The sequence below is a fragment of the Panthera uncia genome, chromosome A2, assembly GCF_023721935.1.
Source record: "Panthera uncia isolate 11264 chromosome A2, Puncia_PCG_1.0, whole genome shotgun sequence".
Classification (NCBI taxonomy): Eukaryota; Metazoa; Chordata; class Mammalia; order Carnivora; family Felidae; genus Panthera; species Panthera uncia.
The window spans coordinates 144,466,192-144,522,683 of NC_064816.1; the positions used below are offsets into that span (position 1 = coordinate 144,466,192).

Sequence of the window (56,492 nt, forward strand, 5' to 3'; positions counted from 1 at the left end):
CCCCCCCTTAATGTCCCACAATGGCATACTGATCATTTTGAATTGAAGCTATGTGGTAAATAGCCAGTGCAAGGACACTCAGACCCTCCTCTGCCCTTTTGAAAGAAAATAAATCTCTCACATGAAAGGTACCCTCCCTGCTCTAAGAACTAAAATTACATCTTTATTTTAAAGTTTATTTACTCTGAAAGAGAGAGGGGTAAGAGAATCCCAAGGAGACTCCACACTGTCAGCACGGAGCCCGATGCAGGGCTCAAACTCATGAACTGTGAGGCCATGACCTGAGCTGAAATCAAGAGTCGAATGCTTAACCAACTGAGCCACACAGGTGCCCCAAACGACAAACCAAGAGGGGTGCCTGGGTGGCTGCTGGCTGAGCATCTGACTTTGGCTCAGGTCATGATCTTGTGGTTTATGGGTTTAAGCCTCGCATCGAGCTCTGTGCTGACGGCTCAGAGCCTGGAGCCTGCCTCGGATTCTGTGTCTCCCTCTCTCTCTGCTCCCACTCTGTCACTCTCTCTCAAAAATAATAAACGTTAATAAAAAACAAATCTGCAGAAATAAACTTGCTTACATTTTTACTAATCTACAACTGCAGCCCGAAACCTTACTAATGCTCCCATTCATTTTCTTTTCCTATCAATTCCTGACAGATTTACTGTCTAAAATGTATGTATTTTTTAAGTGCCTGCTTTAGTCTTTCGTTTGGGTGTCAGTTTCATTATGGGTACTGTGTGCACAAAATAAAACTGATTTTTTTTTTCTCCTTTTAATCTGTCTCATGTAAATTTATTTTCGAGTCCAGCAGGAAGAACCTTGGACAGAGGAAAATTTCTTCCTCCCCTTCACGCTAACATGCCAACTGGTCCACCCATGAGCAGGCCCACAGCTAACTCATGGGCTTTGAATAATTCCTGAGGTTTTCCACCCCCCTGCCCACACCCTCATAGGCGTTTGGCACTGTTCAATAAAGTCAGCTCAAGGTGGGTGAAAAGAGCAAGCAAAATTATTTTCCAAACATAGAAGGGAATGGTAGTTAAGATTCTCAGCCCCAGCTTGAGGTAACAAAATATATAAACATTTTTACATTAACCCTTATGTTCATACTTAGCTATACATATACTCACATAGGGGCCAGATATTCTCACACTCCAAGTATCAATGCTGCTAAATACGTGCTACACAAATACCTTGTAAAAACCCACAAAAACGTCTGAGAGGCCCCAAAGAATAGAGGCCTAAACATACAAGATTATAGGTGTTGCTCAGGAGAAAACTACACACGTGAACACAAGCTGCAGTGAAGAAACTGGAGGTGGTGCTGAGGAGAGGGAAAAAAATAGGGCAGAGGGGAGCAAAGGTGCTCAAGAAATGACCCCAAGATATTAGAACCTTTAAAAAATGTCCATTAATCTTCCCAGAAGAATACAGTACTGTAGCATTTCATTTAGGGTAACTGCGCAGGAAGAAGGGGGAAAGACGAGATATGTCCTAGTACTTTAAAACTTGCAAGTTTCTATCAAGCATTAATGATTGCTTTTGTTGGATGAAAAGGAAAATACAGGATCAAAAATAAATTAATGAAAAGTGAAAAAGACAGCATTTATAATGTGACAACAGAATTGTGGTAAAGGCTACGGAGACACTATATTAATATAATTCAAATATCTACCATTTTCTCCTGTTACTTTACGATACCAGTCAAGGCGTTAAAACGGGTACACGCACGCACACGATACTTTCTCGCTAGTGTCATCCTATTTGATCTTTGCTCTTAAACACCAAATCTCTTTTGTAAACAAACTATCTATGGGGTACAAAGTTACATAGTCTTGACCCAGAGAAAGAAGAGAAGCATTTAATAGACAATTCTCTTCTGGTTACATGGGTCCGGTTTTCTACAAAATGGTTTATTTGCCCCTTTAATACAAGTTGAAATTAATTTCAACCTGGAATGAAAAGCCAGTTATCTAATGGAAATAAATGGTCCCCCCCCCTCCCAAAAATAAGTTTCTAATGAAAGTATTAACTAGTGTCCATTAGACATCTATTTCTTACATTCCGGCCACTAGACAGAAAAATCAACTCACGGGGCATTTGAGACATTCTGTTATGTGTTCTATTTTATTGTGTGAGTGCACTAATCTGTCCACATATAACCTCTGGTTAATAAAACCAGCAGAGGTATTCATCTGAGAGGAACATATACTCCCTAAAACCAGAATCTAAAAGCTAATAGACTCAGTTAAATGCTCTCTGGGGACACCAATACATTTCGATTACTACAAATTTTCATCGACATAAAAAGGACACTAAGGTAAGGTTCTAGCCTGTTAAGACTCCAGACACATTGCAATCCGACAGCCCCCAGGGGCAGGTTCTTCTATTAAGTGATTTTTTTTTTTTTTTTTTTTTACAAAAGTAGCTTTTATTTTTGTTTTTAAGAGGATATTTAACAGATGCTATTCATAGCACCATCAGTCTGAGGAGCTCTACGTATTTCAAAGAAAATGCCTTTTGGTTCTATAAATGGGTTCATACCAAATTCACCATCTTTTAGAATAAATCACTACCAGCACTAGAAAGTTGTCCATGTCCAGAACAACAAATCAGTCTGAAAACCCTATGACTTAGATGGAGAAACAATATCCACGTTATGGAACGAGCGAGGCAACTTACGTTACTTCCCCAGAGCGACCCAAAGGTTCTAGAACACTTATCTCAGACCCCCTCAGACAAAAGCTGCAGAAAGAGAAGGAAACACGACACACCACGGAGTGAGGCACGGGGACCCGGAGAGCCACGTCGCAATTTAAGACCACAATCTGCGTCCAGAAAAACATGAAAGGCCTTTGTGTGCAAAAAAGAAAAGCATGTGCTTGTGGGAGGTTAATGAAGGTCTGGGGCTGAGTGAAGAACAAGAAAATAAAAGAACACATTTTCACGCTCTTCTCTCCTCCAATATTATCACACAAGCTACACGAGTGCGCACACACCCCTACACTCTACATTCACATTGTTCCTCTTTCTCCAAAGTTTCCCAGGGAGGAAAACTACACCTCCGACGTGATCAGCCAAAGGGGGGGCAGGTTTCTACACGGAGTAAAACACACGACCTCCCAAGCCCGCGCAAATTACCCATCAAGAACATTAAGATACCTCATAGGAAAAAAAAACCAAAAAACTTTTCATTTTAGTTGTGATTTGACCTGACTTATACACCACAACCCACGCCCACCATGTATCAGTCTACTCCTTAGCCTGACGGACCAGGACTCTTATCAGACTGACCGGCAGGGCTGCATCTCTCTGGTGAAGAAGCCTTTCGAACATTTAGCTGTGGCTCTCTCGGTGCCGACGAGGGCCAGCTTCTCCCCGCCATCGTGGCGTCACCATCGCATCTCTGAGCTAACGGGGTTCATGTAGAAGACTGAGGGAGAACGTCTCTCCCAATTCATACACGACCTTTCTTTCTTATTAACTTTGTGCCATAGAGATATGCTGCAGGTTTGTTTCAAGCACAGAAAATAGAAGACTTTTGCATAGGGGGAAAAAAAAAAAAAGCTGTGGGAAAGGATTCCCATCAGTCCTGCTCCAGCGTTACCAGGGCTCAGCTCACAGGACGACTGTTTCCTTCCCAGGCCAACGTCCTTGGTGTCTCCGTTCACCTGGCCACTCAGTTGTTCCTGATGATGATCCCTGGAGCGTCTGACTGGCTGAAAGTGCTGCTGGGGTTGGGGGGGGGGGGGAGGGGGGGGGGGGAAAGGGGACAAAAAAAAAAAAAAAAAAGGGACGAGGCCACAGGATGATAATGACTATATGGCAGAGAACCATCAGAATAGCAACAAGAGATAATCTTGCCCGAGACCACGGATATAAAACTAGAAGCTCTGAGGACTCAGAATTCAATAAACAAGTAACAGTACTAAATATTCTGGTAAACAAGTGACAACCCAACTGGCTGTTCAATAGTGGACGACTGTTCTTATTTCTATTTCAGGGTTGCGGGGTTTCCATTCAGAGTCCACAAACGTTGGTGTCTACAGCGGTAAGAAATCTGAGGCGTCCCTCGTTCTGAGGATTCTCTGGTACATGGCTGGTTCAATACTTCAGCATTAACAAAAGCGAAACGGTGGCCAGACCTTCACCAGACCCTGGCCCATTTGGACACCGGTCTCTCTGTTCCAGGCTGGCCTCAGTTCTTCTTGTCCTCCTTCTGAAGCTGGCTTTTTGTGGTCCCTAGGTTGTTCCACACCTCTGTGTACATTAGGGTCCCAACGAAGACAAACAAGGTACCCAGCCAGTGCCACAGAGTGAAAGGGTTCTGGAAGTACAAGATGGAAAAGATGAGGCTGACAAACTTGCGCAGAGTCACGACAAGGGTGACGGTAAGGGAGGCGCATTCTGTGGTGAGGATAAAGACACCCCGGATGCACACGTACCTGGAGTGGTGGGTTAAGGTGGCTTTCGGTAGACTGCCAAGAGAACCCCGGGGAGAACCTTCTGGCATGGTTTAAATGTTCATATTCTAAGAACCAGAAAACGCGGGGATGGGTGATGGCTGCTCTGAGTCTCCTCCCTGGTAGAATATCCTGCAGAATGAATGTCCTGCCATTCGTTGGTGGACCCTAGCTTGAAACTGCCCGAAGGCCTGAATTCTTGTTCTGAATTCTTCCCACTGCTTACAGTGAGGGTCCCCTCCCCCGTAGTGACAGGAGGTAACACTTTCAGGAAAGGTCAGCAAACCTACTTCATAGGACCTGGTCCTCAGCCCGTCGACCCACTCGTCCCAAAAGGAACTCTGCGGGCAAATCTCCGAGGTGACATCGGAGGAATGAGATCGAGCTCCATCTGTTTCATTGTTCCAAAGACTTAAAGGTTTTTATAGTGTACTTAAGGTCGTTCAAGAGAGCCATTTACAAAATGAGGCTCTAATTAGTTTGAAATTTCGGGCAGAATTCTGTGGCAGCTGGTGAAATGTCCGAGGCTGCTGAAAAACTCCAGGAGAAACCACAGAGCATTCTTGTCACATACCAATACTGAATTATCCACGGATTTCTCCACGCCACCCACAGCAACTCCTTTATGTGCCCAGTGACCTGCTGACCTCCTGCAGCACTACCAACTCTCTGGCCTTTCCCAAAAACCCAGGCTGGATGGGAATCTCTGTCTCCTGCAGTACAGATCAAGGCAGACGCGAAACTCAGGTCACCACACCATTAGGAATACAAACCTTCTCTGTGTTACTTTGACCTAAGAGGAGGGTATGGCAGAGGGGTGCAAAGGATACTGAGTGATGACATTCATGAGGAGGTAGAACCACATGATGGGCACTGTCACACCAATGAAGGGGACTTGATACAATTCTGCAAAGATTAAAAGGGGATACAGTCACACATTTAGGACAGCGTAAGTCTTCATCTTTTTGGACAAAGTGATACAGACTGAACATAATAGAGACAGCAACGTTACTCCCCTAGCAAAGAGATTTGGATCGTACACCATTTCACTTGCCCTGATTCCAGGCTACACCAGTCTCAAGAGTCGTTACAATGGTTTCTTAAATTATAATTTATTTTTTACTTGAGAGCAAGCGAGCATGCGAGTGAACAAGAGGGGAAGGGGGAGAGAGAATCTTAAGCATTAAGTTATCATTAATTTTAATTGTAAAATAAGCTCTCTACCATTCACCTGAATAGGACCCCACTTTACAAAGAAAGACTCAAGTACAGAGCAGTGAAAAATGACATGGTCTCAGCTGACAATTAACACAAGAATAAAGACAACTAGGGGCTCCTGGCTGGCTCAGTCGGTTGAGCGTCTGACTTCGGCTCAGGTCATGATCTCCCAGCTTTGTGAGTTCAAGCCCCGCGTCGGGCTCTGTGCTGACAGCTCGTAGCCTGGAGCCTGCTTCGGATTCTGTGTCTCCCTCTCTCTCTGCCCCCAACCCATTCGCATTCTGTCTCTGTCTCTCAAAAATAAATAAATATTTTTAAAAATGAAAAAAAAAAAAAGAATAAAGACAACTAGTAACTAAATGCCATCTGAAAATATATTCAATCCTACTAGTGATGAGAGAATTCTAAATTAAAAAAGCCTCTACCATTTTATACTTATTAAAACAGCGATTAAAAATTTGTAAAATCCTGGGTGCCTGGGTGTCTCAGTGGGTTAAAGTGTCCGACTCTTAATTTCAGCTCAGGTCACGATCTCAGGGTCGTGGGATGGAGACCTGCGTCAGGCTCTGCGCTGAGTGTGGAGCCTACTTGGGATTCTCTCTCTCCCTCTCTGCCTGTGCTCGCTTGCATGTGCGTGCTTGCTCTCTCTCTCAAAATAAATAACCATTAAAAAAAAAATGATGAGGGGCGCCTGGGTGGCTTAGTCGGTTGGGCAACCGACTTTGGCTCAAGTCATGATCTCATGGTTTGTGAGTTCGAGCCCTGCATCGGGCTCTAGTGCTGACAGCTCGGAGCCTGGAGCCTGCTTCGGATTCTGTGTCTCCCTCTCTCTCTGCCCCTCCCCTGCTCACACTCTGTGTCTCTCTGTCTCTCAATAAAAAATAAACATCAAAAAAAAAAAAAAAAAAAAGATGAAATCCTAATCTGGAATGGTGGCAGTGGAACCAGCAGCCTCGGCTGGCAGCAGCAATTGGTGCATTTTTGTAAAAAAAAAATCAATTTCATAATTCTTAAGGGGCAATAAAGTATTTATATGCATTCTTAGGAATTAATCCTCACTAATTCAAAAGATGAAAAATAGTTCTCCATTGACAGTACTATTTATGATAAAACACTGAATCAATCTAAATGGCCAATCTTAGAGCAATGGCTATGTATGGCAAAGGAACTTTAAATAAGGCATTAAAAAATTAAAATTAAAAAAATCATGAAGATTATATGCAGTCATATAAAGAAGGAAAGTGAAAAAGCAAGTATAAAACTATATCCATGCTAGGATGACAACTATGCAAGAATATACATAAACAATATCTGGAAGGAAACTGGGAAAATGAAATTAGCTGACGTGTCAGGCAATGGAATGGTAACTCTTCTTCTCTTAAATATGTTCTCATATTAGTTTTATATAATCAAGGCTTGCACAGTAAATATTTGGGAGGAAACAAAATAATCACGATCAAAGAGATTTTTAAGTTTCCAATCTTGTAGCTTAAGATATTTCAGTTTTTATTTATTCATTTTGAGAGACACAGCAAGGGAGGCGGGGCAGAGAGAAAATCCCAAGCAGGCTCCGCACTGTCAGCATGGAGCCCGATGTGGGACTTGAACTCACGAACCGTGAGATCATGACCTGAGCTTCAATCAGGAATCAGAGGCTTAACCAAGTGAGCCACCCAGGTGCCCCTTCATCACTTTTTTGAAATTGCTCAATTGTTTGTGGGGTCTGAATTATACAGAATAACTTGGGAAATTCGAACAGTGATATTGAAACCTGGTTAGTAAATGAACATTACTTTTCTTCTGCAAAAAAATAAAAAGCCATGTATGTAAAGATAATTCGCTATAACTGTATGTCTGGACTAGTGGGAAATCCCCATAATCTGGCATTCTACTGTCTTTGAAACACTTAGCATGTACTGAAATGAAAAGAAAGTTAACAAGTATTATTACTGTTTAATAACTTCAGAGATCCACTGTATCGATTTGCTGGGAAAAGAATCAGTAGGACTTAAAATATTAAGGTGGATTTTTAGTTCTCTTAGCAAATTCAAGGATAACAGGTTCATCTGAGACAACCTCAAAGCAAGCAAGAGAAAGAAGCATATATTTAACGCAGGTATGAGCTGAAGACAGATTCTAAAAGAGATTTTATATAAATACCCATCCCTGTGACTTTTAGAAGAGCGCTCTAGGAACGAAATCAAATAAATCCCAAGGAATCTGATGTTTATTTTAATAGCCCTTTGCTGTGTGGGGACTCTCAAGGGACCTTAAAAATCATTGTGACAAAAATGGCTATATGTCAATGACATCTCCAAAAAAAAAACCCCAAAATCAGAAATGGAGTAATTCAGAGCCTTAGAAACTTTAACACACTACCTTCATTACACATTTTTTTTGTGGGCAAATGGGACAGGCAAACACAGCAAACTCAAACAGAAAGCAGTCACAGTCACAACCTCACAATATGCATGTTCAGACTTCAGAGGGCAAACAAGTTTTACAGAGCACACACTGCCATTCTACAAAATGTCCTCACCATTTTAGGTACGAGCCACGTAAAGCCTTAATTCTACAAACGTGTATCTGTTCCTGTGTGTTCATTTGTCTGTATAACGCCATGTCTTTTAGTAGATATTCATGTCAGATAAGTAATTTCTTTCAAGTCAGTTGGCAATTTATAGCTAGTTTATTAACTCGCCACTTTAACAAGGAAGAGCTAACTTACCCTGCAGACATTTGAACTAATTGTGCTTATTCCTGCTGCCTACCTACCCTGTACCTTGGAAAAAAGCCCCCTTGTGGTTTTTGCTTCCCCTTGCTCCTAGGTGGCTAGGCTAGGACTGGGTCTGTGAGCAGGTCCGCCTTCGCCAGCCGAAAAAAAGATGTGCGGGAACACAGAGCTGGACTGCTGCCCGGCTTCTCGTGGTCCCACCCCTGCAGTGTGTTATTGCTATGTCTTTGCATCCTCAAAACACCAAACGTGCCACATGCAAATGCAAACACACAAATTCCAAAGCGTTCTGTGGTGAGGATGAAGACACTTAGAAAATCTGAGGGCAGTTCTCTAACTTCGTTGGCAAATAACTGAGAAGCACCCGTAAAAGCTTTTGCTGCCGCAACTGCTCATTAACAGCACTATATTCCCGGAAGGCGGAACAGGGAGGGTTTCGAACAGGGCAGGGATTTGGATAAGACCGTGAAAAGAAGCGGTGGTCAAGTCAATAGGAAAACTGAGAGCTGATCCCAGAAACTGTCAGGTAATTCTCCCGGAGATGCCCACACTCACCAGACTTATTGAACAGAACCACATGGTCATAAATGTCAGAAGCCAGGAAGATGAAACCCGGGAGGGGAAGGGCGTGCTGTGGGAAGGAAGACGTCATGTAAATTGAAATGCAAACACATCACAGAACATTTAGAGCGGCTTTACAGTGACTAAGTTTTACAAGGTGTTTGACAAGCAGTGTCAAGAAAAGGAATTTAGACTCGCTAAATTAAATATTTGTATCCAGTGCTTCCGCCCACGTGACCCTGAATGGCGTGCTGTCAACCCCAAACTACAGCGCTTGCCCTTATGGAACAGAATCAGTTGATCATCACGCACTAAACAAAAAAATGGAGCCGGCATCCTTCCCTCAACAAAAGGGAAATTAACTCCCAGTCATCTTGCCCACAGGATTTGCTGTATTTTGCTACTTTTGAAAATGGCTGAGCAAATACAAGGATTTAAAAGTTATAAAGCAAAGGCAAATTACGGGGAGTTTAGGAAACTCGAGGGAAAAAGAGATTTGAGGACAATATGAGGTCAGGGAAAATAAAATGAAGACAAGAATAAAAAGGGGTTGAAGAAGACACAACAGGTCGGCACAGATGAATGAACGAGCCTGACAATAACCCGCCACAATAAGGAATCAGAGCTAACATTACAGGCAGTTACTCTGTGCCGAGTACTGTTCTAAAACAAAGGTGTGACCCGGACCGATTGTTCCTTATTTTTTAAATTCCCAGACACATACTCCAGCTCCCATTAAATATCTCAAATTGATGGTCTGCAACTTTAGTACAGAAAGCTGGCGGTGAAGGAATCTCTGAATACGGACCCTGAAGGGGTCCCTACCAGCCAGGACGGTGAGGGGCTGTGCTTTGGATGTTATCTCCACAGGAGAGACGCTGGAGGAAGAGGATAGTTAGAGGAGGTGGCTCTCGCTCAGCAGTTTTACAACAAAAAAGTGGAAGCACACAGAATTTGCTAATGAAACTCTCCATCAAGGGAAGACAGCCACTGGGAGGGACTCCGCACCTCCCACCCCCCCACCGCCAAATGCCTGCCTGGCTGCAGACATCCTCCCTGGCATGTTGTTTTGGGACTCGTTTTCCTGTTCCAAGTTTCCATATTGCTTTTAATTTGACTTCACCTACAGGGACCTGGGGGTTCGTGAAGGTTCTTCATCCCCGGGGGTCGCTCCTGGCTAGCAGACACACGAGGTTCACACCGACTGAGCACAATCGTCTCCTATAGAGAACTGTGGCTCAGAATACACCATTAGTAGCCTATTGAAAGTACTTGATCCTTCAACGACATCAGAAAAACGTGTATTTCATTTGAAATGACATATGACGACTCAGTACTTTTTGTCTTCCCCAGGTTCAAAAAATTGCTTACATTATAAAACAAAGCCTCCTTAGAGTGCTTCCCAAATTGTTTGTATAGGGTCTCCTGGAAAATACCCATCCTTGCTGACATCAGAAGAGCAAAAGTCAGTGCCCCTATACCTAAAAAACAAAAATTGGGTTATAAGAATTAGATTTGCTCATTTCCAGACGTTTTCCTAAAGAACATTGTTTAAAGTTCTACATATATTACAAACTAGTTGTAGAACATGCACAAAATTTTTAAAAGAAATAAAAATTAACTACAATATTACTACCCACTCCTTAATAGCTTGCTCTATCTCCCTACATACATTTATTTATTTATTTTATGCAGAAAACAGGATCAGAGTGAATATACAATTTTATATCTTGCTTTCTTCATGATCTTTTTCTTGGATTTTCCTTCAAGTCGTTTATTAAAATTTTTTCAAAGGTATGAATTAATGGCTCCATATTATTCTATCACATAGAAACCATAGTTAAATGTATTATTATAACATGAGCCTCATTAGGTTACTTCCAGTTATTTTACCAAAATCAATGTCCATCTTTCTACATAAATCTTTAAACAAAATGTTGATTATTTCCTTAGGACAAACTTTCCAAAATGGAATTACTGACTCAAAAGTTGTAGCTATTTTAAAAACTCAACACAGCCATTTTTTCCAGAAAGGCTGTGATAATTTCTACCGTAAACAGATTACACAAAAATGGTTGTCTTACTTCACCCTCAGCAGCAATGAGGATAATAAATGATTATCCAATTTGATAGAGCGAAAATAAAAAGGGACTGCATTTTGGTTTCAATTTGCATTTCTTTGATGCCAAGACTACTGAGGCCGAACATACAATGATCAGACACTAATGTTTTCCCCATGAATTGTGTGTTCGTATCCTTTGCAACTTTTTCTTGTTGGATAAAGTGTTTTTCCAACAGCTCATAAAGATCTTTCTATGCTAAGAACAACAACCTAAAAGGATGAAGTCTCAAAGCCAAGAAGCAGGGAGAACAGAGTCCTTTCATTGCTACTTCTCTTCCACTTGGTCTCAATCTGGTACTGCTGCTACCTGGCTAAGCAGGAAAGAGTTTCACCTCCGTGTCATCCAGTGTGAGGCCAGAGCTCTGCAGGGGTTGTCTCGTGACTTCCACAAAGAGATACTTGTATTTTTCAAGATTCCCTAGGAGACTCTGCTGATCAGTCAGGTTTGGGAACACTCATTAGGGAGAAGCTAACTTATGAAGAAAATGAATCTAAGATTCAGAAATGAGCCCCTTGGAAATTTCAAGAGCCAACTGCTCGAACGTGCCCTTCGTATGTAGAAGCTCCTGCTCAGCAGACAGCTCATGAAGTAATGGACACTCGAAGCAGTGCTCCCAGTGAGTGTGACAGGCAACCAGAAACTATTCCAGTGGCAGCCGTGGAAATATGGATCCATGTTGTAGAACACGCTACCCTGAACACGGACATTGTCTTTCTTTCATGTTCCGAACACCAAAGTTCAGAGACAGATGACGACCCCGGGTGCCTCTCTCCTCTGTGGCATCGTCTGTGGAGCCAAAGCTTCTTGCCAAGAAACCTGTCCCTTAGGAGAAAGTTCAGCCAACAGAACTGCAGAGGCAATTAGCTTCATTGTAATTACTGTACTTGCCTAGTAACCACCTTAGAAATGCCTGGAATCCGTCATTCTCGCTGGAGCTGGACTGGGAGGTCTAGGAAATAAGAAAAATACTCGGTATAGAGTCTAGAACTACATGCAAGGTGCTTGGGTACAAAGGAAATATCTGTGTTACCCAGTCACCTCCACTCTTTTCTTGCAGAGACCCGAATCCTTCTATTGCATAAGCATTTAAGTTTATTGCGTCAATAATAGGTACCTGTGCCCCCACGGCAAGGAGTGAATATAAATAATCTGTGAAGTGATTCTTACCACCTGCTTTGCTGACATGAAAGTGCAAATAAATATCCCCACAGACACCAGGGCAATGGAGGTATATTTGAATATGCTGTATCTGCAAAAACAAGAACCAGAACACCTTAGGAAAAAAGCACAGATCTGAATTTCCACACTATGTTCACAGTCCGATGGAGCCTAAGAGTAAAAATCACCAAAACATGGCTGAGGGGATCACTTTCTAGCAGACTTCCCACGTAAGGCCATGTGAGAAAGAATCAGGATGCTGGCTGGTGTCTAAACAACACCCAATCTTAGTGCTGCTTAAAAGAGTTTCCATCGGTCGGTGGACCGATCTATCGGTCTACCGTTTCATCTATCGTTTCATCTATATGATCTATCGTTTCATCAGAAAACAAGAACCAAAAATGACACAGACCAGACATGACATTCCATTCTGCTCAAGAGTCCAAATGAAAGCCCGACTGAGATCTTAACTGCCACCTGTTTCTCCTGTCTTCAGGGGGCCCAGACCTGAGTGTCAAGGGACCTGAGTGTCAGGGGGCCCAGACCTAAGTGACAAGAGGAAGAACAGAGTATCACGGCCAAGTAGCAGGATTCAGTGCTCAAAAAAAAAAAAAAATCATTCAACTTGTCCATTTTCAGGAAAGGATTTTGTAAATCATGTCTGAATGACTCGACTGTTGCTTTTATTTTTATTTTTTTTATTTTAGAGAGAGAGCATGTGTCCAAGTGGGGGAGGTCGGAGGGAGAGGATCTTAAGCAGCTAAATGTGGAGCCAGACTCAGGGCTTGATCCCACAAGCCTGGGCTCACGATCTGAGCCAAAATCAAGAGTCAGACACCCAACCGACTAAGCCACCCAGGCGCTCCTATGTTTTTAAATGCTGGCACAGTTGGATAAAGGGAGGACTATGACACTAATAGGACTACTGGCAGTAAGAACAGTGGCATTTCCTATTAACTGGAACAACATCGTTAACATCCCTCTTGGGCTCTTACTGATAAAGCAAAAGGACTCAGGCAAGAATGAAAGGAAATTAAACTTACAGGAGGAACCATCAGAGGTTTTCCAGTCAAATACTTTGTACACTTCTGGTCATATCACCTCATAAAAGGCCAAAAGGACCGGCTGAGCAGCAGCTCAAGGGGCCAACAGCACCACGCCAGAGGAGAGGGCAGGGTGAGGAAACAGGTGCTAGAGGAGGCAGATACAAAAGTAAGGGAACTCTTCGGTCTGGAAAGATCAAGATCGGGAGAGGTTTGGAATTGTGGCCTGAAAATTCATGAAAATTAATGAGTATGGACTTGGTCTTCAAAGCCTAGAAAGAGGAAAACACTGTGAACCTAAGAGGCCCTACTCAGGTTAAACAAGAGGAGATACTAACTTACTAAGTCATGGTAGTAGATAGCTACCTTAGGGAAATTCCTGCTTTTTGGGGAGCACACACCAAGGAGCGTCAAAAAGGCTTACTTGGATAGATTCAAGATGACAGACCCAAAATAAGTTCTTAAGGGAAACGGAGATGTTTGAGAAAGGCCCAGGACATTTCGGAGCACTGTCCAGAGAATACATTCCTTTTATAACATGTCCTTTGGTATCCCTGTTATGAGCAAAATCAAAGGCTGAAAGGACTGCAGGTCTGTCCCAACGTGAATTCTACACATTATCAAGAAGCGTGGCAGTCACTTCGATGTAACGAACCTGACCAGGATATATGAATGCTCACCTGGAGAGAAGCTAGAAATCAGTTACAATCATACCTATCTGGGGGAATACAGAAGCCTCAGAAGATAAAGGGTTCGTGATAAGGAGCCTATCAAGACAGGACAACGATCTTTCTCGTGACACAGCCCTTATTTCTTAAAAACTCTAGATTCCCACACAGAATTCTAATACTGGGGTCTAGGACAGAAAAGTTGGCATAAGCTTGTACGGTTGTGATCTTAACAGTGAGGGTGAACTTTCCCTGAGAAGTGTTCCAGACTGAATGTGCTGACTCTCCCCAGTGCCCCACCTCCTTGGGGGCATGGGGTAAGGCTCAGGACATAAGTGGAAGGCAAACACTTTGAGAAAGCATCTCAGGGCCTTCTGGTATTCCCAACCATATCCCAGAGAAAGCCACTGGCGACAACCACATAGAACAATCCTGAAACTTTTCATTCTATCTTCTTGGCCATTTGGGCCTTTGTTAGGAATTTTCTTTCCAACATGGATGATCATGCTATACTCATAAACACCTTCTATGACACCACTGTCCCAGCACTTCCATGAAGCTGAAAATGTTCCATATCTGGGTTCTCCAACAGGGTCACCACCGGCCACGTGGGCTATAGGCAGGTAAAATGTGACTACTGGGACCAAGATACAAGTATTTATTTAATTAAATTTAAATGTAAACGGTCTCATGTAGCTAGTAGACACTACACAGGAGTGAAGTTCTAAATCAATTGGTTATGTAGGTTACTGTGGTACTAAAGACTCAATGATGACAAGAGTTCTACCCAGAGAAAATGCTGCTCCACAGCGACAGGTGGGGCCCCTTACCCGGTCCACGGCCTCAAGATGCATGTCACTGTCACAGAGAGAGCTGAGAAACAAGGAATTATCAAGAGCAAACTTATCATCACTACAAGAAAAGGAATCCAGCTGATGGATGGGGCTCAGGATAGCCTTCCTAGACATAAAATACAAAAGTGTATTGGTTACCTTTTCTTCAAAATGATAATTCCTAGGATCATGTTGGCAATTAGAGAACCCTATAAAAGGAGACAACAGTAACAGTTTTAGTGCCCTAGGAAAGCAAATAATTCCAGATAAATATGAACATGGACAAGCGGGCAAAAGAGCCGAGGAGGAGGAGGTCAGGATGAATAATAAGGTTCACTTGTTCTTATAATGGCAAAAAGTACAAACCACATAAATCTCTTACGTAAAATAATAAAATCTTTCAAAGATAACAATAAGAAAAATGGCCAATTCTCTAAATACCGGTCAGAGCAGAAACTAAGGCTAGCCGAAATAAATTATATTGTAGACTTATTGTGAAATTTTCCATCTGAATTATGAGAGTTTTAATAAACTTCTCCTCACCCTCGGTTTCAAATAATGAAAGAAGTCATGCAGGGATGTCTTTCTCTTCTTTGGAAAGGTGGCGATCAATCAGCAAGTCTTTACTGAAAGTCTACTACACGTCCAATGCTTTGAAGGTTATCTACGTAATTATAATTAGGGCTGAAAAGTCCCTTTGGGGATAGCACCTTCGATCTCACAAAAATCTCAAGACTACACAGAAGTGCTGTAATTCCAATGACAACCCATCTCGCATTTTTCTGCCATTCTAACTACACTCCCCTTGAAGTCTTCCCTGTTCTTCAGGGAGCACACTGTTCTTATTTATATACCAAACTACATGCAGATCTCCCACCAAACACTAGTGGAAGAAGAAAATGTCTGCTGCTTTGGGAGAAACCCTACCTTCATCAAAAATTTCCCTTTAATTGTCTCAAGTCTCTTGCTTAAAAAAAAAAAAAAATTGATTATATATATACACATATATACATATATATACACATATGCATATGTGTATATATATACATATGTGTATATATATGTGTGTGTGTATATATATATATATAATCAGAAAAGGGATGTATCTATTTTATGTACTAAGAGTAAATGTAATTTTATGAAAGAAACCAAAATTGATGAGTAATAAGTTAAATAACATTCATACCAAGTCTGAATATAAAATCAGCCAGATGAAAGAAATTTAACATAAAATCTGGGTCCTGGCAACATTTTAGCTCCTTTTACTGATCATTCTTAAGACTTCAGAGGGATAAAAGTCAACTGTCCACCTTTTACCTTACTTTGCAGATGAAAGCCAGCCTATGCTCACTCATCCAGGACATCTATTCTTATACCCTAGACTTTACTTACTACAAGACTTTTCTACTTTTGCCAAGTGTTCAATCTACCCTCTTGGCTTCATCTTCTGAAAGAACATACACATGGGAGCCGGCAGCACTTACAGATCTAAATATCATATGCAGGGGCATGGCGATGTTGAGATTCAGGGCATAGTTGTTCACCACGCTGACAGTGAAGAACATGGTGACCATCACAGCATAGTACCTGAAATGCAGACATCACAGCACATCACACAAAATCTACTTCAAGAAAATCAAGTGTAGAAGGAAATCAATCTTTGTAGTTAGAAAGGTTATTTTGTTTTAGTTCCTCTATATTAAGAGACTGTATCACTATTATAATGTGAAGTCAATACTAAGTACATAAAAAATACATCACAAAGCTAGACTAAGATGGAAAAAGTCTGAATTACAGAGTATGTTTCGAGGAATACTATTTTAATCTTTTTCAAGGACACTCTCTAAGTATTTTTCAAGCAATTTAAAACTAGTATTCAAAAAATGTTATCTGATGGGGCGCCTGGGTCACTTAGTTGGCTAGGCGGCCAACTACCGATTTTGGCTCACATCATGATCTCACAGTTCATAGGTTCGAGCCCCGTGTCAGGCTCTGGGGCTGACAGCACGAGCCTGCTTGGGATTCTCTCTCCCTCTCTCTCTGCCCTTCCTCTGCTTGAGTGCACGTACTCTTTCTCTCAAAATAAATAAACATTTTAAAAAATGTTATCTGATAGACATCAACAGATTTTTTTTTTAATTTTTTTTTTTTTTTTTACTTATTTTTGAGACAGAGAGAGACAGAGCATGAACGGGGGAGGGTCAGAGAGAGAGAGGGAGACACAGAATCTGAAACAGGCTCCAGGCTCTGAGCTGTCAGCACAGAGCCCGACGCGGGGCTAGAACTCACAGACCGCGAGATCATGACCTGAGCCAAAGTCGGACGCCCAACCGACCGAGCCACCCAGGCGCCCCTCAACAGATTTTTGTAAGTGAATGGACAATTATCATCATCAGTTCTTTGTATGGAATGGTCAATTCTCTCAACTATTTCTTCTACACACTTGTTTCTCCTATTAATTTTCACTACTCTTTTCTAAAGTAAAGATTTGCTAAATTAAGGATGACTGTTAAGATTATCTCACATTCCGAACCAGTGGCCTCCAAATTAATGAGGATATTATTTGGCATAGATCTGTATTTAAAATCACAGTCCCTGTTTTTGACAGTTTATAGGTCTTTAAATAATAATAAAAGCAAAAGCTAAAAAAAAATTTAAAAAAATCAGTAACCCTAATCACTTAGAAAGATAAAGGGACAAATACAAACGAACAATTATGAACAAATAAATGAATTGAATGAAATAAGTAACTTTGCACTTGTATGTCCCATTTTTATCTAGAAAATACTTCAAATGCCTTTCATCCCTATCAGGTTAAGCCATATGAAACTGCCATTTTTTTGGTAGGTCAAAAGGGCTGAAAAGCAGCAATGTCATATGATTCAACCTCATACATTCAAAAGGAAAAAAAAATATTTAAAATAAATGACTAAAGAATGCATGGCAAAGGAAAGCAAGTGCTTCCAAATCCTTCAGGACATGTTCAAAGTCCTTGAGCACAGACCCACCCCCCCCCCACCTTTCTCATCTTTTCACGGGTGAAGAACCACAGCACTGAGACTCCAGTGATCTTCCTAGACAAGAATCTACTTGATGATGCTGGTTAGACGTGGAGCTGAATGCCCTAACAAGCAGCCATGCCAGGGCTAAGCTAACACAGTCTGGAGAGTTTGACAAGTTTCACGATGAACGTAGGACACAGCATTACACACAAAGTTACTGGTTATCAAAAGAAAACCACAGGCCCCAAACAGTGTCACATAGGTTAAGGACCCAAGTCAGTAAACCAAGACTTAATTCCTAACCCAACTGCAGTTTCTATCCCCCAAGAATGTAACCCTGAACCAGTCAATGTAGAGTTTCCTGGTCAATACTAGGGAGTTTACTGATAGACCCCTTCTACTCCCCTTAGAAGGCAACCTTGCCTAAACAGCACACATCTTGCTAATAAATTCCGTTCTTTTTTAATTTTAATTTTTTAAAGTTTATTTTGAGAGAGAAAGAGTGCATAAGTGGGGGGCAGGGGGGCAGAGAGAGGTAGAAAGAGAGTATCCCAAGCAGGCTCCACACTGTCAGCACAGAGCCCTACACTGGGCTTGAATTCACGAGCCAGGAGATCATGACCTAAGCCGAAACCAAGAGTCGGATGCTTAACTGACTGAGCCACCCAAGCGTCCCTCCTTTCTTTTTTTAAAATGCCTTCTCTTTGAGGGCACCTGGGTGGCTCAGTTGGTTAAGCATCTGACTCTTGATCTGGGCTCAGGTCATGATCTCATGGTTCAGGAGATTGAGTCCCCTATAGGGCTCTGTGCTGACAGCTAAGGCCTCCTCTCTCTCTCTCTCTCTCTCAAAATAAATAAACATTTTTTTTTTAAATAAATGCCTTCTCTCTGCCCTTAAAAACCATTTTCTTGTTTACTTGGTGGAGCTCCCCTCTACTTGCTAGATAGAATGCTGTCCATTCATGAAGAGTTTAAGAAAGCCTATTAAATCTTCAAGTTCACTTGGTTAAATTTTTTTTCTAAACACATTTGGTAGCAACGTCAGGATCCAAAGGGAACTTCTGATGGTGTTCAGGGATAGGCAGAAACACAGGCATGGCGCCCTGAGAACTCTTCTGAGTTTTCTCTTTCTGGCCATTTCCAAGAGCCAGCGGTAAGTCCCTCCTGGTTTCAGCTCTGCTCTTTCTGCATTTGAGCTACCAATCTGATTAGCTTCCCAGAACAGAGTTAACAGGTCTAGAGGGACAGGAGGATCTAACAGCACTGGTCCTTAGCTCTGGGTTCGGTCTGCAGTACCACATTGTAATCCCTTCCCCAGTTCCAGTCCACGCCCCCCATTTACCAGAGTTTGGAGTTTTAGTCCTTTACCCCTTTCCAGTGCGCAGTCTCCCTGAAGGGAGTCTGCTGGTTTGGTCTACGTGGGCAATTGTCAGTTTTGTCCCTGGTCTTTTCTTGGCCAGTGCAGGGTTAACATCTTTTGCTGACTCCTGGTGTGTTAAGGGACACGTCTTTGTTGGTCGTTTTGTGTAAACAAAGGCTTAGCCTGGAGATCCTTAAATTCAACAGAGTCAAGCCCACCACCTTCTGGCAAGGCTGCCTATTTTAGGTCTAAAAACTATGGTGCCAGAAGCTGTGAACAGCAACACAAATAGCGATACTAAAAAGAACCTAGAATTACAATGGCCAGGATGGAGAGCGTTCCAGTTAGGTAAGGCCATTTAAGAAGTGCATTTGAAAGAAAGGATTCCCAAATTAGACACAACGGGATACCTATTTTTACATGGCAAGCAGAAGCCTCCAAAACGTTTCAAAATTCCCAAAGTTTTATTAAAAAGATTCAGTGTAAAAAGCTCATTAAATTGAGAAAAGGTACTTAAAACAAGACTGTAAGGCCAGTGTAACCCTACTGTTCCCCTCTATCCTTTGAGTACTCATCCTGGTCAACCTGGGTGAACTGCCTTTTACTCTAAAGAGACTATTCAGCAGTCACTTGCAGAATAAGACTAATTGAGGCTATAGGTGATACTCTTCAGATATCTTTCACTCCATGGTCAAAGGTCAAACTAAGGTCCATACTTGAATAATTTTTTTAATGTTTATTTATCTTTGAGAGAGAGAGAGAGAGAGAGAGAGAATACAAGCGGAGGAGGGGCACAACGACAGAGAAAGAGAGAGAGAGAGAGAGAGAGAGAGAGAGAGAGAGAGAGAGAATCTGAAGCTCTGTGTCTCTGAGCTGTCAGCACAGAGCCTGACACAGGGCTTGAACTCGTGAGCTGCAGGATCATAACCTGAGCCAAAGTCGGACGCTTAACCAACTGAGCCACCCAGGACCCCCTTTAGTTGAGTAACTTCTTAAACCTAGGGAGGATCCTCAAGAGTTTTTGTAAATATATTACCTGAGCCCAGCTGAGAGAGGAAAATAAAAATCTGCATTGTCTCTTCCTTTCCAAATCCAGTTCCAATGGTTACTGATCCTTTCTCTCACGGAAACAGCTATTTCCCTGCTTGTCTCCTTTTATATCCTAAGAACTTGACTGGCTTTCTGCCTGCCTGGGGCATGCAGGCAGTTGATTTTTTCCTCGGCTATTGTTGAGAATGACTCTAGATTCTCCCAAGACAGTATCTTTTACACCCTTTCTGAGGACCCCTCTTGGGTCCATTGTTTAATCCTCCCAGAATTATTTACTGTTTGCCCTGACAAAATATTTGAAAGGATTTAATAACTTTATAATCAAGAACTGGTTGCTGATATTCAGAGCCTGACAGCAATTTTTATGTCAAGGCCTTCTCCCCCAAGCTATTATGAACCTGGAGACAAAGAAGACATTCTCATTTTTTTAAAAAGACTTTTTAAAAGTAATCTCTATACCCAGGAGCTGGAACTCACAACCCTGTGATCAAGAGTCACAGGCTCTATCAACTGAGCAAGCCAGGCACCCTGAAAGAAGACATTCTTTTTTTTTTTTTTAAGTTTATTTATTTTGAGAGAGACGGAGAGAGCGAGCAGGGGAGGGATAGAGAGAGAGGGAGAGAGAGAATCCCAAGCAGGCTCCATGCTGTCAGTACAGAGCCCGAGATGGGGCTTGAACTAACAAACCGTGAGACGCCAAAACCAAGAGTCAGACGCTTAACCAACCTTAACCAACCGAGCCACCCAGCCGCCCAAAGAAGATACTCTTATAGCTAGATGGGTGTGTCAGTAGTTTGATATCATTTAGGGGACAATCCAATTCTTTGAGGAATTAATAGCTGTTCTTGTTTTATAAATCTAGTCTTTACAAAACCAGAGCTGTGGTTCAAAACTATTCAGACTACCAATCCCTTTTGCCAATCCCCAAACCTACCCTATCTCAAAAGTCTTGTAAGTGTAAAAATTCTGACTTTAAGGGAACAAAAATCCTAGTAAAAGAAGCTTTTATTCTTTCTCCGTGCCTTTAAGATGTAAATGTCCAATGTTCTCCAAGGTCTTCTCTAGGAAATTCTATCTGGTCCCTCCCTTTAAAATGCAAATTTCAGAAGCGCCTGGGTGGCTCAGCCGGTTAAGCAGTTAAGCGTCCAACTTTCCGCTTAGGTCATGATCTCACAGTTTGTGAGTTCAAGCCCTGCATCGTGCTCTGAGCCTGCGGCCTGCTCTGGATTCTCGGTCTCCCTCTCTCTCTGACCCTCCCCCACTTACACTCTGTGTGTGTGTCTCTCTCAAAAATAAACAAACATTTAAAAAAATTTTTTTAAATGCAAATTTCAGGTGGGGCACCTGGATGGCTCATACAGTTAAGCTTCCAACTTCAGCTCAGGTCATGATCTAGCGGTTAGTGAGTTGGAGCTCAGTGACAGGCTCTGTGCTGAAAGCTCAGAGCCCGGAGCAGGCATCAGATTCTGTGTCTCCCTCTATCTCTGCCCCTCCCCAACTCTCATTGTCTGTCTCTCTCTCTCAAAAATTAAAAAAAAAAAAAAACATTCTTAAAAAAATTTTTAAAAAGAAAAAAGGAAAAAACAAAAGGAGGAGAGGTTATTTGGAAGCTCAACTTGCCAAAGAGAAATACAAATCTTAGGTGTCTTCATAAATACTAGAAAAATCTTTAGCTATCTAGACTGATAACCTTATCCCACCTACCAGAAAAACAACTTGGATCTAACTTTTAGAATTAGTAAATTCCGTACCTATTTCACAGCAATACTTTAAAACCTGAAGCTATAAGGGCTCTCTGTCTATATGTTCACGTGTACCTGCATTTACATGCTGTAATTCTGTGCTATTTTCTACTTCTAGATGGTATTGCTAAAATTAATTTGTAAGAGCTCTATTCAGTTGGTTTGAGGGCAAGCACTTGTAAGGATTGGGCATTCTAAAATTCTCAGACACTAATCCAAACGTATTACAAGTTCACATGGTCTGAAAAGAAATATTCGATATAAAAGCTAGTTTAAGGTTGATGGCTTAATTAAAACAGATATGTCTTTACAGTTAAAACACTACATATAAAAACGTATTCTCCTTGAGTTTACTAGCCAAGTAAGTTCATGTTGTCTCTTATAAGATCTGTCAACAAAAATTAATAGCTTAGGATAATGGCTGACTTTGTCTAATGTTTAATACAGCTTTTACAGGTAATCTAAAAATAGTTACCAGGGCACCTGACTCACTCAGTTGGTAGAACATGCGACTGATCTCAGGGTCAAGTTCAAACCCCACACTGGGCATAGAGCTTACTCAAAAATAATCACAGTTATTAAAGACAAGTAAATTAAACAACATAAGAGTTTATAAATGAGCTTTTCTATGATATTTATGTCTACTTATAGAGTTTTCCCATTTTTTTTTTTTTTGGTAAGCTAAAACCTTAAAGTTTTGCTGAGTTAGGTTAAATGATGAGTTAAGCTAAAATCATTAAAAATCTAGATCATTTCTGGAAGTAGAAGTGATGAAGGAGCATAAGGCAAGCTGACACCCTACAAACTATCTCCCCCCACCCCCATCCCTAGGTGGGATATGTTTTATATTCCTCAGGCACTCCTTGCTGCCCAAGAACAAAGCAAAGGACAGAAAACAAATGGTTAAACTGACAGTCTCCATCAGTTTACAAATATCTCAGTAAATTACAAGAAAAAGGCAATCTTATCAATAGCCTAACCTCCATGAACTCCCTCGGTCTTAATGATAATGCTTTCCTAGAGGGAAAAACCACCTTAGCTTGATAATAGCTAGGCCTCCAGTAATTATCTTTAGCATATGGAAAATCCCTTTAAAAAACCTCCTCTTGACTTAATCTCTCCTAACTCCACAGTACGTAACCCCAGTGCAACTCTTTCTGCCCAGGGGTCCTGTCCCATGCTTTATTTAATAAAATCACCTTTTTGCACAGAAGCCGTCTTCAAGAATTCTTTCTTGGCCATCAGCTCTGAACCCCACCATCACTCCAAAACCCCACCAGGAAGATCCTAGGCTCTCCTCATACTAGAAAACTATCAAATCACCCTAAATACTCAGAAATTGACCTGAAGACTAGCAGACGAAGTCCACAACTAAAGGTAGAGAAGAGCCACATCAAAGAAGGTAGGAAGTGCGGATATAAGGTTTGGGAGAGACATGAATCCAGGCCACTATGGTGGGGAAGGAGCTGTGGTCACGGAGAAGGACAAGAGATAGAGTAACACGTGGGAACAGACTAACCCAAACATACTACAAGTTCACATGGTCTGAAAAAAAATATTCGAGATAAAAGCTAGTTTGAGGTTGATGGCTTAATTAAAACAGACCTGTCTTTACAATTACATGGGGAGAGCATGGGGAAAACGAATCCCCACAGCAATTGGCCTGGACAGTGAGAGGGGCTGAATTTCATGAGTTCTCGCAACCAGGCTTAAAGCCTGGAGTTCTAAAGGTCAGCAGGCTTGGCTCCAACAGAGCCCCAAGGCACTGGGCCTGCTCTTAGACCCAAGGCAGGGTAAACAGCCTGAGGACATACAGTGATTTGAAGAGTGCCTGGGGCACACAGTGCTGAGGTTAGTTGCTCCTCTGAGACTCGTCCCAGAGAGGCAGCTAACAGAGACCCCTCTGGGGGTACAAAGGAACTGGCAGGAGGCTTTCCCTCCGCTGTCCCTCAGCATAAACACAGAACCATGTCCAAGAACCAGCCCAGCAGACACTGGCCACCTAACCTGCTGACAAGGCTGGAACTGCCCCTCCCAGTCATGCTTGCCTCAGACCCAGCAAGGCGGGCCCCCAGAAGACCACCCCAAACCCGGGCCCACAGCAACTATCTTCTGACCTGGAAGTTTGGCAGGGCCTTGGTTCCAGCAGCAGTGGCTCATTTCACAAGCAGACCGCAGCACTAGTTAAAGCACACCACATTCAGGCCAGAGACTAAACACTGCCCACAACAGGCAAAGAAAGGCTCTGCAGAGGTCTGAAGGATAAAGCAGTCAGAACACAACAGCGAAGCACGAGCAGCACGCATTGGAGAAACTCTCTGAAGCAGCAGGCCCTGGGTAACAGGGGACACTACGCTGTAGGGCACTGCACGACCTCTTCTTCAGAAGGCCAATACCCTCAAGATCAAGAGACATAGCGGACTTTCCTAATACAGAGAAATAGGAACAGAGACTTAGACAAAATGAAAAGACAAAGACATCTGTCCCAAATGACAGGACAAGGCCATGGACAGAGATCTAAGTGAAATATATGTAAGTAATATGCCTGACAAAGAGTTTAAAGCCATGATCATAAAAATACTCTCTAGACTTTAAGATACAGTAATGGAAAGTAACCATGCTGAACAACAACAAAAATTATGCAAAACGAGAACAGACTTAGGGAACTCAGTGACTCCATTAAACATAAATGCATTTGCATTATAGGATTCCCACAAGAAGAAGAAGAAAGAAAAAAGGGGTAGAAAGTTTATTTTCAGAGATAATATCTGAAAAGTTCTCTAATCTGAGGAAGGAAACATATCCAGATCCAGGAGGCACAGAAAACCCCTAACAAAATCAACAAAGGGAGATCCAGACCAACACATATTATATTAAAATGGCAAAACACTAATAAAGAAAAAATTTTAAAGCAGCAAATAAAATAAAATAAAATCAGCAAAACAAAAGAAGAGAGTTACATATAAGGGAAACTCCATAAGGCTATTGGGATTTTTCAGCAGAAACTTTCCAAGCCACAAATGAGTGGCATGATATATTTAAACGTCTGAATGGGAAAAATATGCAACCAAGAATACTCTATCCAGTAAGGCTATCACTCAGAATACAGAGAGAAAGAGTTTCCCAAACAAAACAAGAAAACAGGTAATAAAATGGCAATAAATACATACCTATCATAATTACTTTGAATGTGAATGGACTAAATGCTTCAATCAAAAGACACAGGGTGACAGAATGAATAAAAAAAAAAAAAAGACCCCTCTATATGCTACCTACAAAAGACTCATTTTAGGCCTAAAGACATCCACACATCAAAAGTGAGGGGATAGAGAAACATTTGTTATGAAAATAGATGTCAAAAGAAAGCTGGAGCAGTAACACTTATGTTGAACAAACTAAACTTTAAAAATAAAGACTGTAAAAAGTAAAGACTATAACAAGAGACAAAGAAGAACACTAAGTAATAATAATAATGACAATCCAACAAGATCTAACAACTGTAAATATTTATGCACCCAACATGGAGGCACCCAAATATATAAAACAGTTAATAACAAACATAAAAGAACTAATTGATAATACAATAATAGTAGGTGATTTTAATACCCACTTATATGAATAAATCATCTAAACAGAAAACCAAACAAGGAAACAATGGCTTTCAATGACACACTGGAACAGATGGATTTAGCAGACATATCCAGAACATTCCATCCTAAAACAGCAAAATACATTCTTTTCAAGTACACATGGAACATTCTCCAGATCACATATTAAGCCACAAGATAAGCCTCAACAAATTCAAAAAGGCTGAAGTCATACCATACATCTTTTCTGACCACAAGGCTATGATACTAGAAGTTAACCACAAGAAAAAATCTGGAAAGATCACAAATTCGTGGGGGTTAAATAACATGGTACTAAACAGTGAATGGGTCAATCAGGAAATAAAAGAGGAAATTTTAAAAGTACACAAAAACAAGTTAAAATGAAAACATAACGGTTTAAAACCTTTGGGATAGGGCTCCTGAAGTGGCTCATTTAGGTAAGTGGCCGACTTCAGCTCAGGTCATGATCTGGCAGTTCGTAAGTTTGAGCCCCACATCAGGCTCTACATTGACCGCTCAGAGCCTGGAGCTTGCTTCAGAATCTGTGTCTCCTTCTCTCTCTTGCCCCTCCCCCAAACGTGCACGTGTGCAAGCTCTCTCAAAAATAAACCTTAAAAGAAAACGTAAAAAAATAAATAAAACCTTTGGGATGCAGCAAAGCAGTTCTAAGAAGGAAGGTTTTTTGTTTTTTTTTTTTTAAGTTTATTTTTAAGACAGAGAGTGAGTGAGCAAGCTCAGGGGAGGGGCAGAGAGAGAGCAAGAAAGAGAATTCCAAGCAGGCTCTGTGCTGACAGCACAGAGCCCCCATGCAGGGCTCAATCTCACAAACCATGAGATCACAACATGAGCTGAAATCAAGAGTCAGATGCTTAACCAACTGAGCCACCCAGGAACCCTAAGAAGAAAGTTTATTGCAGTACAGGCCTACCTCAAGAAGCAAGAAAAATCTCAAGTAAACAACCTACCCTTACATCTAAAGGAGCTAGAAAAAGAACAAATGAAGCCTAAAGCCAGGAGGAAGAATGAAAATAATAAATATTACAGCAGAAATAAATGATATAGAAACCATATACATATATATATATATGTATATATGTATTGTGTGAGTACATGCGTATATATACATATATATGTATATATATAAAATAAATCAATGAAACTAGGAGCTGGTTATTTGAAACAATTAATAAAACTGATAAACCTCTAGCTAGACTTATCAAAAAAAGAAAGGAACCAAATAAATCAAATCACAAATGAGAGAGAAAAAATAACAACCAACATGACAGAAATATAAACAATTGTAAGAGGATATTAAAAACTATATGCCAACAAATTGGACAACCTAGGAAAAAATGAATACCTAGAAACTTGTAAGTTACCAAAACTGAAACAGGAAGAAATAGAAAACCGGAACAGACTAATACAAGAAACTGAATCAGTAATAAAAAAATCTCCCAATAAACAAAAGTCCAGGACCAGACGGCTTTACAGGTGAACTCTACCAAACATTTAAAGAAGAGTTAATACATATTCTTCTCAAACTGTTCCAAAAAAAAAAAAGAAGGGAAGGAAAATTCCAAATTCATTCTATGAGGCCAGCATTACCATGATACCAAAACCAGATAAAGACACCACACACACAAAAAAGAAAAAAGAGAGAGAGAGAGACACAATGAACTATAGGCCAACATCTCTAATGAACACAGATGCAAAAATCCTCAACAAAAATACTAGCAAACTGAATCCAACAATACATTAAAAAAAAATCATTCACCAGGATCAAGTAAGATTCATTCTTGGTTTGCAAGGGTAGTTCAATATTCACAAATCAATCAACATGATACATCACATCAATAAGAGAAAGGATGAGAACCATACAATCATTTCAACAGATGCATAAAAAGCATTTGACAAAGTACAACATCTATTCATGATAAAAACTCTCAACAAAGTAGGTGTAGAGGGAATACACCTCAACATAATAAAGGTCATATATGAAAAGCCCACAGCTACAACCATCATTAATTAGGAAAAACTGAGAACTTTTCCCCCTAAGATCAGGAACAAGATAAGGATATCCATCCCACTCGTTTTATTCAACTAAAATGTACTTCCAGTACATTTTAGTACTGGAAGTTCTAGCCACAGCAATTAGACAACAAAAAGAAAAAAAGCATCCAAAGCGATAAGGAAGAAGTAAAATGTTCACTATTCGCAGATGACATGTTACTCTATACACAAAACCCTAAAAGACTCCATCAAAACATTGCTGGAACTAATACATGAATTCTGTAAAGTCTGAGGATACAAAATCAATCTATAGAAATCTACTGCATTTCTATACAACAATGAAGCAGCAGAAAGAAAAATTAAGAAAACAATCCCATATACAATTGCAGCAAAAGTAATATGATACCTAGGAATAAACTTAACTAAAGTGAAAGACCCGTATTCTAAAAACTATAAAGAAATTTGGAAATGACACAAAGAAACGAAAAGACATTCCGTGCTCATGGACTGGAAGAAAAAATATTGTTATAATATCAATACTACCCAAAGTAATCTACACATTCAATCTACACATTCAATGCAATCCCTATCAAAATACAAAGAACATTTTTCACAAAACTAGAACTAACAATCCTGAAATTTGTATGGAACCACAAAAGACCCCTAATAGCCAAAACAATCTTGAAAAAGAAAAGTAAAGCTGGAGGCATCACCACAACTCCAGACTTCAAATTACGTTACAAAGTTATAGTAATCAAAACAGTAGGATACTGGTACAAAAACAGACACAGAGATCAGTGGAACAGAATAGAAAATCCAGAAATGGGCCCACAATTATATGGTCGACTAATCTTTGACAAAGCTGGAAAGACCATCCAATGGAAAAAAGAGTCTCTTCAACAAATGGCGTTGGGAGAACTGGACAGCAACATGCAGAAGAATGAAACTAGGCCACTTTCTTACACCAGACACAAAAATAAATTCAAAATGGATCAAGGACCTAAATGTGAGACCAGAAACCATAAAAATCCTAGATGAGAGCACAGGCAGTAACTTCTCTGATGCTCGCTGTAGCAGTTTTCTAGACAGGTTCCCCAAGGCAAGGGAAACAAAAGCAAAAATAAACTATTGGCACTACATCAAAATAAAAAGCTTCTGCACAGCAAAGGAATCAATCAACAAAACTAAAAGGCAATCTATGGAATGAGAGAAGATATTTGCAAACGACATATCTGAAAAAGGGTTAGTATACAAAATACATAAAGAACTTATAAAACTCAACAGCAAAAACAAATAATCCAATTAAAAAATTAAAAAATAGGCAAAAGACATGAACAGACATTTTTTTCCAAAGAAGACATACAGATGGCCAACGGACAATGAAAAGATGCTCAGTGTCACTGATCATCAGGGAAATGGAAATCAAAACTACCATGAGATATCACCTCACACCTGTTAGAAAGGCTAGTCAACAATGCAAGAAACAAAGGTGTTGGCAAAGATGTGGAGAGAAAGGAACGCTCTTGCACAGTTGGTGGGAATGCAAACTGGTGCAGCCACTGTGGAAGACAATAGGGAGTTTCCTCAAAAAGTTAAACACAGAATTATTCTACGATCCAGTAATTAAACTATTTACCCAAAGAATACAAAAACACTAACTCAGAGGGATACATGCACCCTGATGTTTACGGAATTATTTATAATAGTGAAGATACGGAAGCAGCCCAAGTGTCCATCAATTGATGAATAAAGAATAAAAAAGAATGAAAATCTTTTCAGCCATAAAAAAGAATGAAATCTTGCCATTTGCAACAACGTGGGTGGAACTAGAGGATATAATGCTAAGCGAAGTCAGTCAGAGAAAGACCAATACCATATGATTGCAGTCCCTTTGGGAGAGAGAGAGAAAAACCAAGAAGCCGACTCTTAACTACAGAGAACAAACTGATGGTTATCAGAGGGGTGGGGGGTGAAGGATGGGTGAAGTAGGTGATGGGGGCTAAGGAGTGCACTGGTCATGAGGAGTACCTGGTGATCCATGAACTGCTCAATCACCATACTGTACCTGAAAAACCACTGTAATGCTGTATGTCAACTAACTGGAATTAAAATAAAAACTTTTACAAGATCTAGATCATTTCCAAATAAGACAAAATACTAAAACATTAATTACTAAACATAAGTTTCTCTAATTTTGGCCTCTTACTGCAGAGAAACTAAAAGATATGTGGATGTTAATACTGCATTGGAAAATTTTAAAAGGCATACGCTTTTTCAATTTTGAAATGTATTCAATTCTAATCAATGTATGTAATTAAAGCTACTAAAAATAATCAAAATAAAAAATAAATAAAAATAATAAGGAAAACATTTCTGTATGGCAGGAAAGTAGGGTGTGTTTTCAGGAGAAAAAGGTATGAGAAAGGGAGATCATGTAGCTGGGGCACAGGCGTGCACAAGCGCACGCGTGGCTCTGGGGGTCCCAAACAGACCAGGTTCGGCCACTGGCCACTGAGGGAATCCAAAGGCAGAGAGACGAGGGGTGGTGGCACGAGGAATTTATTTCAGTGATGCCAAGGGCAGGAAGACAGGGGACTAGCATCTGAGAGACCATCGCCGAAGTGCTGAAAATACTCTCGGGTTTATATAAAGAAAATGTGGGCAAAGTGGGTGAGTACGTGCAGGTGGGCAGAGGGAGTCAAACTGGCCACTATCTTGGAGTCAATCATGGGCGGGGTCTTGCTGGTTCCGGAGGGTCCTTACTGCTTGAGGGGGCAGTTTCAGTTCCCTTCATGGGACACTTTGCCCGCTGGGTCGTCAGCCTGAGCCAAGAGACAAGCTAGAGAGAAGAACCCAGCTAGAATTTGAGGTCAAAATGGAGTCAGCAGAAGTTCTCTTTCAATACAGTTTTTGTTAAGGGGAAAGGAAGTCGTTTTGTCCTAAAACGAGGCTGGTTGTTTAAAGAGAAAAGAAAAAACATAGGACAAAATAGGAACATAGGGGGAAAAAAGTTGTAGGTTTGCAGAAAAAAGAATCTTTAAACAGGAATTTTCATGTGTGGTCAAGCTGGTTAAGATGAAAATAAATGTATTTTAAAAAATGAGTTTTGGGGCGCCTAGGTGGCTCAGTCGGTTGAGCGTCCGACTTCAGCTCAGGTCACGATCTCACGGTTCATGAGTTCGAGCCCCACGTCGGGCTCTGAGCTGATGGCTCGGAGCCTGGAGCCTGCTTCCGATTCTGTGTCTCCCTCTCTCTCTGCCCCTCCCCCATTCATGCTCTGTCTCTCTCTGTCTCAAAAATAAATAAACATTAAAAAAAAATAATAAATAAATAAATAAAAAATGAGTTTTGGGGGTGCCTCTGTGGCTCAACTGGGGTATGTGTTCGACTCTTGATTTCCACCTAGGTCATGATCTCAAGGTTTGTGAGATCAAGGCCAGTGTGGAGCATGAATCCTGCTTGAGATTGTCTCTCCCCTGCTCTCTCTCAAAATAAATAAATAAACATTTAAAAAAGGAGTTATAAGCTGGCACTAAATAAGAATTTGGTTTTCTTTCTGTTAAAAGGACAAAGTCTTCTTGGGCTTTTGATCTGATTTAGGTAAGACTAAAAACTTCTTTTAAGTTTGGGTTTCATAATCATCTGTGATCTTATTTAGGGAAGTGCTTGAAAACCTTTTTAAAAAATATTTTTGTCTAACTTCCTAAATTAAGTCCTTTTCACTTAGAATATTTCAAAGCACTTGTTAAATGAATTAGGTTTATTTGATATGTATATTACATGGAAAGCATTGTCAAAAAAGTAACACTAAGCCTTTATATCATATTTGTAAGACTGTGGCACATGTGAATAAAGGCTATTCCCCTCACTGCCAGACTTTTGCCATCCTAATGTCCTTGTAACTTGGCAACCTCTGATATTTAAACAACCTTTTATTTCAGGATAAACAATCTCCCTGCGCACCTAACTTTTCACAAACAAAATTAGAATCTCATTGTCAACTCCCCTAAATTGACACTGCTGAGTTAAAAGAGCGCCTACCAGAAGGTATTCATGATTTATAATTCACTCCTTTTGACAGGTCCCTGTTTCCCTGATTAGGGATAGATGCATGAGGCTATGATAAAGAACAATGGACGACTGTTAGGGCAAGACCCTGGGGGGGCCTCAAAAGGCAGGTTAGGCAGCTAGGCTCCCCTCTGAGCCTACTGGTGACCCCTGAGTGCTTGGGGGAGGTGGGGGGCGGTGTCACAATACAATGGTAGGAAATCAAAATACAGGGATGCAGGGGTGGGAGACAAGAGGCCGGCCAGCTAGGGCACCATTTATAAAAGCTAATGATGAGGGTGAACGTGTTCCTGAACTGTGCTAGTGGCAGCCAGAATGGAAAGAGATAGTGGGAGGAAGGGGGAAAGGGTCAGAGGAATCAAAAATGCTGGGGCTCCTGCTGGGATAGAAATGTTGGTCTCAGGAGCAGAAAGTTTTATGTCGATATTAAAGCCAATGGAAAACAATGTGTTCAAGAATACTTAGCATTGCACTGGGAAACTCAGAAGTACAATATTAGTAACAAAATTCAGCCAGATTCTCTACAACAGACTACTCAGGAATGTTGCAAAAGAATACCAACAAGGATGAGCCTTAACTAGTCCTCTGATACATTCACACCAGAAAACCCCTGTCAAAGGAATTTAGTAGCAGAATTCTACTACAGACTGACAACTGGATGCATTACATTTTTACCTCAAGTCCATCTCAGCGAGAATGCTGAATTTCCAACACGCTGTTTATTAGAAGAACTGTCCTGTTTCCTATTTGACCCCATGAGTACAGTTATGCAAATGTGGACAAAGGGGTGGAGGTCTGGAATTAACAATTTTGCCTTAGCTTACCTTTCATTTTCTTTTAATTGAGGGGAAGTTCACGAAACACAAAATCAACCATTCTGAAGTGAATAATTCGGTAGCGTTCAGTATTCACAAGGCTGCGTAACCACCATTTCTGTTTATTCCCCAAACCCCGTCATTTTTAAAAAGGAACAATAATACCGCTCTTAGTGTATCTGGTAACTTTACCAACATGAGGATAGCATACATAACTATTAAAAAAAAACTGTGGTCACACTAAGCCTTTAACCAACCATATACTACACACACACACGCACACACACACAGTGTTGTCTCCATCGTAATTCATTTTCCGCATTTAATATGTTGTGAAACTACAGGAGTTTTATTCTAAAAACAGTCTCCCTGTAGTTTCACAACATATTAAATGCAGAAAATGAATTACCCTTATTATTCTTCTAATACCTTTGACACAGATCTTATACACAGATGCCTCATTCTCCTTTAGGTACCAGAAAAGTTCTGAACTTCTTTTAAAAAAACAAAGGCTAAAAGAGACTTCAATGTGCCATACCTGATTGGGATGGCTGGCCGCTTCCTTCCCAAATCAGCTTCAAAGAGGAAACCTTCCACGGCAATAAATAAAAACTGTGCAAATGTCACAATGTTCCCACATCCTGGATGCTTCCTGTGTAGTAAATAACAAAAAGGTAAATAAGGTAGGAAAAGCTGAGATAAAGGGCACCAACACTTGTTATACTGATAGTTCAGAATAACAGGGAGGCCTGATTTCTGTTACCCACTGTGCTTTGTCTCCGGTTTCACAGCCTGTGGATCACACACAACCATCAACCGAGCTCAGAGAGAAGAGTGTCAAGGTTTCTTATTTCACTCTTCCCTGGTTGTAGCAGGCCACGAGTAAGAAGCACTCTGATGCAGTCATTCTTAGAACCATGATACAACTTTCCTGGTAAGCTGGAGGAAGTGCTCGTATGTGGGATCCTCAGTGAAGCACAAGGACTTTAGGCAGGATCCCAGTCAGCTTGAGCAGCAAAGTCCAGCACAGAAATACACCGAGGTCTCCGGGAACGTTCACGTAGCCTCCTGACCAGGAACCACGGAGACTACCATTAATGGAAGACATGCACCTGCTTTGGTGACAGGGCCACCACCTTAGATAAGGTCCCCAAGGGACAACTGGTTCTTGGGGCAGAGAGATTCATACTCTTTTTCTAAGTCTCAAGCACAGATATGCATACAGCACATGAACCGGTATCTAATGTATCTGCGGAGGGGTGATCAGGAAGAAAATGTCTACAGACAGAGGATCTCTGGCCGGAGTAAGGAGAGATAAGGAGCAAAACGAAGAAAAGACTGAAGAACACTCCTATCGTCTACCGTTCCCCACAACTCTTAACACACATCTATCAGGTACTCGACAGATGGTGAAACTGAATCGAACCTCTTCAGGGATCCATGCCGGGGTTGAGCAATCTTCCACAGTGACTGATAGGAACATATTTTTAAGACAGAAAAAAAAAAAAAATCCTTCTGACCTCCCTCTTGAAACACTCTGCGAAAACTGGTCACTTAAAAGGCCTGTGGTTTTGAGTCTGTCTTCTATTAGGTTCTGCTCAGTCACTGGAAGAAGCACAAAGCAAACCGTTGTCTTTGTTTCCGTGAAGCTTCCAGATTTCTCATATGACCAGTATTTTTCAGGCTTCATATTCTGTGTTCTCATCTTGACCAAGGACATTTATTTACCAGAGGCTAGTGAGTAGAGGGATTCTTGTATTGCAAATGTACTATCACATTGAAAATAATGCTATTTAGGGGCGCCTGGGTGGCTCAGTCGGTTGAGCGTCCGACTTCAGCTCAGGTCATGATCTCACAGTCTGTGAGTTTGAGCCCCGCGTCGGGCTCTGTGCTGACAGCTCAGAGCCCGGGGCCTGTTTCAGATTCTGTGTCTCCCTCTCTCTCTGCCCCTCCCCCGTTCATGCTCTGTCTCTCTCTGTCTCAAAAATAAGTAAATGTTAAAAAAATAAAAAATAAAAAAAAAATAATGCTATTTATTAAAAACAACCCCAATTCTCTCTTGGTGGCGTTAAGATTAAACTGCAGTGCCAACCAGACAAGCTCTTAAATATGCCCATCAGGCGTAAAAGGGACAACTCAACATGAGCCTCTCCCGTGCAGAGCTCTGCTTACCGTCTGGAACAGAACCACTGTTCCTCTTCGGTCTCTACCGCCTGTGGAGGTGTCCCTGAAAACGACTGCTTTATGTTCAACCATCTCTTTTAGCATTTACGTTCAAGGGACAGGGATAAAGGCGGCACAAAACCATAAATAATCACGTAAGACATCTACCTCCCTTGAAGAGCTAATTAGAACCATCAGCCGACATAGGGGTGACGGGAGAAGGTACTTCAGCTCTAGATAGTTCCTGGCACGGTTCTTGTTCAACTCAGGCTAGGCTGCTCTTTAAAACCCCATGTGCCTGAGAAGCCTCACCGCTTCCCTCCCCTCCCCCAGGTCCGCTCAGACTGCTGTGGGGTAGGGCCCTGGAACCCGGACTTTTCAAAGCTTTCCACGTGATTCTAGTGGGCAGCCAGAGCTGAGAACCACTAGTGTAGGTCTAGGGAGAGGGCGGAAGATGTGGGGGGAGGTGTGTGTGTGTGTGTGTGTACCCACCCATGTAAGATGTGCGGGTAATTCTCATATGCTCTCACAGAGTTGAGAACCACTGTAGTCCACGGTGGTTAAAAGAACACAATGGCTGGGGCGCCGGGTGGCTCAGTTGGTTAAGTATCGGACTTCGGCTCAGGTCATGATCTCACAGTTTGTGAGTTCAAGCCCCGCATCGGGCTCTGTGCTGACAGCTCAGAGCCTGCAGCCTGCTTTGGATTCTGGGCCTCCCTCTCTCTCTCTGCCCCTCCCCTGCTCAGGCTCTGTCTCTAAGATAAATTAAAAAAAAAAAAAAAAAAAAAAAAAAAGGAAAAAAAAAAAAGCACACAATGACATGTAGGATCCAGGTCTCTACCACTTACTGTGTGAGAGTACAAGTTTATTCCCCTAAGTTTTGTTTCCTTATTTTTAAAATGGGAACAGTATTAGTTCCTATCTCACCTCACTAGTTTATCGTAGACAAGCCAGTCCCTGAAAAGTAAGTAATAGCGTGCCACAGAGGCAAAAAGGCCCTAGGATCTCGCACACTGAAGGCCTTCAATCACAGTATAGTTAACTCTTCTAAAAAGGCATTTATCTTGACCAGTTTTTCTCACTTATAAAAATGCAAGTGATAACAGTTTTCACTTTGTAGCGAGGATCCAATGAGAGAATATATATCAAACACCAAACACAAGACTTAGCCCAAAAGGGGCTCATCAAGCTTCCTCCCTTCCTCCTGTTTTCTTTTTACCAACAGATTAGGTCATTTCCATTAAAGAACAATTACGGAGGGGTGCCTGGGTGGCTCCGTTGGTTAAGCCCTCGACTTCAGCTCAGGTCACCATCTTGTGGTTCGTGGGTCTGAGCCCTGCCTCGGGCTCTCTGCCGTCAGCACAAAGCCCCCTTCTGATGCAGTCTCCCCCTCTGCCCTTCCCCCTTTCCCACTCTCTCTCAAAATAAATAAATAAACATTAAAAAACAAAAGGACAATTATGGAGAACCTCTTATGTGTCAAATTCGGTGCTAGGGGGCTCCCAATGTGAAGACCTGATCCCTGAGCCCTTAAGGATGTGACAATGTACTGAGGGAGCCAAACATGGAATCTGAAAACAGTAAGCCACACAGGGAAGGTCAGAGGACCGCCCAGGTCCAATTCGTCTTCACGCCCCTAGTCTCTGGGCACAGCATCTGACCTTCACTCAAGGAGCTGAAGGGGAGGGTGCCTCCCTTTAAGCAAATAGGACCTAAAATAGTAGTACTGTATGAAAGATAAAAAGAAACCATTTATTTCAAAAAATGATTCACAAGTGTATTCCTCACAGGACCTTTGAAAAGGCATAATGATTTTTAATTTTATCTTTATTTTACAGAGGTAGTTATTATTACACCCATTTCATTGCTAAGGGCACTGAGGGCCACGTGGCACTGACTCAGGTAAGTCTCCCTGAGCCACATGGCACATAAATGATGCGTGCAGACTCCCTTATATTATTGTTTACAATTCAGTGGTTTCTCGTATATTTAAAACTGTGCAGCCATTACCATTTTAGGGCATTTCCAAAAGAAATCCCATACCCTCCCCCTATCCCTTGACAACCCTATTCTACTTCGTCTCTATCTCCATAGGATTTTTAAATCTCTCTAATGTACTCACATAATTAATTTTTTTTAAAAAATCAACAGCGTTTTCGGGAACACACCGCTGCCAGTGGAACTATTTGTTTTAACTTGAATAATTCATATTTTTTTTCATTTTAAAACTTCAGCATTAAAAACTTGGCTCCTTCTCCCTAAATCACTTGTTCTCTTGGACTTTATTCCTTAGAAATTATAATCACCAACTGCAAACAGTTTCTCTTACTTCGAATTCTCTTTGGCAAGAATTCAAATTTTGACTTCAAAGATGAGCAACTCCGAAGGGAAAGAAATCTACGCCTTTCGTATTTCTTATTCTAGATTTAGGAAACTTCCTTACTTGAGTCAACGTTACGCACTTGATTGTCAAATCAAATGGAAAAAAGAAAATGTTTCAGATTGTTCTCCCGACGTAAGGCACGCACTACCTTGCCTGGCTAGTTAGCTGATAGGGGCGCATCCTGTTTCCAAGCTCTTTCAGGAGGGAGATGAAGGCATCCATTCATTAATTACTTCACATCTGTTCTGTACACTGCATGGAGCTTTTTATTTTAGTATAGGTCCCAATTATAGATACAAAAATCAGAAAGAAAAACCTAAATTTATTTTCCAATTTGGGGAAGATGGATAAAGACGCTTGCTTCTTCCTACAGGTCACTCTAGCTTTTCATGTGTATTTAGTGTTCTAGTTACCTCTTTATTAGGGCACATAATGGTTCCAAGGAAGCCATAGGAGAAGCAGAGTTCCTGCTCTATAAAAATTTATGAGCTTTCCACCGTGATGTCCCAAGATAAAGTCAAAAGTGATGAGGAGGCCAAATCTACAAAGAACCATAAAGGCCATCTGGTTCAACCAGCTCTCATTTTATTGATCTTTGGCATGGTAAGTCGTGAGTTGCCCAAGCAAATCAGGAAAAAGCTACTACTCAGCCTGATGTATGCCACCCACTACATTAACAAATGTACCCCTCACAGCTTTATGAAAACCCACTGCTGTACTGCAAAGAGCCAGATTTATAAAAAAGGTTAAAGGAGGAGGATTTGTTTATAAATTATTCAGACTGTTCTACATAGAAGCTCCTACAATTCACAGAAGCATTAGATTTATCCACGGCTTTTCATGAGCAGCTCATAAAGCAAGGTTTACCTGTACTGAAAGTTTAGAAGGGGAAGGTCAGTGTGCTTCAGGCGCTTTGCACGTGCATCTCATTCAATCCTTCAAAACCCTGTGGGTCTGGCAGAGCGACCACCAGCCTTTTGAAGTTCAAAGAGCAGACTCAGGAGGTGAAGTAACTTAGCCAAGGGCTCACACTTAGTCAAGAGGACCTTCAGTTGCTACGTACTCTGAAGTCACACAGCCTTTGGTAGGATTTAACTTAATGACGTATTCACCACAACTATTACACTATCATTCTCTTTCATTTCCATGGCTGGCCTGATTTTATCATCTTAACATTTTTAAGTCAATTTCCGAAGTGATCTTACTTTGAAGTTTGTAAGACTAACAACCGGCTACATTTTTCTTTCCATTTTTAAACCTCTCTCCACCTACTCCCCAAAGAAGTGACAGATCTTTATCAACACTTTCTGCATAAAATTTCAAGCTCTTTAACAGCAAAAATTAACCCACACCGTAAGTAAACTGATTGCTTCAGAATGACGTTATCAATGGGATCATGAAAATAAAATACATTTCCAGTAGCCTCCACGTGAGAAACTGACCAAAATTCTGTGGGACGCTCAAGTTCAAAAATTACAGAGGGGCTGCAGACGATACTAGACTAGAGTTTAGGTATCCTGGATTCTAGTTCTGGTTCTGCCACTTAAATTTACAGTAAAAGACCATCTACCTTCTTGGGACCTGTCTCACTTTCAGTAAAAGAGATTATAATTTCTGACCTATTTGGTACACAAGATTGTTCGGATGATCAGTAGAGATGTCCAGATTCAGAAATATGGCCACAGATATTATTTTATTTTACAGGCAGAAAAGGGAGACCCCAGAACCAAGACTTGAGATTTTTTAATGCTGAGCCTTTTCTAGTCTACCTGTTATCTTTTCTGTAACAACAGTTTCCATCCACTGAACTTTACGCACTACTCAGTATCGAGTGCCACCTCAATAAAGCCAACCTGGTTTCCTTTTGGGAACGTGTCATAATCATTCTTAAAGTTACGCTTCCAAATGCATGCTTCTCAATTTAAAGACTGTAACATCTTAGAGCTGGAATTCCTCCCTCTGGTCAAGGGGACGGGCTCTCTGAATAAAAATCCACTCTACTACATCGCTGGGAGGTATGCTGGGTCGAGTGCTCCCAACCATCTCTAAAGCCAATAAAACAAACGTTTTGGGGAGCCACATTAAAGAAACTTTCTTTGCAGCGAGTACAAAATCAGACTGCTTTAGAAGTCAAAAAGCTTTGCCCAAGTCAAACGCGTGGCATTAACGGGATCGAGAAGAGGTGGAAGAAACCTGGGTTCTGCCACGAGCTTCCTGCCGACCTTGGACCCGTCACGAGAAAAACTGCAGGCTTCGGTCCCCAGTGCGTGAGGACGGCACCCGGGGCGCTCCCCTCCGAGGGATGCTGTGAAGCTGGTGGACGGGATAGCGGGCAGCGCGCGGGACCACGGGACAGCCGACTCCGCTGGCCGTGCTACCCGGGCCCCCGCGCGCCGCCAGCGGGGGTGCGGCCCGCGAAGGTCACTTACCGGGCCAGGAGCTCTAGGAAGATCACGTTACTGCAGCAGCCTGCGAACACCAGGCCCACCGCGAACGCCGGGCGCATGACCGGTGCCGGGGAAGGAGAGCGAGCGCGCACAAGCAGGCGCCCGCTTATACCGCCACCCTAAGAAGCCCGGCTGCTGCGTTCGCCGCGGCACAGAACATCCCCACGGCCCTGCAGCGCTGCTCTCCCCCGGAGCCGCCACCGACGCTGCCGGCCGAGGAGCTGTAGTTCGCAGTCGGCTCCGGCCCCATTCATCCGAGGGGGTGTCCCGGTCCCGGCCAGACTACACATCCCAGGATGCCGCGCGCCCTTACGCCTGGCTGACGTTCCCGCCTCAAGGTTCTTCCGCCAGAGAAGAGAGCGGGAGGAGAAGCCCGTCATGCCTAGCGCGGTAGGAGGACGCGGGGCTTGCTGGGAAGTGAAGTTCCAATGCTGTCAACGTGGTTTCTCGCCAGGCCTCCCAGGCTCAGGAAGGGATTCGACCATCGCTGTAACAACAAACTCAAAGCTGATGGCACTAGAACTACAGACCTGTGATTAATTGATTGTCAGAGGCGTTACCACCTGAAACAATTCTCCTGAATTGAGTGAAAGTAGAAATCCCTGTGAACTTACTTGTCTACGAATAGAAACTTGGCTGAGCCCCTAATCATCTCCGCTATCCCAGGCAACTTCTTTGAGCCTGAGTCTCATCCTAGCTAAAAATGGGAACGGTAATGCCTATCTTACCTGGTTGTTGTGAGGTGCCACAATCACATCACCTGTGGATCTTGTTTAAATGCAGACTATGATTCCCTAGAACTGTGGTGTTTCCTGAGATTCTGCGTTTCTAGTATGTTCCCAGGTCACGCTGATGCTACTGGTCTGTGGACCACACTTGGAAGAACAGACACCCATAAAACAGATGACTCTGGAGACCCCTCTATCCCACCCCTCCCATTGGTTCAGGGACTTTCTGCCAGCCAACCTGTCTTTAGTCTCCTCCTTCCTCATAGCTTGTGATTGTTCTCAAACAAACTTATTTTTGTTGTTCATTTTGCCATCAGATATCTTTAAAGAGTAATCTAAATGCATAGTTGCTGCTTTTGACTCCGATCAAAGCGAGATTATTGAAAGTAGTCTCATTCAGACCTCTCTAATAACCTCCTAATTGTCAAAGCCATACACCACGGTCTTAGTTTACTTGACCTTGCAGTGGCTTTTGACAATGAAAACTCTATCTTCTTGACATTCTCTTGTCCATCTGCTTATAAGACATAGGTCTCCTGTTTCTCTTGCTACTTCTCTGACTTATGTCTTTCGGTTTTGTTTGCAGGCTTTTCCTCCTCTGCCCCAAGTCTTCCGAAATTCCATGATGTGTCCCTCTTCTGGTAGCGCTAAACGCTTTCTATTGGTGATCGCATCTCTAATTTCAACCATCATTACATGTAACTGTGAGCCTGTGTGTGTATACGTGTACATGTACAGCCCCAATTTCCTATGTGCCTTAAATAAAACTGCTTATTTGACTTCGTCACCAATATATCCTTGTAAACCCTTCAGCTTAAGCATGCACACAGTTCATTATCTATGTCCCACAAAGCCCCTTATTTCCATTATGGACATTGTCCACACCTATTCTCTTTGGGCAAAAACGTGAAAGATTTTCACAGTCTTCCTCTCCCTCCCACCACACGTTTATTTGATCTCTACGTCCTGTCAATTCTCCAGATTCCAGACTCTCCATCCAGTTATCCCCCTGTAAAAACCTTTGAACACGTCTTGGTACCTTCAGCCTCTGCCTTCTTCAACCCATCCTCCACGCTGTCTCCAGACTGTGTTTCAAAAAAAAAAAAAAATCAAATTCTCTATGTCACGCTGGTATTCTAAACTGTCTGTTCTAGTCATCTAGTACTGTGTAATAAACCACCGTGAAATGTACTGATTCATGATACAGTGTAGAGCTGAAAAAATTCTTTTTTACAGTTCTTATGTTGACCACGTTCAACACATTCTCCATTGGGGTTTCTGATGCAGTTGTGGTCAGGTGTCAGCTAAAGTTGGAGTCACCTGAAAGCTTGACTGGGCTGAGGAATAGTTCTTCTCACATGGTGTCTCTTAAGCTGTGTTTCCTCACAATATCGTGGACTCAGGATAGCTGGACTTCTTATATGATGACGGGCTCCCCTCGAAACAAGTTTTCCAAGAAATCGAGGCAGAAGCCACAGTGGCCTCAGAAGTCACGCAGTGTCACTTATAACCATCTTCTATTGGTTTCATTGGCCAACCCAGATTCACTGTGGGAGAGGACTAAAAAAGGCATCAGGGGTGTGTGGTGGGCAGGGGTGGGGGCAGAAGGGCATCTGTGAAGACTATACAGCACTTGTTGGCTCCTTATGTAAAACGCACACTTGTAGAAGGTGTACAAACGTGTCACAATCAGACCTCAGCTCACCTCTGTGGTTTCATCTTTTGCCATTCTTTCCAGTGCTATCAGGAATCCTGCCACATTAAACGCTCTCTATTCTCTGCATTTACAGTGACTTTCAAAATTCACATCTCTGCACATGCTTAGAACACCCTTACCCTTTTCTCTTTGGCCACCTCTTACTCATCCTTTTACGGAAGACAGTGGAGCGAGTATATGCTTCTACACTGTGCAGAGGGAAGGTCCCCTCTCAGACACCACTTTTCTTTTAAAGAAAATGTTTTTAATTTTTTAATGTTTATTTATTTTTGAGAGAGACAGAGAGAGAGCACACATGGGGGAGGGGCAGAGAGAGAGAGAGAGGGAGACACGGAACCCGAAACAGCTCCAGGCTCTGAGCTGTCCGCACAGAGCCAGATGCGGGGCTCGAACTCACGGACCGTGAGATCATGAACTGAGCCGGAGTTGGACGCTTAACCGACTGAGCCACCCAGGTGCCTCAAAGACGCCACTTTTGTATGTGTAGCTTTTCAATTCTTGGCTCCCTCCTCCACCTGCAGCACTCCATCTATGCCTAAATTAATCCACGAATCACGTTGTATTATAGTTGTCATTTTCAACTTGTCCCTTTATGGACAGAGCCAAGAATAACTAATTCATCTGTAGAGCCTCAGCACCATATACAGTGAGTGGTATATAATACGTTCATATGTTTTTGTTGAATGAGTGAGCCTGACTTTATTATTTGAATCAAATAACTATAGCTCATAAATTCAATAAATATGTATGTTTTTATTACATATTTTATTAAATAGATAATACTTTTCAGCATGACTAATTTTGAAACATCAAAAATGCACTGCTCAATTAATTTGCATAAACAATGATCTAGATAACCGATGCCCTGGCCAAGAAACAGAACATTGCCAGCATCCCAAAGCTCCTTGTTCCCCCTTCCAACCACTAGTCCCCTCCAGGAATAACCACTTTTCTTGCTTTCTAGCACCAGAATTAGTTTTGCCTGTGTTTAAACCTCACATAAATGGAATCATCTGCATGTTTTCTTTCGTTTCTGCTTCTTTCGCTCAACCTTATATTTCTATTTGTTTGTGTTGTTGCATGTGTTTGTAGTTTATTTACTCTCATTGTTCTAAAGCATTCCTTTCCATGAATATACTGCAAATTATTTCTCTCTTCCCCTTATGGACATTTTAGCCATTATGAATAGTGCTACCATAGAATTTCTTGTACATAGCTTTTGATGAACTATTAAGCACACATCTCTGTTTGATAGGAATATATTAATCAAGGTCTAGTCAAGAAACAGAAATCACACAGCAATGAACAGGGAAAGTTTAATGTGAAGAATTACTAACCAGTAACAGAGAATTCGTTACAATAAGGAGTTAAGAAACTCCCAAGATTATACAAATAACAGATACAAGGAGCAGCTCTTACCTAGGACTGAGGCAGACCACCCAAGGAAGGAACAAGCTTGGAAGAGGGCTTTATGATAGCCAAATTGAGGTGCAGGCCTTATTGAAGAGGGTGCGGTTATGGCCCTCTGGCTAGCACAGAAGTTCAGTGAGATGCTGATTACATTCCACCCTCTGGCATCCAGTTGGGTCGCTGGCCAACTGCTCAGGAAGCTGCTGGTGGGGGGCATCGTACTTTCTAGGAAGCCAGCTGGGGCTCTGGCAGAAATCTCTAGTTACCTTCACCTGTAAGGGGACTGCTGAAATCGACGGAGATGAGTGCCACAGGATGTCCCCGCTGCTGCAGGAACAAGGAGAGAGAGGAAAACACCAGAACCAGGAAGACAAACCACTGCCTCCCGCACCTCTCCTGCAGCACCCCCTGTGACAAAGCTCTGCATTGGGCCACCTGGCAGAGCACAAAGGTCCTCAGGATCCGGCTCCAGCACCACGTGCAAAGCCATGAAGAGAGAATTTGGAGCTGAGAGGCTATAAATCACCAACTGGGACACCCCAGGGCTTTATTAGGGGGCATTTCAACGTCAATATTTTCATTGTTTCCTCATAAAACCAAAGTTATACAGTGTAGGCCAGGCTTCATCTCCCAGACTTTTTCTCCTCTTTCCCCTGAGTTCAAATTTCTAGCGTCCTAGAATGAATAGAATTTCTTAGCAGCTGGGCTCAACGTGTTAAACCTTCATACAACCAACCGTCTTCCCTTGTGAAGAAGGATCTGTCGCTTTGGGAACATTCATCATCTCCGCCCCCTTGTCTGTCAGCAGGAAACGCTATCAAGGTTGTTTTAAAGACCATTTTTGCTTCTAGTTCCAGCCACTTAGACATATTTTGAATCATTTATAAAATCCACTTAACCAAGTTGTTGACAAAAAAATTAAGTAAGATGACTCCTGTGGGGATACTGCTTGACAAGTGTCCTCAAGTTGATAATCCTACCGAGATTTGTCACTTGATTTTTTTTTTAACCCATTTTCCATATGTATCACACGAGGATGATTTTCTTCTCTGTATATCACATAAATCTTCAGATGCTTGGAGCTGCGTCCTGGAAAGACACACTATAAATATACTTAAAGTATTATTTATAAAGTCAAAATATTTCTGTTGCTTGTTTCAGGGGTCAGATTCAAGCAATGCCCCAGTGTGTTGATAGATGTATGCACTCTAGCTTCTTCAAGGACATTATTCAAGGACAGATGTTCTTTTTCAGAGCACCACATGAAAACACATAGAGTTTTGGAGTTTTGGCTAGGAAGGCAGCCTTCCTGACCAGAATGTTAGTGGCAAAGGTTGAGGACTTTGTTTCATTAGACACAGTATCTTCTACATCTAGATTTGTTTGGCTTATGGCAGATGTCCAGTAAGCAATAGTTCGATGGTAGGAAGGAAGGAAGGTAAAAGGAAAGGAAAGAAGGAATGGAGGGATGGAGGGACAGACAGAAGGACAAATAGAGGGTAAATGGAAGAAAGAAGGATCTTAAGTAAAACCAGCTCTTTTCTATGGAACTCTTAAAAAAAAATTTTTTTTAATGTTTTATTGATTTTTGAGAGCAAGAGAGACAGAGCACGAGCAGGGGAGGGGCAGAAAGAAAAGGAGACACAGAATCCGAAACAGGCTCCAGGCTCTGAGCCGTCAGCACAGAACCCCAAGCGGGGCTCAAACTCACAGACCGTGAGATCATGACCTGAGCCGAAGTTGGACGCCCAACCGATGGAGCCACCCAGGCTCCCCAGGGAACTCTTGCACACAAACAAGAAAGAGATTGAAAGAGCTACCTGCCATGGCAGAAAACAACTCCACAGAATCATCGCCTGAAGTGCCTTAGTGCCACTAAGTGCCAGTCCGTAGCGTCTGGGGCCGTGGGCGAGCTCCTGAATGTCAGGAACCTTGTGTACTTCATCTCTGTGCCCCGCGGTTTCCTCCTTCGTTTCCGTTTAAATTGATATTTGTTAAACTGTCTTCTGGAATTGAGGTGGAAATTCTAACAAGGAGGAAAAGACACTGTTATACCACTTCTGGTGAAAATGGTATCAGAAAACCAAGTTTTCTACATGGTGTAACATGTCTCAAAATTACATTCCGTGCTTCCCCCTCTGCCACTCAAGCCGGAATGACTGGTCATATTTTAAGGGGGAAAAAAACCACACCCATGGGATCATTTCATTTCAGTTTCCTTCCACTGGTTCTGTCACCTTTTGCCCACCTCAGGCATTAAGTGCCTGTGAAGCCGTCACTAACCCGTGTACCGAGACATGCTTTGATCTGTTCTGGGAGGTGAACGCAATACCTCACAGTGTGTGACTTTTTTCTTTTTTATAGTGAATTCCTTTTGCAGTGTTTTTTTTTTCTTTTGAAAAAAATGTTGATTTATTTTTGAGAAACAGGGAGGAAGGGGAGGGGCAGAGAGAAAGGGAAATGAAGGATCTGAAGCGGGCTCTGTGCTGACAGCAAAGAGTCTGATGCGGGGCTCGAACCCACCAACCAAGAGATCATGACCTGAGCGGACCTCAGACGCTTAACCGACTGAGCCAGCCAGGTGCCAACTATTTCAGCTTGTAAACGCTTCCATATGTAACTCATCTACCGCTCCGTCAATTATGTAAGGTAGATAGGGATTATTATTCCTAGGAGAAAATTTGAGGGTCGAAAATGTTAAATACATTTTCCGAGGCTCACAAATTTAAATGCACATGGGGCCAGGCAGGTAAGGCAAACGCGCAAAACTGATTTTTGAGGTAAATGTGTGAAACAGGGTGCAAAACATAGGAATCTTGTTGAGGAATTGGAAAGCATTAACTTTGAACACATTCAAATTCATATTTAAAACATTTATTTTGGGGGTGCCTGGGTGGCTCAGTCGGTTAAGCGTCCGACGTCGGCTCAGGTCGTGATCTCCCGGTTCGTGAGTTTGAGCCCTGCGTCGGGCTCTGTGCTGACAGCTCAGAGCCTGGAACCTGCTTCAGATTCCCCTTCCCTCTCTGCTCCTCTCCTCCTTGCACTTCTGTCTCTCTCTCTCTCTCTCTCTCTCTCTCTCAAAAATAAACATTAAAAAATTAAAGTAAATAAAGAAATTATTTTAGTTGTATAACATACACATAACATAAAATTCACCATTTTAATCACTTTTGAGTTTACAGTTCAGTGGCATTAAAGACATTTACATCATTGTGCAATTATCACGACCATCCATCCCCAGAGCTCTTTTCATCTTGCAAAACTGGAACTCGGGACTCGTTAAACAATTACTCCGTAGTCTCTCCCTGTCCCCTGGCTCCCCGTCCTTAGCAGCCATCCCATTTTTGGCTCTATAAATTTGGTTAGTCTAGGTACCTCACGTAAGTGGAAACATACAGTGTTTGTCTTTTGGTGACTGGCTTATTTCACTTGGCAGAATGTCCTCCAGATTCATCCACGCGCGAGTGTATGTCAGGATTTCCTTCCTTTTTACGGCTGAATAATATTCCGTTGTATGTATAGACCACATTTTGTTTATCCACTTACCCACTGATGGACATTTGGGTTCCTCTCACCTCCTGGCTGTTGGGAACCATGCTGCTATGAATGTGGGTGTACAAATATCTCCTTGACACTCTGTGTTTAATACTTTTGGGTACATACCCAGAAGTGGAATTGCTGGATCATGCCATGAGATCAGGGTCATTCTATGTTTAGTTTTTCTGAGGAACCATCACATGTTTTCCACCGCAGCCACACCATTTTCTATTTCCAGCAACAGTGCACAAGAGTTCCCTTTTCCCCATATATCTCCCCAACTCTTGTTATTTTCGGGGTTTTTTGTTGGTTGGTTTTTTTGCTTGCCTGATAGTGGCAATCGTGGTGGATGTGAGGCAGAATTTCGTTGCGGTGTTGATGTGCATTTCCCTAATCGTTCGTGATGTTGAGCATTTTTGGCCACTTGTCTGTCTTCTTTGGAGGAATGTGCCCTCAAGTTCTTTGAATCCACATTTTAAAAGCATGGAGCACGCCCATCTTTGAGACAGATTCTCCATGCAGGCTGCTGGCTTATGACTGCTGATCATACCCATCTGACATTGCCAAAACAAGGAGGAGGCAGCCCTCACTTGACAGCTGCCCAGTTTGTACCTCCATTTTACTGCAACATGTTCCCCTTGGGATCGATGATGATACTTTTTATTTTTTCTTCATTTAAAATTTTGTTTGCAGATTTGTTTTTGACTATGTAATACATAAAAATTTACCAGTGTAAAATAAATTTCTTTCCTCTCCTAAACTCCAGTCACCCAGCACCCCTACCATTGTGACTACTGTTTTGTGCATCCTTCCATTTATTACAAAGTATGGGTTTTTAAAGTTTAGATGCTATTTTCCCCCTTAATATATCTTGGAGAAGCTTCCATATTAGCACAGTCTTGTTCTTGTTCTTGTTCTTTTTATTTTTTGAAATCTTTTTTAAAATGTTTGTTTGTTTGTTTGTTCATTTATTTTGAGTCAGAGAGATACCGTGCACAGGAGTGTGTGAGGGGAAGGTGCAGAAAGAGAGATGTGGGGCTCAAACTCATGAACATGAGATCATGACCTGAGCTGAAATCAAGAGTTGGACGCTTAACCTACTGAGCCACCCAGACACCCCAATCTTGTTCTTTTTAATGACTGCATAATATTCCACACGTGGATTTGCCATCTTTTATTTAACCAGTCCTCTGTTGTTGGATCTCTAGATTGTTCTCAGTCTTTTGCTCCAACAAACAGCGTTGCGTAGAATATCAACAGCATGTACTTCTGAGTAAACCACACAGGTGGACTATTGGCCGTTTCTTAGTTACGAATCATAGTCAAGTTAACGGACTTACTCACGTTTTAGATTCAAAACTGCAACATTAATGGTACCACACTTACATAGAACTGCCGTAGCTAAGAATGCTTCTTCCTCAACTGTCTCCCTATGAGCAGATAGTTAAAAGAAAAGACCAAAGTAGATATTTAATTTCATGCTTAGGTATAATACAAAATATTATATAGTATACCTCATTCATTATCTGAAAACTATGGCCTAACACTAATCCCCCATAGATCTAATGTCACTAGGAAATAAATGTTAGTATCACAAGGGCAAGATTTCAACTAAGCCAAAATTTCCAAGTAATGCAAACTTAAGAGCTGAAAGGGAACTGGAGATTGTACTGAAATCATTTTGAGCCGACATCTGCGTGTACTTCCCCACCTTATCGAATATAACACAGGGAACATTGGTTATCCTTGTCTTGGGCACTCAGTGTCACGGTTTTGAGCATCCGTTTTTGCAGTGTGGTGATTCTTAAGGAGTCACTGGAGGAACCATGGCCTGAGGGCCCTGATACTAACATGCCCCTCCTCCCCCATTTCCTCCATGAAAGGGTCTACGGTGGCCCAAGACTGTTTGGTGCTCCTCCAGCGCCCCCTACTGTCTAGTACTTGCTCTGGCCCGTTGTCTCACCCGCTGTTGAGATGGTTCCCTTGCCTGTCCCCGTCACCATGCGGTAAGCCCTGTGAGGGCAGGGATACCGTTCTTGGTATTTTTGTGTACCCGGGTCCCAACAACAGTGCCCAGCTTACAAGAGTCCCTCATAAGTATTTGTTCGGTGAATGAATTATCGAATAAACAAACCAAGGAGTGAGTATGAATAGATTCCTGTATTCCTTTTTTTGAATTCTCCTCTCCGCTTTTTAGTGTGACTTTTGTCTTCTTTTGCACCGCTGCCCTCTTTACATTCAGCGCATCGGCCTTCGGCCACTGTCCCTTCCAACCCCCTGGAACCCGAGAAACCTGACTGACTGAGCATGTGATTGGGTTCAAAAGCGTGTCAGGAATGAAGAGCTCTCTGTGATTCAAGTTTATAGCTTTAGTGCGTCATCTTTCTGACAGGTGTTTTGGGAATTCAAAGACCTATTTTCTTTTCTTTCCGGTTCTCAGGTTCTGCATAGAGTTATCAGTCAGCTGATTGCTAGGTTAGAAAGTTATTGCTGTCTTGTAAGTCTATAAAAATTAATTAAGAGTCGAGTTATGTGCTCAACACATGGGAAGTACGGGGATTATACATCACAAAGCTTGCAAAGGTAAGGGCTTAATATGTATTTGTTGATTGATAAAGGAAAAGTGCACAGAATAGTCCTGCTGCCCTTAATAATAATAGTTAACATATGCAGCACTTAATGCCGGGCACTTTACTAAAATTATCTCATTTAATCTTCATAAAACTCCAGTGAGATAGGCACTATTATTGTCTTCATTTTATAGAAGAGAATATTAGGCTTAGAGAGATTAAGAGACCTTTTCCATGTGATATAAAGTCGGGAGCTTGGCTAACATCCAGATCATGCGATACTCGTCACTGCTCTGCTCCGCTGACCCAGGAGATTTTCAGTTTCATCAGAGAGACAGGATAAACACACATGAAACCACCAACACTTCTGAAAACACTCGAACTTATGACCCAGCCCCTGGGACTTCTCTTCCACTCACCCACGCCTCTTCCCTGTGCAGCCCGCTCTCCAGCCACACTGAGTTCCTTGCCGTTCCTGCAGTATGCTGAGCACGTACCTGCCCCGGGGCCTTTGCACTTGCCGTTCCCGCGACCACTGCCCTCATTTCATTAAGTTCTGTGCTTAGATGTTACTTCCTCAGAGAGACATTCCCTGACCACCGTATGTGAAGTAACATTCTCTGACAGACTTTCTGACCTTATCCTGCTTGATTTTCTTTATTTTACCATTACCCAACATGATATTAGCTATCTTTTGGTAGATTTATTTTATTTCTGTGTCTTTCACTAGATAGTAGACTCCAGAAATCCAGGGGCTTCGTATGTACCCCCCAGCGACTAGAACAGTGCCTGGCACATAGCAGCAGTCAATAGATACTTGCCCAACGAACAAATTACTTTATTATATGGCAATTATCTTTAAGATAATTTATAAATATTGAACAGCAGCTCTGCATCAGGCATTTTGCCAGATGTTTTACATTGTACTATCTCATATGTTACTTTGTCACACCCCGATGAGAGAAGCATGTCATCATCTTCTCATTTTACAGACACAGATAAGAAAACCGAAGTTCAGAGAAGTTGAACCATGGGCTCCTGGGCTCACTGGCTGAGCTAGGATCTGGATGTGCTCTTTCCCATTATGAGTTATGTCCTGAGAGTTCATTTCTTAGGGCTTAGTTTTCTTGCAGACTATAGTCTGTTATCTGTAAAGCTTTTAGCCGACAGTGGTTCCTCTTTCATTTGGCACCGATGGTATTTCAACAAGTTCGAACAGGTCAGAGAAGAAGGATGGATCACGGGCTTTTCAAGCTCTGGCCTAACGTCTAAAGTACAACTTCACAAGGGTCAGGTCACAGGGCAGCTGTTCATCCAGGACCAGATTTCCTCCAGGATGCTTCAGATGCCCCAACTTTTTTTCGGCCATGACAGATGGCTTAAGAAAGGAAAAATAACTGGGACACCTGGGTGGCTCAGTTGGTTGAGTGTCCAGCTCGTGATTTCGTCTCAGGTCATGATCCCGGGGATTGTGGGATCCAGCCCCATATGTGGCTGAGTGTGGAGCCTACTTAAGATTCTCTCTCTCTCTCTCTCTCTCTCTCTCTCCCCCTGCCCCTCTTCCCCACTCGTGTGCTCTCTCAAAAAAATAAATAAATAAATTTAAAGGCAAATGTTTGAAAATAAAACAGAACAAATAACTCAGAGCAACTCCACAGCAGAGAGGACTTTGCGTCACTGCCCACCTCTCTGACACGACGAAAGCTTATTCCTCCACGGAATGGTTTCCGAAGTTCCCAACGATGTGGCCAAAGGTTTTTTTGTTTGTTTGCTTGTTTCGAGTTGTGATTTTTGCCACCAGCCCTACTGGCACAGCTCTGATTGCTGGCCATCGCATCATGCCCTCTGAAAGTGGAGAGTCGGCCCCTGATCTCCTGCCGGAGAATAATCATACTCTGAATGCACCCCTGGAAGGTTCCACCTGTAGCAAGCCTACTTCATTCACTTTAGCTTGTTCTCAGGGAAAGAGGTGAGGGAAGGCGGTTCTTTCATGCAAAATCAAAACCACTCAGAATTAATACCGCCTGTGTTTCCCACGGCGGCTTGGGTTTTTGTTACCAATAGAAGTTTTGTCCCCCCCCCCCCCCCCCCCCAACTTTAAAATTTTTTTTAAAATGTGTATTCATTTTTTGAGAGAGAGAGAGAGAGACAGAGCGTGAGTGGGGGAGGAGCAGAGAGAGAGGGAAACACAGAATCAGAAGCAGGCTCCAGACTGAGCTGTCAGCACAGAGCCCCACGTGGGGCCCGAACTCATGAACACGACATCATGACACGGCTGAAGTCAGACGCTTAGCTTGACCGAATGAGCCACCCAGGCGCCCCCTGACATTCCTTTATTAACAAACTCTGGAGCAGCATGGCTGCTTTTTGTCCTTGTTCCCGAGTCAGCATTGGTTCCCCCCACCCCGGGTCCCCAACACCCATAATTCCGCGGAACGGTGCAGGGGGGGGGGGTGTTAAAGAGGAGGGAGTGGATTTGCAAAAAGGAAGGTCCAGATGGCTCAGCGTCAAGACGGTGGTGGTGACAGCTGAGAGAGGGAAGGGACGGCACCTCCCGAGAAGGCGAGCGCTGAGGGGACAGCCTGGCGGGCCAGGCCGCTAAGGCGTGTGCGCACGCGCAGATCCGCGAGGGGAGCCCCGTTATCAGCGCTTCGCGGTGGCCAAATCACACGGAAGCTCAGAGAGGCTGCTAGTTAACTCGAGGTCACACCTAAGTTCTCTGCTTCTCTGCTCCTGAGCCTTCATTGAGCTCCTGCGTCTCTACCGGAAAACCCCAAACTTCCTTCCAGGGCCCTGCACGCCGTGTCTTCCCAGCCTCATTTCACGCCCGCTGCCACCTGCACCAGACCCTGGGTTATGAGAACCGCCTGGGCCTCCCTGAGCACGAGCGCGACGACCTTCGTCGCTTTGCATCTGTTGAGGTCTCCGGTGCCTTTAGGGCCACCTGGCAAGTGTCTGCTCTCGCCTTCAGGCCTGCTCAGGAGTGGCCTCCTCTCCTGCGATGCTCCCCCACCCTCATCCTGAGTTGGGGCTCCGTCTCCACAGCTTCTATAGCGCCCTGGGTGTCATCCACCAGACCGCCGCAACGTGCAGCCAACACAACTCTGACCGGTCCTTTTCAGACTGACGGACACTCTTCAGTGGCTTCCCAGGGCCCCACAGTATGATCCAAAGCATGGCCTCTGAGCGATGGCCCTCCTGCCGTGAACCACTGCCCCAGCCTTCTCTTCTGGAATTGCACCGTCCAACTTGATAGCTACTAGCCCCGTGTGGCTATTTAAATTTAAATTTAAACAAAAGGAGATATTCTGTGCTTCCGTCAGATTGGCCACTCAACAGAAACATGTGGTTGTGGCTGCCATTTTGGATAGATTTACAGAACATTTCCGTCATCATAGAAAGTTCTTCTGGACAGCACTGTTCTAGAGCCATCTACTCCCACTTTTTGCATCATTTTGCTTGTGCTGGTCCTTCTGCTTGGACCACCCTTTCCATCCTTATTCTTCTGCATATATCTCCCAAATATAAGTTCAGGCATTTATCCTTGAGGAAGCTTTCCATTAATCCTGACTGGGTTAACTGCCCCTTTTGGGTGCTTATAGCTTCCTCTGCCTCCCTGTCTTATAATACTTACTCTCTTGGGTACTCAATGTATCCGAATTGGGGAAACTTCAAGGGCAAGGAGCCTAAGCCTTATTCATCTATTTCTGGTGCCTCCATATAAGCAGGGCTGTGCTCATCGTTTTCAGCACTGCAAACCTAGTGCTTAGCATAGTAATTGGTTCATAATAATAGATGCTCGATAAATACATGCTAAATGAATGAATGAATGAATGAATGAATGACTCTGTGTAGGTAGCAGTAACATCCTTGGGAGAGCCTGGAGTGGTAAACTTTGAAATTTTCCTGAACAATAAAGTGTGTTGTTAGAACAGATCTCCCTTTTCTTTTTTCTTCTTCTTTCTTTATTTTTTCCCCGTTTGCCGTAGAATAAAAGGAACGTACAGAAAAATATCCAGAAAGAAATAATTTCCCAGAGATCACAACCTTCCAACATCTTCTTTTTTTTAAATTGTGTTATTATCTTTCTCTTGGTATTCATTGATTCTGTATTTGTTGTTCAGTTTTTACCTGGTTTAACATTTGCACTCAGCAGATGGGACACAGGGCAACTGGATGTAAGAAGCCCTTTCCAACAAATCTGGAGAAGGAACTATAAGGTTATTCTCTGAAAAGAGCCACTTTCTGTAGGATCACTACTAGTATATCCAGAAAATACTCTTTTCTAGTTTCTTGGCCCAAAAAGATATGGGGAAAGGGAAGTTTAAAAGAATACTGATCAATTCATGAAAACTAGTCAGCATTTCAGTGGACTAACCATGCTTAACCTTATCATAGAAAACTGTGCTGGTCATTCTCCATTGTCCTTCTGGGTCCCTTTCCCACTTTTCCCTGTCCTGCTTTGGGGCCTGGGAATTCTGCTCAACTGGAATACATCAACCAGGATCTCTTGCTCACTGGTTTCCAGTTGAGTTTGGCAAATAGAAGACACCAGTCAGGCGATCAGATGGCAGGAAGAGAGAGAAGTTGGGGCCTTTATTCCCCCTGCCCTTCATCCCTTAGGCCATGGTTCAAGCAATGGCTTCATCTTTCTATTTAGAGCCCTAATCCCTGATAGAGGCTCCTTTCCCATGAATATAGCTCATGCCATGTTCCAATAATAATGTTCTTCCCTTTGTCCCTTTAGGCCTAGGGTAGGCAGCTGCTGCCCAGTGTTGCCAGTCCCTGTAAGTTTCACCATCCTTCATTGGTTCTCTTATCTCTGCACATTTCAGCGGGAAGTCCTGCCATAAAACTCTGTTTAGTTAACTCTTCGAGGGTGTCATCTGTTTCCCTCTGGGATCTTGAAAGAGATAACATCAAGTTATGTTCCATCTTCTTTGGGGCCAAACTGTCCCCCAACTTAAAGCAGCCATTGGTTTTGTTGGCAAGACATCATAGACCAAGAGTTAGCAAATTCCAAATGGGAGAGGCGATGTAGATCCATCCACTGCCTGTTTTTGTCAGTAGAGTTTTATTGGACCCCAGCCACGCTACAACAGCAAAGTTGAGTAGTTGTGACAAAGCCTAAAATAAAACTGTATGACCCTTCACAGAATGTTATATACCTCTTCTAGACTTGTCCCATATTGGAATTACAGTTTGTATCCACAAACTTATGAAAGGCACATAGCCTTGGCACATGATGAACCCATTCCTGTCTCCGGCGCTGTTCAGCAAACATTTTTCTGCGTACACAGGAGTGTGTAACTCAGACCACAGGCTATGGCATCAGACAGACCTGGATTCAAGTCTCAGCTCTGGCATCTACTGGGTGACCTTGGACAAATTTTTAGAATTCTCTAAACTGACCTTAGTTTCTTAATCTATAAAAGGGGAATAAGAACACTACTATCTTTTTCTCCCCTAGACTTGTAATGAGAAATGAATAAGGTGATATGATGTAAAATGCTTACCACAGGGTCTGGTGCCCAGTGAATGCTTCAACACTGTTAGCTCTGCACTAGGAAAGGTGGGAAGATAAAGACATTAGAGATATAGTCTTATGCCTCAAGGAGCGCACAGATACGGTGAAGGAGAGGCTTGCCTTCACTGCAGAGATTTTCTCATGTTCAATATGCGAAATGAGCACAGCCTGGACAGCCTTCCTCCCTAGCCCCAGGTCCTTTTCAATCGTCCAAGTCTAGCCCCAGCTAGACTAGTCCCAACTAGTCCTTTCTAGCCCCAGCTGGGCAAACTGCAGAATCTCATGCTTGGGAGAATGGCCTTCATTATTGCCAGTGCCCTGTCTTCATCCTATCAGGTGATAGAGGGGTCCTGCTCCATCGAAGGTTATTTGTGCTCCATTTGGAAATTATTATTTCAAGGCCACCAACACCCATTGGTTTGAGTAGAAATACACAGCTCCTACAACACCCATTGGTTTGAGTAGAAATACACAGCTCCTATGGAACGTTTCTTACCTTCCGTTGACCTGGGACCCATGACTCATCTGCAGCAGCAGCTTCCAGACCAGCATATTATCAAAAAAGATCTTGGCATACTTATTGGCATTCCATAGAAGGCTTAGCGACAATACGGAGCTGATGGAAGGGTCTTATGCATCATGAATATGAATATCATCATTCAAATTACTGTGGTGGATGTCGAAGATAAAAGGAAATGTTTTATTTTGTGTTCATTAAGCACTAGAGGGTATGTTTCCCCTGGATGCCAACTCATTATATCTGTAATGGTTAATGGGAGTTAAATTCCAACATCACATCAAGGGGGGAAAAAAGCGATCCCTCAAGTATTCGGAAACTCCTTCCTCCAAATTGCAGATCAAAGCTAGGTTGTGAACTCCTAGCTGTCTTGCTAATGGATTTGACTAACTGTATTCTTTGCATTTTTCCCCCTCCAAACACTAACTTTCCCTAAGTAGAGATGATTACAGAAATTTTGTAAGCATGAGATATTATGAGGTCTCTCAGAGCCAGGTCCCCATTGGAGACTTCCCCCCACCCAGGGGAGAAAAGCTAATATTGAATGAATGAGCTAAGTATCAGGGACTTTACTTATGCCTCTCTTACTTCCATTTCACAAAACCCCCAATGAGATGCTTCCTTCTTATATATGAGGAAACTGAGGCCCATGAGGCTATGTACCCCACCCCAAAGCACACGGCTGGCAGAAGGATGAGGCCACATGCCCAATGCCGTCCAGTTTAAAAATACATTCTAGGGGCGCCTAGAATATAATTATATTATATTATATTATATTATATTATATTATATTATATTACTGGGTGGCTCAGTCACGGTTAAGCATCCGACTCTTCGTTTTGGCTCAGGTCATGATCTCACAGTTTCATGAGTTTGAGTCCCATGTCAGGCTCTGCACTGGTAGCACAGAGCCTGCTTAGGATTCTGTCTCCTCTCTCTCTTCCTCTCCCTCACTCACACTGTCTCTCTCAAAATAAATTAAAAACGAAACTGAAAATAAAATAAAATAAAATAAAATAAAATAAAATAAAATAAAATAA

The 56,492-nt window shown here is 42.4% G+C and overlaps 1 protein-coding gene across 1 annotated transcript; it reads right to left on the reverse strand.

The window, feature by feature from the left end:
- Nucleotides 1–3,777: 3,777 nt before the first annotated feature.
- On the reverse strand, nucleotides 3,778–39,749 carry SLC35B4 (solute carrier family 35 member B4). The gene is made up of 10 exons (XM_049643030.1): nucleotides 39,429–39,749; nucleotides 32,992–33,105; nucleotides 16,283–16,385; nucleotides 14,958–15,007; nucleotides 12,264–12,345; nucleotides 11,985–12,045; nucleotides 10,345–10,454; nucleotides 8,968–9,043; nucleotides 5,291–5,366; nucleotides 3,778–4,442 (listed from the first exon to the last, which is right to left on the reverse strand). The coding sequence occupies exons 1-10, from the start codon at nucleotides 39,503–39,505 to the stop codon at nucleotides 4,196–4,198; spliced, it is 996 nt and encodes a 331-aa protein (XP_049498987.1). The 5' UTR covers nucleotides 39,506–39,749; the 3' UTR covers nucleotides 3,778–4,195.
- Nucleotides 39,750–56,492: the final 16,743 nt, after the last annotated feature.

Coding starts and splice junctions, on each gene's coding strand:
- SLC35B4 (XM_049643030.1), bottom strand. CDS start 39,505: ATGCGCCCGGCGTTCGCGGTGGGCCTGGTGTTCGCAGGCTGCTGCAGT. Junction 33,106..39,428: donor TTCCTAGAGCTCCTGGCCCG/GTAAGTGACCTT, acceptor TTTACTACACAG/GAAGCATCCAGGATGTGGGA. Junction 9,044..10,344: donor AGGAGGCTTTGTTTTATAAT/GTAAGCAATTTT, acceptor TCCTTCCCACAG/CACGCCCTTCCCCTCCCGGG.